Consider the following 72,089-nt stretch of genomic DNA (forward strand, 5'->3'; position numbering starts at 1 on the left):
ATATACATATAACGCTGCTCTGTATGGTACACCTGTATTACTCTACTGTATATCACACATATATACATATAACGCTGCTCTGTATGATACACCTGTATTTCTCGACCGTATATCACACACATATATACATATAACGCTGCTCTGTATGATACACCTGTATTACTCTGCCGTATATCACACATATATACATATAACGCTGCTCTGTATGATACACCTGTATTACTCTACCGTATATCACACATATATACATATAACGCTGCTCTGTATGGTACACCTGTATTACTCTACCGTATATCACACATATATACATATAACGCTGCTCTGTATGGTACACCTGTATTACTCTACCGTATATCACACATATAACGCTGCTCTGTATGATACACCTGTATTACTCTACCGTATATCACACATATATACATATAACGCTGCTCTGTATGGTACACCTGTATTACTCTACCGTATATCACACACATATATACATATAACGCTGCTCTGTATGGTACACCTGTATTACTGTACCGTATATCACACATATATACATATAACGCTGCTCTGTATGGTACACCTGTATTACTCTACCGTATATCACACATATATACATATAACGCTGCTCTGTATGGTACACCTGTATTACTCTACCGTATATCACACACATATATACATATAACGCTGCTCTGTATGGTACACCTGTATTACTCTACCGTATATCACACATATATACATATAACGCTGCTCTGTATGGTACACCTGTATTACTCTACCGTATATCACACACATATATACATATAACGCTGCTCTGTATGGTACACCTGTATTACTCTACCGTATATCACACATATATACATATAACGCTGCTCTGTATGGTACACCTGTATTACTCTACCGTATATCACACATATATACATATAACGCTGCTCTGTATGGTACAACTGTATTACTGTACAGTATATCACACATATATACATATAACGCTACTCTGTATGATACACCTGTATTACTGTACAGTATATCACACACATATATACATATAACGCTGCTCTGTATGGTTCACCTGTATTACTGTACAGTATATCACACATATATACATATAACGCTGCTCTGTATGATACACCTGTATTACTGTACAGTATATCACACACATATATACATATAACGCTGCTCTGTATGGTACACCTGTATTACTGTACAGTATATCACACATATATACATATAACGCTGCTCTGTATGGTACACCTGTATTACTGTACAGTAAATCACACATATATACATATAACGCTGCTCTGTATGGTTCACCTGTATTACTGTACAGTATATCACACATATATACATATAACGCTGCTCTGTATGATACACCTGTATTACTGTACAGTATATCACGCATATATACATATAACGCTGCTCTGTATGGTACACCTGTATTACTGTACAGTATATCACACATATATACATATAACGCTGCTCTGTATGATACACCTGTATTACTGTACAGTATATCACACACATATATACATATAACGCTGCTCTGTATGATACACCTGTATTACTCTGCCGTATATCACACATATATACATATAACGCTGCTCTGTATGATACACCTGTATTACTGTACAGTATATCACACACATATATACATATAACGCTGCTCTGTATGGTACACCTGTATTACTGTACAGTATATCACACACATATATACATATAACGCTGCTCTGTATGGTACACCTGTATTACTGTACAGTATATCACACACATATATACATATAAAGCTGCTCTGTATGGTACACCTGTATTACTGTACAGTATATCACACATATATACATATAACGCTGCTCTGTATGATACACCTGTATTACTGTACAGTATATCACACATATATACATATAACGCTGCTCTGTATGGTACACCTGTATTACTGTACAGTATATCACACACATATATACATATAACGCTGCTCTGTATGATACACCTGTATTACTGTACAGTATATCACACATATATACATATAACGCTGCTCTGTATGGTACACCTGTATTACTGTACAGTATATCACACATATATATATACATATAACGCTGCTCTGTATGATACACCTGTATTACTGTACAGTATATCACACACATATATACATATAAAGCTGCTCTGTATGGTTCACCTGTATTACTGTACAGTATATCACACATATATACATATAACGCTGCTCTGTATGGTACACCTGTATTACTGTACAGTATATCACACATATATACATATAACGCTGCTCTGTATGGTACACCTGTATTACTGTACAGTATATCACACATATATACATATAACGCTGCTCTGTATGGTACACCTGTATTACTGTACAGTATATCACACACATATATACATATAACGCTGCTCTGTATGGTACACCTGTATTACTGTACAGTATATCACACACATATATACATATAAAGCTGCTCTGTATGGTACACCTGTATTACTGTACAGTATATCACACATATATACATATAACGCTGCTCTGTATGGTACACCTGTATTACTGTACAGTATATCACACATATATACATATAACGCTGCTCTGTATGATACACCTGTATTACTGTACAGTATATCACACATATATACATATAACGCTGCTCTGTATGATACACCTGTATTACTGTACAGTATATCACACATATATACATATAAAGCTGCTCTGTATGGTACACCTGTATTACTGTACAGTATATCACACACATATATACATATAAAGCTGCTCTGTATGATACACCTGTATTACTGTACAGTATATCACACATATATACATATAACGCTGCTCTGTATGATACACCTGTATTACTGTACAGTATATCACACACATATATACATATAAAGCTGCTCTGTATGGTACACCTGTATTACTGTACAGTATATCACACATATATACATATAACGCTGCTCTGTATGGTACACCTGTATTACTGTACAGTATATCACACACATATATACATATAACGCTGCTCTGTATGGTACACCTGTATTACTGTACAGTATATCACACATATATACATATAACGCTGCTCTGTATGGTACACCTGTATTACTGTACAGTATATCACACATATATATACATATAACGCTGCTCTGTATGATACACCTGTATTACTGTACAGTATATCACACATATATACATATAACGCTGCTCTGTATGGTACACCTGTATTACTGTACAGTATATCACACACATATATACATATAACGCTGCTCTGTATGGTACACCTGTATTACTGTACAGTATATCACACATATATACATATAAAGCTGCTCTGTATGGTACACCTGTATTACTGTACCGTATATCACACATATATACATATAACGCTGCTCTGTATGATACACCTGTATTACTGTACAGTATATCACACACATATATACATATAACGCTGCTCTGTATGGTACACCTGTATTACTGTACAGTATATCACACATATATACATATAACGCTGCTCTGTATGGTACACCTGTATTACTCTACTGTATATCACACATATATACATATAACGCTGCTCTGTATGATACACCTGTATTACTCGACCGTATATCACACACATATATACATATAACGCTGCTCTGTATGATACACCTGTATTACTCTGCCGTATATCACACATATATACATATAACGCTGCTCTGTATGATACACCTGTATTACTCTACCGTATATCACACATATATACATATAACGCTGCTCTGTATGGTACACCTGTATTACTCTACCGTATATCACACATATATACATATAACGCTGCTCTGTATGGTACACCTGTATTACTCTACCGTATATCACACATATAACGCTGCTCTGTATGATACACCTGTATTACTCTACCGTATATCACACATATATACATATAACGCTGCTCTGTATGGTACACCTGTATTACTCTACCGTATATCACACACATATATACATATAACGCTGCTCTGTATGGTACACCTGTATTACTGTACCGTATATCACACATATATACATATAACGCTGCTCTGTATGGTACACCTGTATTACTCTACCGTATATCACACACATATATACATTTAACGCTGCTCTGTATGGTACACCTGTATTACTCTACCGTATATCACACATATATACATATAACGCTGCTCTGTATGGTACACCTGTATTACTCTACCATATATCACACATATATACATATAACGCTGCTCTGTATGGTACAACTGTATTACTGTACAGTATATCACACATATATACATATAACGCTACTCTGTATGATACACCTGTATTACTGTACAGTATATCACACACATATATACATATAACGCTGCTCTGTATGGTACACCTGTATTACTCTACCGTATATCACACATAAATACATATAACGCTGCTCTGTATGGTACACCTGTATTACTCTACCGTATATCACACGTATATACATATAACGCTGCTCTGTATGATACACCTGTATTACTCTGCTGTATATCACACATATATACATATAACGCTGCTCTGTATGGTACAACTGTATTACTCTACCGTATATCACACATTTATAGATATATATACACACTGGCACCTACACTGATATACACACACTGACACCTACACATTCACTGATATACACACACTGACACCTACACATAGACTGATATACACACACTGACATACACACACTGACACCTACACCTACACTGATATACACACACTGACACCTACACATACACTGATATATACACTGACACCTACACATACACTGATATATACACACACTGATATACACATACACTGGTATACACACACTGACACCTACACTGATATACACATACACTGATATACACATACACTGATATATACACCCTGATATATACACCTACACTGATATACACACACTGACATCTACACATAGACTGATATACACACACTGACACCTACACATACACTGATATACACACACTGACACCTACACATACACTGATATATACACACTGACACCTACACACACACTGATATACACACATACACATATTGATATACACATACACTGATATACACCTACACATATTGATATACACATACACTGATATACACACACTGACACATACACATGCCCTGATATACACACACTGACACCTACACACACACTGATATACACACACTGACACCTACACATACACTGATATACACACACTGACACCTACACATACACTGATATACACACACTGACACCTACACATACACTGATATACACACACTGATATACACACACTGACACATACACATATTGATATACACATACACTGATATACACACTGACACATACACTGATATACACACACTGACACATACACATGCCCTGATATACACACACTGACACCTACACATACACTGATATACACACACTCACACCTACACATACATTGATATACACACACTGACACCTACACATACACTGATAAACACATACACTGATAAACACATACACTGATAAACACATACACTGATAAACACATACACTGATAAACACATACACTGATAAACACATACACTGATATACATACACTGATATACATACACTGATATACATACACTGATATACATACACTGATATACATACACTGATATACATACACTGATATACATACTCTGATATACACACACTGACACATACACTGATATACACACACTGACACCTACACATACACTGATATACACACACTGACACCTACACCTACACTGATATACACCTACACATACAGTGATATATACACACACTGATATACACCTACACATACAATGATATACACATGCACTGACACCTACACATACACTGATATACACACACTGACACCTACACTGATATACACACACTGACACCTACACTGATATACACACACTGACACCTACACATACACTGATATATACACACTGACACCTACACATACACTGATATACATACACTGATATACACACAGACACCTACACATGCACTGATATACACACACTGACACCTACACATAGACTGATATATACACACTGACACATACACTGATATACACACACTGACACCTACACGTACACTGATATACACACATACACTGATATACACACACTGACACCTACACTGATATACACACACTGACACCTACACATACACTGATATACACACCCTGATACCTACACATACACTGATATATACACACTGACACCTACACATACACTGATATACACACACTGACACCTACACATCCACTGATATACACACACTGACACCTACACATACACTGATATACACATACACTGATATACACACACTGACACCTACACATACACTGATATACACACACTATTACCTACACTGATATACACACACATACACATACACTAATATACACACACTGACACCTACACTGACACTGATATACACACACTGACACCTATACATACACTGACACTGATATACACACACTGACACCTACACATACACTGACACATACTCTGATATACACATACACTGATATACACGCACTGACACATACTCTGATATACACATACACTGATATACACACACTGACACCTACACATACACTGACACATACTCTGATATACACACACTGACACATACACTGATATACACACACTGACACATACTCTGATATACACACACTGACACCTACACATACACTGATATACACACACTGACACATACTCTGATATACACACACTGATATACACCTACACATACAGTGATATATACATACACTGATATACACCTACACATATTGATATACACATACACGGATATACACACACTGACACCTACACATACACTGACACATATACATACACTGACACCTACACATCCACTGATATACACACACTGACACCTACACATACACTGATATACACACACTGACATCTACACATACACTGGTATACACACACTGACACCTACACATACACTGATATACACACACTGACACCTACACATACACTGATATACACACACTGATATACACACACTGACACCTACACATACACTGATATACACACACTGACACCTACACATACACTGATATACACATACACATATAATAGGGTTATAGAGTCAGATGAGTATAATAACAGGTATAACTATATAATGTGTGTAATAAGTCAGAGGTAAAGTTACAGATATGTAATATGTAAGTGTCACATGAGTGTAAGTCTGTGTAGCGTGTGACAATATAGTTGGACAATATGATATGATGACACCAGTGAGACTTCTCAGAGCGCGATCCCTGGTATCACACATTATCCACGTGGCTGGGTGTGGTTCTCCTGTCTGTACCTGTCTTACACCAGTAGCTTCTATGCCTGAGGGGTGGGAGCTAGGCTGTGCCATTTATATCCATACATGTGCACAATTATTATCCTGCAGCCCCCGCAGGCTACTTACTGACAGCGCCGAGAACCCAATCACACGTCCATTTTCATCAATGTGACCGTGGAAGCAAACATCAGACTGGTCGTTACAGTGACGATTTCTACAGTATCAGTAATAACCCTGATTGCTTCATCATCACTGACCTATAATAATAGGCCTCCATAGCCTCTGCCTCTTCATTTACAGTTATAGGCCTCCATATCCTCTGCCTCTACACTTATAGGCCTCCATAACCTCTGCCTCTACATTTATAGTAATAGGCCTCCATATCCTCTACATTTATAGTAATAGGCCTCCATATCCTCTGCCTCTACACTTATAGTAATAATCCTGCATATCGTCTGCCTCTACATTTATAGTAATAGGCCTCCATATCCTCTGCCTCTACATTTATAGTAATAGGCCTCCATATCCTCTGACTCTACATTTATAGTTATAGGCCTCCATTGCCTCTACATTTATAGTAATAGGCCTCCATTGCCTCTACATTTACAGTTATAGGCCTCCATATCCTCTGCCTCTACATTTATAGTAATGGTCCTCCATATCCTCTGCCTCTATATTTATAGTAATAAGCCTTTATCTCATCTGCCTCTACATTTATAGTAATAGGCCTCTATCTCATCTGCCTCTACACTTATAGTAATAGGCCTCATTGCCTCTACATTTAAAATTATAGGGCTCCATATCCTCTGCCTCTACATTTATAGCAATAGACCTCTATGTACCCTACCTCTACACTTATAGTAATAGGCCTCCATATCCTCTTGCTCTACATTTATAGTAATAGACCTCCACATCCTCTGCCTCTACGCTCATAGTAATAGGCCTCCATATCCTCTGCCTCTACATTTATAGTAATAGGCCTCTCTGTCCTCTTCCTCTACATTTGTAGTAATAGGCCTCCATATCCTCTACATTTATAGTAAAAGGCCTCCATATCCTCTGCCTCTACATTTATAGTAATAGGCCTCTCTGTCCTCTTCCTCTACATTTGTAGTAATAGGCCTCCATATCCTCTACATTTGTAGTAATAGGCCTCCATATCCTCTACCTTTATAGTAATAGACCTCTATGTCCTCTGCCTCTACATTTATAGTAATAGGTCTCCATGTCCTCTACATTTATAGTAATAGGCCTCCATATCCTCTGCCTCTACATTTATAGTAATAGGCCTCCATTGCCTCTACATTTATAGTTATAGGGCTCCATATCCTCTGCCTCTACATTTATTGTAATAGGCCTCCATTGCCTCTACATTTACAGTTATAGGCCTCCATATCCTCTGCCTCTACATTTATAGTAATTGTCCTCCATATCCTCTGCCTCTACATTTATAGTAATAAGCCTTTATCTCATCTGCCTCTACATTTATAGTAATAGGCCTCTATCTCATCTGCCTCTACATTTATAGTAATAGGCCTCCATTGCCTCTACATTTACAGTTATAGGGTTCCAGATCCTCTGCCTCTACATTTATAGCAATAGACCTCTATGTACCCTGCCTCTACACTTATAGTAATAGGCCTCCATATCCTCTTGCTCTACATTTATAGTAATAGACCTCCATATCCTCTGCCTCTACATTTATAGTAATAGGCCTCCATTGCCTCTACATTTATAGTAATAGGCCTCCATATCCTATGCCTCTACATTTATAGTACTAGGCCTCCATAGCCTCTGCCTCTACACTTATAGTAATAGGCCTCCATAGCCTCTACATTTATAGTAATAGGCCTCCATAGCCTCTACATTTATAGTAATAGGCCTCCATAGCCTCTACATTTATAGTAATAGGCCTCCATAGCCTCTACATTTATAGTAATAGGCCTCCATAGCCTCTACATTTATAGTAATAGGCCTCCATAGCCTCTACATTTATAGTAATAGGCCTCCATAGCCTCTACATTTATAGTAATAGGCCTCCATAGCCCCTGCCTCTACATTTATAGTAATAAGCCTTTATCTCATCTGCCTCTACATTTATAGTAATAGGCCTCTATCTCATCTGCCTCTACATTTATAGTAATAGGCCTCCATTGCCTCTGCATTTAGTTATAGGGCTCCATATCCTCTGCCTCTACATTTATAGCAATATACCTCTATGTACCCTGCCCTACACTTATAGTAATAGGCCTCTATATCCTCTGCCTCTACACTTATAGTAATAGGCCTCCATATCCTCTGCCTCTACATTTATAGTAATAATCCTGCATATCGTCTGCCTCTACATTTATAGTAATAGGCCTCCATATCCTCTGACTCTACATTTATAGTTATAGGCCTCCATTGCCTCTACATTTACAGTTATAGGCCTCCATTGCCTCTACATTTATAGTAATAGGCCTCCATTGCCTCTACATTTACAGTTATAGGCCTCCATATCCTCTGCCTCTACATTTATAGTAATGGTCCTCCATATCCTCTGCCTCTACATTTATAGTAATAAGCCTTTATCTCATCTGCCTCTACATTTTTAGTAATAGGCCTCTATCTCATCTGCCTCTACATTTATAGTAATAGGCCTCCATTGCCTCTACATTTAGTTATAGGGTTCCGTCCTCTGCCTCTACATTTATAGTAATAGGCCTCCATAGCCTCTGCCTCTACATTTATAGTAATAGGCCTCCATATCCTCTACACTTATACTTATAGGCTTCTCTATCCTCTGCCTCTACACTTATAGTAATAGGCCTCCATATCCTCTGCCTCTCCACCTATAGTAATAGGCCTCTCTATCCTCTGCCTCTACATTTATAGTAATAGGCCTCCATATCATCTGCCTTTACACTTATAGTAATAGGCCTCTCTATCCTCTGCCTCTACATTTATAGTAATAGGCCTATCTATCCTCTGCCTGTACACTTATAGTAATAGGCCTCCATATCCTCTGCCTCTACACTTCTAGTAATAGGCCTCTCTATCCTCTGCCTCTACATTTATAGTAATAGGCCTCCATATCCTCTACCTCTACATTTATAGAAATAGGCCTCTCTATCCTCTGCCTGTTCACTTATAGTAATAGGCCTCCATATCCTCTGCCTCTACACTTATAGTAATAGGCCTCTCTATCCTCTGCCTCTACATTTATAGTAATAGACCTCCATATCCTCTACCTCTACATTTATAGTAATAGGCCTCTCTATCCTCTGCCTGTACACTTATAGTAATAGTCCTCCATATCCTCTACATTTATAGTAATAGGCCTCTCTATCCTCTGCCTGTACACTTATAGTAATAGGCCTCCATATCCTCTGCCTGAACACTTATAGTAATAGGCCTCCATATCCTCTACACTTATAGTAATAGGCCTCTATCTTCCTGTACACTTATAGTAATAGGCCTCTATCTTCCTGTACACTTATAGTAATAGGCCTCCATATCCTCTGCCTGTACACTTATAGTAATAGGCCTCCATATCCTCTACACCAGTGATTCCCAACCTCGGTCCTCAAGGCACACTAACAGTCCTGGTTTTAGTGGTATCCATGCTTGAGCACAGGTGGTTAAATCAAAATGAATGAGGTACTGATAAAGTCACATGTGCTCGAGTATGGCTGTCCTTAAAACCTGGATTGTTAGTGTGCCTTGAGGACCGTGGTTGGGAACCCCTGCTCTACACTTATAGTAATAGGCCTCCATATCCTCTACATTTATAGTAATAGGCCTCTCTATCCTCTGCCTCTGGGCTTTACTTGCTACTGTTATAATAATTGTGTAATCATTGCACCTATTGCTCCTCCCTCGGCCTCCGGTGTAGTGTACGGTGTCCTCTCCTAGCCTCTGTTTTGTTTAATGACGCTGGTACTGGAGTCTCTCCTTGTGACGGGTGAAGCATGATGAGTGTATGTGTCATGCGTGTGCTGTGTGTACCGCAGTCCATATTCCCGTCTAGTAATGGGACCCTCTCAGTCCATCTCCTGATCATTCTCTCATCCTCCCCGGTAGAGCTGTTTGAGGCGGCCATCCTGGAGATTCTCCCCGATCTGCAGCGAATGGGAGTCACAGTCTGGGTGATGGGCCCTGGAGATTACCCCGCCGGTGTTACAGATCTTTATGATCTAATGGAAGGAGCCTCGGAGACCCCTCCGCCAGCCCACCTCGGAGTTCCTCAGAACCCAATGGACACCGCCATCTGCATCTTCACATCTGGGACCACAGGTACTAATGGCGCCCCACCTGTCTGCTCCCCTTTGGTGTGGAAGCTAGGGGTCTGCAATCAGCAGATTGGTGGAGAGTGGGGGGGTGAATAAGGGTCCCGGTGACTCTAAATGCATGTCTCTAGTTATAGATAAATAACTGCTGGACCCCCACCCTTCTCCCGCCTGACTCAAACTGCTTCATCCAAAAGGCAACCTAGGCTCCTGTTTAGGGCCTAATGAGCACGCTGGGGGCCAGATTATTTAGTTACCTCCAATGTCTTCCTCCTGTTTTAAGGGTCAGTGGTCCTAATGCCATTATACGAGGGGGAGTCAAAAATGATCTGCACTCCGGCTGTAGAAATAATCCCGACTGCCAGCATTCCAAAGGTAAGTATCGGGGGTTAGGGGAGAGTCAGGCACTAGAGGGGGCTAGGTTTAGGCATGGGGGGGGGGTTAGGTACTGGCACCAGGGAGGGAGGGATCCCATTTCCAACCCATTATAATCGCCTTTCAGAAAAAGACAAATACATTATTTTTCGACATGATCTCCCTGCATTTCAATACTTTGTCCATCTGTCAACAAAGTTTCGTAATCCCTGATTAAAAAATGTTTTAGGCTGAGCTGCGAGCCACGAATGCACCGCTGTCTTCACCCAAGTCTGGCATGGATTATTGCATAAGCAGAGCCATGGCTGGTTTGCAACAGAATCCGCTGTCACTCGTCCATCGAGGCCCTGATTCAGAACCGGACGCTCTGACAGAGCTCTCGCTCTGAATCAGGGCCGTCCCTCTCTTTTTTTTAGAGCGGTCTCCAGGCCGTTCCCATAGCTGTGGGTGACCACCCACAGCTATAGCGAGCGTCCAAAAAGATGGTCGCGATGCTCAAGACCATCGCGCTTGCGACGAGACCCTGGTGGTAGGGTCTCGTTGCCGCAAGCCCTGGAGTGCTTTTGGCTTTATCAGATGTCAGTGGGGCCGGCCCAGACAGTAGGCGTTCCCATGGGAACGCCTCCGTCTGGGCAGCCACGCCCCCGGCACGCCCACCAAAGGAGGCGTGCTGTCACTCACCATCGACAGCTCGCCCCCTTTGTAGCGAGACCCGGAGCGACGAATTGCCTGTCGCTATCCGGGTCTCGCGTATGCGCACGACGGAGTTGCCTCCGTCGTGCGCATGCGCACTTGGGCAACATCGACCGCTCGCGAGCACTCAGTGCTTGCGAGAGGTTCTGAATTAGGCCCAGAATCCGTTCACGTGCACGCTCAGTGTTCTCATCAGTCGTGCACGGGCGTCCCGACTCTTCATGGCTGACACTTGTGCGACCTTGTTTGGACTTCTCTATCCATTCATACACACTTCTCCACGACAAAACCCTTTCGCCATACTGTGCACAATGTCCTGGATAAATATCGGCACCAGACGCACCCTCAGACCACTAATAACTGATCGCTGCCCTTCTTCCGTACACATCACAATGGGGCAGCCATTATTTCTTGCACTGAAGTCACAAAAGAACTCACGTAACACATTCAGACCTGCACATTCGTGACCGTGGAGACCGCGACCTACTACAGAAAGCGCTGATAAGAGTGCGGCCAACAGACGTTTTAATATAACTAGAGTGCGGATGATTTTTGACTCACCCCCATACATCGCCCCCTTGCTGTAACGCCAGGACCCCACATGGCACAGTGTGATTGCGGGCACAGTTATTAGGCCGGGAAGTACAGTGACTTGTGACGTTACGTTCCCTCCCCAGGGTTGCCGAAAGCTGCGCGTATCAGCCACCTGAAGACGTTAATGTGCTGCGGCTTCTACCAGCTGTGTGGGGTGAGCTCTGATGATGTCATCTACATGTCGCTGCCGCTCTACCACAAGTCCGGAGCCTTGCTGGGGATCGGGGGCTGCATCGGCGTGGGTGAGTGGTCTCTTCCCGTGTGTGTGTGTATGTATGTATGTGTGTGTGTGTGTGTATATATATATATATATATATATATATATATATATAAATAAAACTGACTGACGGCTACATGCGCACCTATCCCCTGATCCCGCTTTGTTCTGGTAACCGTGGCAATTCGTCTCATCTGCTTGTCCATCTTTCTCTCTGTACCCCCAGGGGCTTCATTAGTCCTGAAGGAGCGATTCTCTGCCAGCCAGTTCTGGAGCGACTGCCGTAAATATAACGTGACGGTGTTCCAGTATATTGGGGAGCTGTGCCGATACCTCACCAACCAGCCGCAGGTACCTGCGCCTACACTACACTCTGCTACTCCAGTGCAGCCAAGCTGCACTATTCCTCCTCAATCTGCACCAACTGCTGCTCCCTGTATCACTCTGCTCTCACACTCTGCTGCTCCCTGTATCACTCTGCTCTCACACTCTGCTGCTCCCTGTATCACTCTGCTCTCTCACACTCTGCTGCTCCCTGTATCACTCTGCTCTCACACTCTGCTGCTCCCTGTATCACTCTGCTCTCACACTCTGCTGCTCCCTGTATCACTCTGCTCTCTCACACTCTGTTGCTCCCTGTATCACTCTGCTCTCTCACACTCTGCTGCTCCCTGTATCACTCTGCTCTCACACTCTGCTGCTCCCTGTATCACTCTGCTCTCTCACACTCTGTTGCTCCCTGTATCACTCTGCTCTCTCACACTCTGCTGCTCCCTGTATCACTCTGCTCTCACACTCTGCTGCTCCCTGTATCACTCTGCTCTCACACTCTGCTGCTCCCTGTATCACTCTGCTCTCTCACACTCTGTTGCTCCCTGTATCACTCTGCTGCTCCCTGTATCACTCTGCTCTCTCACACTCTGCTGCTCCCTGTATCACTCTGCTCTCTCACACTCTGTTGCTCCCTGTATCACTCTGCTCTCTCACACTCTGTTGCTCCCTGTATCACTCTGCTCTCTCACACTCTGCTGCTCCCTGTATCACTCTGCTCTCACACACTCTGCTGCTCCCTGTATCACTCTGCTCTCACACACTCTGCTGCTCCCTGTATCCCTCTGCTCTCACACACTCTGCTGCTCCCTGTATCACTCTGCTCTCTCACACTCTGCTGCTCCCTGTATCCCTCTGCTCTCACACTCTGCTGCTCCCTGTATTCCTCTGCTCTCACACACTCTGCTGCTCCCTGTATCACTCTGCTGGTCCCTGTATCCCTCTGCTCTCTCACACTCTGCTGCTCCCTGTATCACTCTGCTCTCACACACTCTGCTGCTCCCTGTATCACTCTGCTCTCTCACACTTCTGTTCCCTGTATCCCTCTGCTCTCACACTCTGCTGTTCCCTGTATACCTCTGTTCTCTCACACTCTGCTGCCCTCTGCTCTCTCACACTTTGCTGTTCCCTGTATCATTCTGATCTCTCACACTCTGCTGTTCCCTGTATCACTCTGCTCTCTCACACTGCTACACCCTGTATCCCTCTGTTCTCTCACACTCTGATGCCCCCTGCATCCCTCTGCTTTCTCACACTTTGCTGTTCCCTGTATCATTCTGATCTCTCACACTCTGCTGTTCCCTGTATCCCTCTGCTCTCTCACAATCTGCTGCTCCCTGTATCCCTCTTCTCTCTCACACTTTGCTGTTCCCTGTATCATTCTGCTCTCTCACACTCTGCTGCTCCCTGTATCCCTCTGCTCTCACACACTCTGTTGCTCCCTGTATCCCTCTGCTCTCACACACTCTGCTGCTCCCTGTATCACTCTGCTCTCACACACTCTGCTGCTCCCTGTATGACTCTGCTCTCTCACACTCTGCTGCTCCCTGTATCACTCTGCTCTCACACTCTGCTGCTCCCTGTATCACTCTGCTCTCACACTCTGCTGCTCCCTGTATCACTCTGCTCTCACACACTCTGCTGCTCCCTGTATCACTCTGCTCTCTCACACTCTGCTGCTCCCTGTATCACTCTGCTCTCACACACTCTGCTGCTCCCTGTATCACTGCTGGTCCCTGTATCCCTCTGCTCTCACACTCTGCTGCTCCCTGTATGACTCTGCTCTCACACACTCTGCTGGTCCCTGTATCACTCTGCTCTCACACACTCTGCTGCTCCCTGTATCCCTCTGCGCTCACACACTCTGCTGCTCCCTGTATGACTCTGCTCTCACACACTCTGCTGGTCCCTGTATCACTCTGCTCTCTCACACTCTGCTGCTCCCTGTATCCCTCTGCGCTCTCATACTCTGCTGCTCCCTGTATCACTCTGCTCTCTCACACTCTGCTGCTCCCTGTATCCCTCTGCGCTCTCACACTCTGCTGCTCCCTGTATCCCTCTGCGCTCTCACACTCTGCTGCTCCCTGTATCACTCTGCTCTCTCACACTCTGCTGCTCCCTGTATCCCTCTGCTCTCACACTCTGCTGCTCCCTGTATTCCTCTGCTCTCACACACTCTGCTGCTCCCTGTATCACTGCTGGTCCCTGTATCACTCTGCTCTCACACACTCTGCTGCTCCCTGTATCACTCTGCTCTCTCACACTTCTGTTCCCTGTATCCCTCTGCTCTCACACTCTGCTGTTCCCTGTATACCTCTGTTCTCTCACACTCTGCTGCCCTCTGCTCTCTCACACTTTGCTGTTCCCTGTATCATTCTGATCTCTCACACTCTGCTGTTCCCTGTATCACTCTGCTCTCTCACACTACTACCCCCTGTATCCCTCTGTTCTCTCACACTCTGATGCCCCCTGCATCCCTCTGCTTTCTCACACTTTGCTGTTCCCTGTATCATTCTGATCTCTCACACTCTGCTGTTCCCTGTATCCCTCTGCTCTCTCACAATCTGCTGCTCCCTGTATCCCTCTTCTCTCTCACACTTTGCTGTTCCCTGTATCATTCTGCTCTCTCACACTCTGCTGCTCCCTGTATCCCTCTGCTCTCTCACACTTCTGTTCCCTGTATCATTCTGCTCTCTCACACCGCTACCCCCTGTATCCCTCTGCTCTCACACTACTGTTCCCTGTATCCCTCTGCTCTCTCACACTCTGTTGCTCCCTGTATCACTCTGCTCTCACACACTCTGCTGCTCCCTGTATCACTCTGCTCTCTCACACTTCTGTTCCCTGTATCCCTCTGCTCTCACACTCTGCTGTTCCCTGTATACCTCTGTTCTCTCACACTCTGCTGCCCTCTGCTCTCTCACACTTTGCTGTTCCCTGTATCATTCTGATCTCTCACACTCTGCTGTTCCCTGTATCACTCTGCTCTCTCACACTACTACCCCCTGTATCCCTCTGTTCTCTCACACTCTGATGCCCCCTGCATCCCTCTGCTTTCTCACACTTTGCTGTTCCCTGTATCATTCTGATCTCTCACACTCTGCTGTTCCCTGTATCCCTCTGCTCTCTCACAATCTGCTGCTCCCTGTATCCCTCTTCTCTCTCACACTTTGCTGTTCCCTGTATCATTCTGCTCTCTCACACTCTGCTGCTCCCTGTATCCCTCTGCTCTCTCACACTTCTGTTCCCTGTATCATTCTGCTCTCTCACACCGCTACCCCCTGTATCCCTCTGCTCTCACACTACTGTTCCCTGTATCCCTCTGCTCTCTCACACTCTGTTGCTCCCTGTATCACTCTGCTCTCACACACTCTGCTGCTCCCTGTATCACTCTGCTCTCACACACTCTGCTGCTCCCTGTATGACTCTGCTCTCTCACACTCTGCTGCTCCCTGTATCACTCTGCTCTCACACTCTGCTGCTCCCTGTATCACTCTGCTCTCTCACACTCTGCTGCTCCCTGTATCACTCTGCTCTCACAGACTCTGCTGCTCCCTGTATCACTCTGCTGGTCCCTGTATCCCTCTGCTCTCACACTCTGCTGCTCCCTGTATGACTCTGCTCTCACACACTCTGTTGGTCCCTGTATCACTCTGCTCTCACACACTCTGCTGCTCCCTGTATCCCTCTGCGCTCTCACACTCTGCTGCTCCCTGTATGACTCTGCTCTCACACACTCTGCTGGTCCCTGTATCACTCTGCTCTCTCACACTCTGCTGCTCCCTGTATCCCTCTGCGCTCTCATACTCTGCTGCTCCCTGTATCACTCTGCTGCTCCCTGTATCCCTCTGCTCTCACACTCTGCTGCTCCCTGTATTCCTCTGCTCTCACACACTCTGCTGGTCCCTGTATCACTCTGCTCTCACACTCTATTGCTCCCTGTATCACTCTGCTCTCTCACACTCTGCTGCTCCCTGTATCACTCTGCTCTCACACACTCTGCTGCTCCCTGTATCACTCTGCTCTCACACACTCTGCTGCTCCCTGTATCACTCTGCTCTCTCACTCTACTGCTCCCTGTATCACTCTGCTCTCACACACACTGCTGCTCCCTGTATCACTCTGCTCTCTCACACTCTGCTGCTCCCTGTATCCCTCTGCTCTCACACACTCTGCTGCTCCCTTTATCACTCTGCTCTCTCACACTCTACTGCTCCCTGTATCACTCTGCTCTCACACACTCTGCTGGTCCCTGTATCACTCTGCTCTCTCACACTCTGCTGCTCCCTGTATCCCTCTGCTCTCTCACACTCTGCTGCTCCCTGTATCACTCTGCTCTCTCACACTCTGCTGCTCCCTGTATCACTCTGCTCTCTCACACTCTGCTGCTCCCTGTATCCCTCTGCTCTCACACTCTGCTGCTCCCTGTATTCCTCTGCTCTCACACACTCTGCTGCTCCCTGTATCACTCTGCTGGTCCCTGTATCCCTCTGCTCTCACACTCTGCTGCTCCCTGTATGACTCTGCTCTCACACACTCTGCTGGTCCCTGTATCACTCTGCTCTCACACACTCTGCTGCTCCCTGTATCCCTCTGCGCTCTCACACTCTGCTGCTCCCTGTATGACTCTGCTCTCACACACTCTGCTGGTCCCTGTATCACTCTGCTCTCTCACACTCTGCTGCTCCCTGTATCCCTCTGCGCTCTCACACTCTGCTGCTCCCTGTATCACTCTGCTCTCTCACACTCTGCTGCTCCCTGTATCCCTCTGCGCTCTCACACTCTGCTGCTCCCTGTATCACTCTGCTCTCTCACACTCTGCTGCTCCCTGTATCCCTCTGTCTCACACTCTGCTGCTCCCTGTATTCCTCTGCTCTCACACACTCTGCTGCTCCCTGTATCACTGCTGGTCCCTGTATCACTCTGCTCTCACACTCTGCTGCTCCCTGTATCCCTCTGCTCTCTCACACTCTGCTGCTCCCTGTATCACTCTGCTCTCACACACTCTGTTGCTCCCTGTATCACTCTGCTCTCACACACTCTGCTGCTCCCTTTATCACTCTGCTCTCTCACACTCTGCTGCTCCCTGTATCACTCTGCTCTCTCACACTCTGCTGCTCCCTGTATCACTCTGCTCTCTCACTCTACTGCTCCCTGTATCACTCTGCTCTCACACACTCTGCTGCTCCCTGTATCACTCTGCTCTCTCACACTCTGCTGCTCCCTGTATCACTCTGCTCTCACACACTCTGCTGCTCCCTTTATCACTCTGCTCTCACACTCTGCTGCTCCCTGTATCACTCTGCTCTCTCACACTCTGTTGCTCCCTGTATCACTCTGCTCTCTCACACTCTGCTGCTCCCTGTATCACTCTGCTCTCACACACTCTGCTGCTCCCTGTATCACTCTGCTCTCTCACTCTACTGCTCCCTGTATCACTCTGCTCTCACACACTCTGCTGCTCCCTGTATCACTCTGCTGCTCCCTGTATCACTCTGCTCTCACAGACTCTGCTGCTCCCTTTATCACTCTGCTCTCTCACACTCTGCTGCTCCCTGTATCACTCTGCTCTCTCACACTCTGCTGCTCCCTGTATGACTCTGCTCTCACACACTCTGCTGGTCCCTGTATCACTCTGCTCTCTCACACTCTGCTGCTCCCTGTATCCCTCTGCGCTCTCACACTCTGCTGCTCCCTGTATCACTCTGCTCTCTCACACTCTGCTGCTCCCTGTATCCCTCTGCTCTCACACTCTGCTGCTCCCTGTATTCCTCTGCTCTCACATACTCTGCTGCTCCCTGTATCACTGCTGGTCCCTGTATCACTCTGCACTCACACTCTGCTGCTCCCTGTATCACTCTGCTCTCACACACTCTGCTGGTCCCTGTATCACTCTGCTCTCTCACACTCTGCTGCTCCCTGTATCCCTCTGCGCTCTCACACTCTGCTGCTCCCTGTATCACTCTGCTCTCTCACACTCTGCTGCTCCCTGTATCCCTCTGCGCTCTCACACTCTGCTGCTCCCTGTATCACTCTGCTCTCTCACACTCTGCTGCTCCCTGTATCCCTCTGTCTCACACTCTGCTGCTCCCTGTATTCCTCTGCTCTCACACACTCTGCTGCTCCCTGTATCACTGCTGGTCCCTGTATCACTCTGCTCTCACACTCTGCTGCTCCCTGTATCCCTCTGCTCTCTCACACTCTGCTGCTCCCTGTATCACTCTGCTCTCACACACTCTGTTGCTCCCTGTATCACTCTGCTCTCACACACTCTGCTGCTCCCTTTATCACTCTGCTCTCTCACACTCTGCTGCTCCCTGTATCACTCTGCTCTCTCACACTCTGCTGCTCCCTGTATCACTCTGCTCTCTCACTCTACTGCTCCCTGTATCACTCTGCTCTCACACACTCTGCTGCTCCCTGTATCACTCTGCTCTCTCACACTCTGCTGCTCCCTGTATCACTCTGCTCTCACACACTCTGCTGCTCCCTGTATCACTCTGCTCTCTCACACTCTGTTGCTCCCTGTATCACTCTGCTCTCTCACACTCTGCTGCTCCCTGTATCACTCTGCTCTCACACACTCTGCTGCTCCCTGTATCACTCTGCTCTCTCACTCTACTGCTCCCTGTATCACTCTGCTCTCACACACTCTGCTGCTCCCTGTATCACTCTGCTCTCTCACACTCTGCTGCTCCCTGTATCACTCTGCTCTCACAGACTCTGCTGCTCCCTTTATCACTCTGCTCTCTCACACTCTGCTGCTCCCTGTATCACTCTGCTCTCTCACACTCTGCTGCTCCCTGTATGACTCTGCTCTCACACACTCTGCTGGTCCCTGTATCACTCTGCTCTCTCACACTCTGCTGCTCCCTGTATCCCTCTGCGCTCTCACACTCTGCTGCTCCCTGTATCACTCTGCTCTCTCACACTCTGCTGCTCCCTGTATCCCTCTGCTCTCACACTCTGCTGCTCCCTGTATTCCTCTGCTCTCACACACTCTGCTGCTCCCTGTATCACTGCTGGTCCCTGTATCACTCTGCACTCACACTCTGCTGCTCCCTGTATCACTCTGCTCTCACACACTCTGCTGCTCCCTGTATCACTCTGCTGGTCCCTGTATCACTCTGCTCTCACACACTCTGCTGCTCCCTGTATCACTCTGCTCTCACACACTCTGCTGCTCCCTGTATGACTCTGCTGCTCCCTGTATCACTCTGCTCTCACACTCTGCTGCTCCCTGTATCCCTCTGCTCTCTCACACTCTGCTGCTCCCTGTATCACTCTGCTCTCACACACTCTGCTGCTCCCTGTATCACTCTGCTCTCTCACACTTCTGTTCCCTGTATCCCTCTGCTCTCACACTCTGCTGTTCCCTGTATACCTCTGTTCTCTCACACTCTGCTGCCCTCTGCTCTCTCACACTTTGCTGTTCCCTGTATCATTCTGATCTCTCACACTCTGCTGTTCCCTGTATCACTCTGCTCTCTCACACTGCTACCCCCTGTATCCCTCTGTTCTCTCACACTCTGCTGCCCCCTGCATCCCTCTGCTTTCTCACACTTTGCTGTTCCCTGTATCATTCTGATCTCTCACACTCTGCTGTTCCCTGTATCACTCTGCTCTCTCACACTGCTACCCCCTGTATCCCTCTGTTCTCTCACACTCTGATGCCCCCTGCATCCCTCTGCTTTCTCACACTTTGCTGTTCCCTGTATCATTCTGATCTCTCACACTCTGCTGTTCCCTGTATCCCTCTGCTCTCTCACACTCTGCTGGTCCCTGTATCCCTCTGCGCTCTCACACTCTGCTGCTCCCTGTATCACTCTGCTCTCTCACACTCTGCTGCTCCCTGTATCCCTCTGCGCTCTCACACTCTGCTGCTCCCTGTATCACTCTGCTCTCTCACACTCTGCTGCTCCCTGTATCACTGCTGGTCCCTGTATCACTCTGCACTCACACTCTGCTGCTCCCTGTATCCCTCTGCTCTCTCACACTCTGCTGCTCCCTGTATCACTCTGCTCTCACACACTCTGCTGCTCCCTTTATCACTCTGCTCTCTCACACTCTGCTGCTCCCTGTATCACTCTGCTCTCTCACTCTACTGCTCCCTGTATCACTCTGCTCTCACACACTCTGCTGCTCCCTGTATCACTCTGCTCTCACACACTCTGCTGCTCCCTGTATCACTCTGCTCTCTCACTCTACTGCTCCCTGTATCACTCTGCTCTCACACACTCTGCTGCTCCCTGTATCACTCTGCTCTCTCACACTCTGCTGCTCCCTTTATCACTCTGCTCTCTCACACTCTGCTGTTCCCTGTATCACTCTGCTCTCTCACACTCTGCTGCTCCCTGTATCACTCTGCTCTCTCACACTCTGCTGCTCCCTGTATCCCTCTGCTCTCACACACTCTGCTGCTCCCTGTATCACTCTGCTCTCACACACTCTGCTGCTCCCTGTATCACTCTGCTGCTCCCTGTATCACTCTGCTCTCACACACTCTGCTGCTCCCTGTATCACTCTGCTGCTCCCTGTACCCCTCCGCTCTCTCTCACTTTGCTGCTCCCTGTATTCCTCTGCTCTCTCACACTCTGCTGTTCCCTGTATCCCTCTGCTCTCTCCCACTCTGGTGTTCCCTGTATTTCTCTGTTCTCTCACACTCTGCTGCTCCCTGTATCACTCTGCTCTCTCACACTCTGCTCTCTCACACTACTGTTCTGTATCCCTCTGCTGTTCCCTGTATCCCTCTGCTCTCTCCCACTCTGCTGTTCCCTGTATCCCTCTGCTCTCACACTCTGCTCTCTCCCACTACTGTTCCCTGTATCCCTCTGCTCTCTCCCACTCTGCTGTTCCCTGTATCTCTCTCACACTACTGTTCTGTATCCCTCTGCTGTTCCCTGTATCACTCTGCTCTCTCACACTACTGTTCTGTATCCCGCTGTTCCCTGTATCACTCTGCTCTCTCACACTCTGCTGTTCCCTGTATCACTGTGCTCTCTCCCACTCTGCTGTTCCCTGTATCACTGTGCTCTCACACACACACTACTGCTCCCTGCATGACTCTGCTGTTCCTCATATGACTCTGCTCTATCATACTGTAGTGTGACGATGAGCTGAGACATAAGGTGCGCCTGGCTGCGGGTAGTGGCCTCCGCCCTGATGTCTGGAGAGATTTCACGCATCGCTTTGGGAATATTCGGATCTTTGAGACGTACGGAATGACGGAATTTAACGTCAGCTTCTTCAACTACACGGGGACTCCGGGAGCTGTGGGACGTGGCACCTTCATTTTCAAGGTATGTGACATATATATGACAGTACTGAGGTGAGGTCCTGTAACAATTTATTATTATGTACCTGTCAGGGGGTAGATGGGACAGAGCAATGTTCTGCAGATCACTAGAGAGGTCAGTAATGTAATAATCTGCAGAATATATATCACTATGTACCTGTCAGGGGGTAGATGGAATAGAGCAATATTCTGCAGAGCACTAGTGAGGTCAGTAATGTAATAAGCTGCAGAATATATCACTATGTGCCTGTCAGGGTGTAGATGGGACAGAGCAATGTTCTGCAGATCACTAAAGGTCAGTAATGTAATAATCTGCAGAATATATCACTATGTACCTGTCAGGGGGTAGATGGGACAGAGCAATGTTCTGCAGATCAAGATCTGTAATTATTAGTGTGTATAGTAACGGGGACGCTGTATAATAGAGAGGTCAGTAATAGTGTGTATAGTAACGAGTACGCTGTATAATAGAGAGGTCAGTAATAGTGTGTATAGTAACGGGGACGCTGTATAATAGAGAGGTCAGTAATAAATGTGTATAGTAACGGGGACGCTGTATAATAGAGAGGTCAGTAATAGTGTATAGTAACGGGGACGCTGTATAATAGAGAGGTCAGTAATAGTGTGTATAGTAACGGGGACGCTGTATAATAGAGAGGTCAGTAATAAGTATATATAGTAACGGGGACGCTGTATAATAGAGAGGTAAGTAATAAATGTGTATAGTAACGGGGACGCTGTATAATAGAGAGGTCAGTAATAGTGTGTATAGTAACGGGGACGCTGTATAATAGAGAGGTCAGTAATAGTGTGTATAGTAACGGGGACGGTGTATAATATAGAGGTCAGTCATAAGTATATATAGTAACGGGGACGCTGTATAATAGAGAGGTCAGTAATAGTGTGTATAGTAACGGGGACGCTGTATAATAGAGAGGTCAGTAATAGTGTATAGTAACGGGGACGCTGTATAATAGAGAGGTCAGTAATAGTGTATATAGTAACGGGGGCGGTGTATAATAGAGAGGTCAGTAATAGTGTGCATAGTAACGGGGACGCTGTATAATAGAGAGGTCAGTAATAGTGTGCATAGTAATGGGGACGGTGTATAATAGAGAGGTCAGTAATAAGTATATATAGTAACGGGGACGCTGTATAATAGAGAGGTCAGTAATAAGTATATATAGTAAAGGGGACGGTGTATAATAGAGAGGTCAGTAATAGTGTGTATAGTAACGGGGACGGTGTATAATAGAGAGGTCAGTAATAGTGTGTATAGTAACGGGGACGGTGTATAATAGAGAGGTCAGTAATAGTGTGTATAGTAACGGGGACGCTGTATAATAGAGAGGTCAGTAATAGTGTGTATAGTAACGGGGACGCTGTATAATAGAGAGGTCAGTAATAGTGTATATAGTAACGGGGACGCTGTATAATAGAGAGGTCAGTAATAGTGTGTATAGTAACGGGGACGCTGTATAATAGAGAGGTCAGTAATAAGTATATATAGTAACGGGGACGCTGTATAATAGAGAGGTCAGTAATAAGTATATATAGTAAAGGGGACGGTGTATAATAGAGAGGTCAGTAATAGTGTGTATAGTAACGGGGACGCTGTATAATAGAGAGGTCAGTAATAGTGTGTATAGTAACGGGGACGCTGTATAATAGAGAGGTCAGTAATAGTGTGTATAGTAACGGGGACGCTGTATAATAGAGAGGTCAGTAATAGTGTATATAGTAACGGGGACGCTGTATAATAGAGAGGTCAGTAATAGTGTGTATAGTAACGGGGACGCTGTATAATAGAGAGGTCAGTAATAGTGTGTATAGTAACGGGGACGCTGTATAATAGAGAGGTCAGTAATAAATGTGTATAGTAACGGGGACGCTGTATAATAGAGAGGTCAGTAATAAGTGTATATAGTAACGGGGACGCTGTATAATAGAGAGGTCAGTAATAGTGTGTATAGTAACGAGTACGCTGTATAATAGAGAGGTCAGTAATAGTGTGTATAGTAACGGGGACGCTGTATAATAGAGAGGTCAGTAATAAATGTGTATAGTAACGGGGACGCTGTATAATAGAGAGGTCAGTAATAGTGTGTATAGTAACGGGGACGCTGTATAATAGAGAGGTCAGTAATAGTGTGTATAGTAACGGGGACGCTGTATAATAGAGAGGTCAGTAATACTATATATAGTAACGGGGACGCTGTATAATAGAGAGGTCAGTAATAGTGTGTATAGTAACGGGGACGCTGTATAATAGAGAGGTCAGTAATAGTGTGTATAGTAACGGGGACGCTGTATAATAGAGAGGTCAGTAATAGTGTGTATAGTAACGGGGACGCTGTATAATAGAGAGGTCAGTAATAAGTATATATAGTAACGGGGACGCTGTATAATAGAGAGGTAAGTAATAAATGTGTATAGTAACGGGGACGCTGTATAATAGAGAGGTCAGTAATAGTGTGTATAGTAACGGGGACGCTGTATAATAGAGAGGTCAGTAATAGTGTGTATAGTAACGGGGACGGTGTATAATATAGAGGTCAGTCATAAGTATATATAGTAACGGGGACGCTGTATAATAGAGAGGTCAGTAATAGTGTGTATAGTAACGGGGACGCTGTATAATAGAGAGGTCAGTAATAGTGTATAGTAACGGGGACGCTGTATAATAGAGAGGTCAGTAATAGTGTATATAGTAACGGGGGCGGTGTATAATAGAGAGGTCAGTAATAGTGTGCATAGTAATGGGGACGGTGTATAATAGAGAGGTCAGTAATAAGTATATATAGTAACGGGGACGCTGTATAATAGAGAGGTCAGTAATAGTGTGTATAGTAACGGGGACGCTGTATAATAGAGAGGTCAGTAATAGTGTGTATAGTAATGGGGACGGTGTATAATAGAGAGGTCAGTAATAGTGTGCATAGTAATGGGGACGGTGTATAATAGAGAGGTCAGTAATAAGTATATATAGTAACGGGGACGCTGTATAATAGAGAGGTCAGTAATAAGTATATATAGTAAAGGGGACGGTGTATAATAGAGAGGTCAGTAATAGTGTGTATAGTAACGGGGACGGTGTATAATAGAGAGGTCAGTAATAGTGTGTATAGTAACGGGGACGCTGTATAATAGAGAGGTCAGTAATAGTGTGTATAGTAACGGGGACGCTGTATAATAGAGAGGTCAGTAATAGTGTATATAGTAACGGGGACGCTGTATAATAGAGAGGTCAGTAATAGTGTGTATAGTAACGGGGACGCTGTATAATAGAGAGGTCAGTAATAAGTATATATAGTAACGGGGGCGGTGTATAATAGAGAGGTCAGTAATAGTGTGTATAGTAACGGGGACGGTGTATAATAGAGAGGTCAGTAATAAGTATATATAGTAACGGGGGCGGTGTATAATAGAGAGGTCAGTAATAGTGTATAGTAACGGGGACGCTGTATAATAGAGAGGTCAGTAATAGTGTGCATAGTAATGGGGACGGTGTATAATAGAGAGGTCAGTAATAAGTATATATAGTAACGGGGACGCTGTATAATAGAGAGGTCAGTAATAAGTATATATAGTAAAGGGGACGGTGTATAATAGAGAGGTCAGTAATAGTGTGTATAGTAACGGGGACGCTGTATAATAGAGAGGTCAGTAATAGTGTGTATAGTAACGGGGACGCTGTATAATAGAGAGGTCAGTAATAGTGTGTATAGTAACGGGGACGCTGTATAATAGAGAGGTCAGTAATAGTGTATATAGTAACGGGGACGCTGTATAATAGAGAGGTCAGTAATAGTGTGTATAGTAACGGGGACGCTGTATAATAGAGAGGTCAGTAATAGTGTGTATAGTAACGGGGACGCTGTATAATACAGAGGTCAGTAATAGTATATATACACATTATTGCAGGTATTTTGGAACCATACTTGGCTACATCACAGCTTGTTCACTTACTAAAATCATTCTCATTGGATAACTTGTGGAACGATTACTGGATTACTTCCCACCGCTAGTGCACAATATTGCAGTTTATATGATGTTTGCACACATAAAAGAAATATTTTTATAAATTGAATTGTTTACAATGCAATATATGTCTGGGTAATTAACAATTTTATATACACACACACATTACCAATAATTATTTTTATTGTTTATTTTTATATCATATCATTTAATATGCATTGTACATTTATGTGCATATAATATGAGAGATATTTATACTACATCTATTAATTGTAAGCAATATATTAAATGGATTTATCTATAGACAACGGAGCCTTGATTGCTGTATACTATTGTTCTGTCATGTCACAATTGTTTTGAGGAAATGCAGCTCAAATTCAGTATTCATTATATTAATAATATACATATTAATATTAGAGAAATCTATATGTTATAAAAATTGAGCACCTAGATCAATAGTTCTATAACCTAATGCTACATGACATAATGTGACATAACCTAATGCTACATGACATAATGTGACATAACCTAATGCTACATGACATAATGTGACATAACCTAATGCTACATGACATAATGTGACATAACCTAATGCTACATGACATAACGTGACATAACCTAATGCTACATGACATAACGTGACATAACATAATGCTACATGACATAACGTGACATAACCTAATGCTACATGACATAACGTGACATAACATAATGCTACGTGACATAACCTAATGCTACATGACATAACGTGACATAACCTAATGCTACATGACATAACGTGACATAACCTAATGCTACATGACATAACGTGACATAACCTAATGCTACATGACATAACGTGACATAACCTAATGCTACATGACATAACGTGACATAACCTAATGCTACATGACATAACGTGACATAACCTAATGCTACATGACATAACGTGACAACAGCGCGACATGACATAACGTGACACAACAGTGCGACATGACATAACGTGACAACAGCGCGACATGACATAACGTGACAACAGTGCGACATGACATAACGTGACATAACCTAATGCTACATGACATAACGTGACAACAGTGCGACATGACATAACGTGACAACAGTGCGACATGACATAACGTGACACAACAGTGCGACATGACATAACGTGACACAACAGTGCGACATGACATAACGTGACATAACATAATGCTACATGACATAACATGACAACAGTGCGACATGACATAATGTGACATAACCTAATGCTACATGACATAACATGACAACAGTGCGACATGACATAACGTGACACAACAGTGCGACATGACATAACGTGACACAACAGTGCGACATGACATAACGTGACACAACCTAATGCGACATGACATAACGTGACATAACAATGCGACATGACATAACGTGACATAACAATGCGACATGACATAACGTGACAACAGTGCGACATGACCTAACGTGACACAACAATGCTACATGACATAACGTGACACAACATAACCTAATGCGACATGACATAATGTGACATAACCTAATGCTACATGACATAACGTGACACAACAGTGCAACATGACCTAACGTGACACAACAGTGCGACATGACATAACGTGACATAACAGTGCGACATGACATAACGTGACACAACAGTGCGACATGACCTAACGTGACACAACAATGCGACATGACCTAACGTGACACAACAGTGCGACATGACATAACGTGACAACAGTGCGACATGACATAACGTGACATAACATAATGCTACATGACATAACATGACAACAGTGCGACATGACATAATGTGACATTAACTAATGCTACATGACATAACATGACAACAGTGCGACATGACTTAACGTGACACAACAGTGCGACATGACATAACGTGACACAACAGTGCGACATGACATAACGTGACACAACAGTGCGACATGACATAACGTGACACAACCTAATGCGACATGACATAACGTGACATAACAATGCGACATGACATAACGTGACATAACAATGCGACATGACATAACGTGACATAACAATGCGACATGACATAACGTGACAACAGTGCGACATGACCTAACGTGACACAACAATGCTACATGACATAACGTGACACAACATAACCTAATGCGACATGACATAATGTGACATAACCTAATGCTACATGACATAACGTGACACAACAGTGCGACATGACATAACGTGACATAACAATGCGACATGACATAACGTGACAACAATGCGACATGACCTAACGTGACACAACAGTGCGACATGACATAACGTGACACAACAGTGCGACATGACATAACGTGACAACAGTGCGACATGACATAATGTGACATAACCTAATGCTACATAACATGACAACAGTGCGACATGACATAACGTGACACAACAGTGCGACATGACATAACGTGACACAACAGTGCGACATGACATAACGTGACACAACAATGCGACATGACATAACGTGACACAACAATGCGACATGACATAACGTGACATAACAATGCGACATGACATAACGTGACAACAGTGCGACATGACATAACGTGACACAACATAACCTAATGCGACATGACATAATGTGACATAACCTAATGCTACATGACATAACGTGACACAACAGTGCGACATGACATAACAATGCGACATGACATAACGTGACACAACAGTGCGACATGACCTAACGTGACACAACAATGCGACATGACCTAACGTGACACAACAGTGCGACATGACATAACGTGACACAACAGTGCGACATGACATAACGTGACACAACAGTGCGACATGACATAACGTGACACAACCTAATGCGACATGACATAACGTGACACAACAGTGCGACATGACATAACGTGACACAACCTAATGCGACGTGACATAACGTGACACAACAATGCGACGTGACATAATGCTACCTAACGTGACACAACCTAATGCGACATGACATAACGTGACATAACAATGCGACATAACATGACATAATGCGACATAACGTGACATAACATAACGTGACACAACATTGCTACATAACTTAACATGACATAATGCTACATAACGTGACACGACATAACGTGACATGACTTAATGCTACATAACGTGACATGATATAATGCTACATAACATGACATAATGCTACATAACGTGACGTAACATAATGCGACATGACCTAACGTGACAACAATGCAACATAACGTGACATAACCTAATGCGACATGACATAACGTGACACAACAATGCTACATAACATGACATAACATGATATAACATAATGCTACATAACATAACGTAATGCGACATGACATGATATAACATAATGCTACATAACATAACGTAATGCGACATGACATAACATGACATAACATAATGCGACATGACATAATGCTACATAACGTGACATAACATAATGCTACCGGACATAACATAATGCTACATAACGTGACATAACATAATGCTACATAACATAACGTGACGTGACATAATGCTACATAACGTGACATAACATAATGCAACATGACATGATATAACATAATGCTACATAACATAACGTGACATAATATAATGCTACATAACGTGACATAATATAATGCTACATAACATGATTTAACATAATACTTCGGGACATAACATAATGCTACATGACATAACGTGACATAACATAATGCTACATAACGTCACATAACCTAATGCTACATAACATAACATAATGCGACGTGACATAACATACTGTGATATAACGTGACATGACATAATGCTACATAACGTGACATGACATAATGCTACATAACGTGACATGACATAATGCTACATAACGTGACATGACAATGTGATATAACGTGACATAACATAATGCTACATAACGTGACGTAACAATGCTACATAACATAACGTGACATAACATAATGTGACATGACATAAAACGACATAACATAATGCTACATAACATGACGTGACGTAATACGACATGACATAACATGACATGACATAATGCTACATAACGTGACGTGACCTAATGCTACATAACGTGACGTGCCCTAATACTACATAACGTGACGTAACATAATGCTACATAACGTGACATGACATAATGCTACATAACGTGACATAACATAATGCTAAATAACGTGACATAACATAATGCTACATAACATAACGTGACATAACGTAATGCGAGATGACATAACGTGACATAACAATGCTACATGACGTGACGTAATACGACATGACATAACGTGACGTGACCTAATGCTACATAACGTGACGTAACATAATGCTACATAACATAACGTGACGTAACGTAATGCGACATGACATAACGTGACGTAACGTAATGCGACATGACATAACGTGACATAACAATGCTACATAACATGACGTGACGTAATACGACATGACATAACGTGACATAACATAATGCTACATAACGTGACATAACATAATGCTACATAACATGACGTGACATAATGCTACATGACGTGACTTAATACGACATGACATAACGCGACATGACATAACGTGACATAACAATGCTACATAACATGACGTGACGTAATACGACATGACATAACGTGACATAACATAATGCTACATAACGTGACATAACATAATGCTACATAACATGACGTGACATAATGCTACATGACGTGACTTAATACGACATGACATAACGCGACATGACATAACGTGACATAACAATGCTACATAACATGACGTGACTTAATACGACATGACATAGCATAATGCTACATAACGTGACATGACATAATGCTACATAACGCGACATGACATAACGCGACATGACATAACGCGACATGACATAACGTGACATAACAATGCTACATAACATGACGTGACGTAATACGACATGACATAACGTGACATAACATAATGCTACATAACATGACGTGCCGTAATACGACATGACATAACGTGACATGACATAATGCTACATAACGTGACGTGACATAATGCTACATAACGCGACGTGACATAATGCTACATAACGCGACGTGACATAATGCTACATAACGCGACGTGACATAATGCTACATAACGTGACATGACATAATGCTACATAACGTGACATAACAATGCTACATAACATGACGTGACGTAATACGACATGACATAACGTGACATGACATAACGTGACATAACAATGCTACATAACATGACGTGACGTAATACGACATGACATAACGTGACATGACATAATGCTACATAACGTGACATAACATAATGCTACATAACGTGACATGACATAATGCTACATAACGCGACATGACATAACGCGACATGACATAACGCGACATGACATAACGCGACATGACATAACGTGACATAACAATGCTACATAACATGACGTGACGTAATACGACATGACATAACGTGACATAACATAATGCTACATAACATGACGTGCCGTAATACGACATGACATAACGTGACATGACATAATGCTACATAACGTGACGTGACATAATGCTACATAACGCGACGTGACATAATGCTACATAACGCGACGTGACATAATGCTACATAACGCGACGTGACATAATGCTACATAACGTGACATGACATAATGCTACATAACGTGACATAACAATGCTACATAACGTGACGTGACGTAATACGACATGACATAACGTGACATGACATAACGTGACATAACAATGCTACATAACATGACGTGACGTAATACGACATGACATAACGTGACATGACATAATGCTACATAACGTGACATAACATAATGCTACATAACGTGACATGACATAATGCTACATAACGTGACATAACATAATGCTACATAACGTGACATAACATAATGCTACATAACAATGCTACATAACATAACGTGACATAACGTAATGCGACATGACATAACGTGACATAACATAATGCTACATAACGTGACGTGACCTAATGCTACGTAACGTGACGTGACCTAATGCTACGTAACGTGACGTGACCTAATGCAACGTGACGTGACCTAATGCTACGTGACGTGACCTAATGCTACGTAACGTGACCTAATGCTACGTAACGTGACGTGACCTAATGCTACGTAACGTGACGTGACCTAATGCTACGTAACGTGACGTGACCTAATGCTACGTAACGTGACGTGACCTAATGCTACGTAACGTGACGTGACCTAATGCTACGTAACGTGACGTGACCTAATGCTACGTAACGTGACGTGACATAATGTTATGTAACGTGACATAATGCTACATAACGTGACGTAACATAATGCTACATAACGTGACATAACAATGCTACATAACATAACGCGACATGACATAACGCGACATGACATAACATGACATGACATAATGCTACATAACATGACGTGACGTAATACGACATGACATAACGTGACATAACATAATGCTACATAACATGACGTGCCGTAATACGACATGACATAACGTGACGTGACCTAATGCTACATAACGTGACGTGACCTAATGCTACATAACGTGACGTAATACGACATGACATAACGTGACATAACATAATGCTACATAACGTGACATAACAATGCTACATAACATAACGTGACATAACGTAATGCGACATGACATAACGTGACATAACATAATGCTACATAACGTGACGTGACCTAATACGACATGACATAACGTGACATAACATAATGCTACATAACATGACGTGCCGTAATACGACATGACATAACGTGACATAACATAATGCTACATAACGTGCCATAACAATGCTACATAACATAACGTGACATAACGTAACGCGACATGACATAACGTGACATGACATAATGCTACATAACATGACGTGACGTAATACGACATGACATAACGTGACATAACATAATGCTACATAACATGACGTGCCGTAATACGACATGACATAACGTGACGTGACCTAATGCTACATAACGTGACGTGACCTAATGCTACATAACGTGACGTGACCTAATGCTACATAACATAACCTGACATAACGTAATGCGACATGACATAACGTGACATAACAATGCTACATGACGTGACGTAATACGACATGACATAACGTGACATAACATAATGCTACATAACGTGATATAACGTGACATAATGCTACATAACATGACGTAACATAATGCTACATAACGTGACATAACAATGCTACATAACATAACGTGACATAACAATGCTACATAACATGACGTGACGTAATACGACATGACATAACGTGACATGACATAATGCTACATAACATAATGCTACATAACGTGAAATAACATAATGCTACATAACGTGACATAACATAATGCTACATAACGTGACATAACATAATGCTACATAACAATGCTACATAACAACGTGACATAACGTAATGCGACATGACATAACGTGACATAACATAATGCTACATAACATGACGTGACGTAATGTGACATGACATAATGCTACATAACGTGACGTGACCTAATGCTACATAACGTGACGTGACCTAATGCTACATAACGTGACGTGACATAATGCTACATAACGTGACGTGACAATGTGATATAACGTGACGTGACATAATGCTACATAACGTGACATAACATAATGCTACATAACGTGACATAACAATGCTACATAACATAACGCGACATGACATAACAATGCTACATAACATGACGTGACGTAATACGACATGACATAACGTAACATAATGCTACATAACATAACGTGACATAACGTAATGCGACATGACATAACGTGACATGACATAATGCTACATAACATGACGTGCCGTAATACGACATGACATAACGTGACGTGACCTAATGCTACATAACGTGACGTGACCTAATGCTACATAACGTGACGTGACCTAATGCTACATAACGTGACGTGACCTAATGCTACATAACGTGACGTGACCTAATGCTACATAACATAACCTGACATAACGTAATGCGACATGACATAACGTGACATAACAATGCTACATGACGTGACGTAATACGACATGACATAACGTGACATAACATAATGCTACATAACGTGATATAACGTGACATGACAATGCTACATAACGTGACATGACATAATGCTACATAACATGACGTAACATAATGCTACATAACGTGACATAACAATGCTACATAACATAACGTGACATAACGTAATGCGACATGACATAACGCGACATGACATAATGCTACATGACGTGACGTGACATAACGTGACGTGACATAATGCTACATAACGTGACATAACAATGCTACATAACATAACGTGACATAACGTAATACGACATGACATAACGTGACTTAACATAATGCTACCTAACGCGACATGACATAACATAATACTACATAACATAATGCTACATAACGTGACATAACATAATGCTACATAATATGACGTGACATAATGCTACATGACGTGACGTAATACGACATGACATAACGCGACATGACATAACACGACATGACATAACACGACATGACATAACGTGACATAACATAATGCTACATAACATGACGTGACGTAATACGACATTACATAACGTGACGTGACGTAATACGACATTACATAACGTGACATGACGTAATGCTACATAACGTGACATAATGCTACATAACGTGACGTGACATAATGTGATATAACGTGACATAATGTGACATAATGCTACGTAACGTGACGTGACATAATGCTACGTAACATGACGTGACATAATGCTACGTAACGTGACGTGACATAATGCTACGTAACGTGACGTGACATAATGCTACGTAACGTGACGTGACATAATGCTACATAACGTGACGTGACAATGCTACATAACGTGACGTGACATAATGCTACATAACGTGACGTGACATAATGCTACATAACGTGACGTGACATAACGTAATACGACATGACATAACGTGACATAACAATGCTACATAACGTAATACGACATGACATAACGTGATGTGACATAATGCTACATAACGTGACGTGACATAATGCTACATAACATGATGACATAATGCTACATAACATGACGTAATACGACATGACATAACGTGACATAACATAATGCTACCTAACGCGACATGACATAATGCGACATGACATAACATAATACTACATAACATAATGCTACATAACGTGACATAACATAATGCTACATAATATGACGTGACATAATGCTACATGACGTGACGTAATACGACATGACATAACGCGACATGACATAACGCGACATGACATAACGCGACATGACATAACGCGACATGACATAACGTGACATGACAATGCTACATAACGTGACATGACATAATGCTACATAACGTGACATGACATAATGCTACATAACGTGACGTGACATAATGTGATATAACGTGACGTGACATAATGCTACATAACGTGACGTGACAATGTTACATAACGTGACGTGACATAATGTTACATAACATGACGTAATACGACATGACATAACGTGACATAACATAATGCTACCTAACGCGACATGACATAACATAATACTACAGAACATAATGCTACATAACGTGACATAACATAATGCTACATAATATGACGTGACATAATGCTACGCGACATGACATAACGCGACATGACATAACGTGACATAACATAATGCTACATAACATGACGTGACGTAATACGACATAACGTGACATGACATAATGCTAAATAACGTGACATGACATAATGCTACATAACGTGACGTGACATAATGCTACATAACGTGACGTGACATAATGCTACATAACGTGACGTGACATAATGCTACATAACGTGACGTGACCTAATGCTACGTAACGTGACGTGACCTAATGCTACGTAACGTGACGTGACCTAATGCAACGTGACGTGACCTAATGCTACGTGACGTGACCTAATGCTACGTAACGTGACCTAATGCTACGTAACGTGACGTGACCTAATGCTACGTAACGTGACGTGACCTAATGCTACGTAACGTGACGTGACCTAATGCTACGTAACGTGACGTGACCTAATGCTACGTAACGTGACGTGACCTAATGCTACGTAACGTGACGTGACCTAATGCTACGTAACGTGACGTGACATAATGTTATGTAACGTGACATAATGCTACATAACGTGACGTAACATAATGCTACATAACGTGACATAACAATGCTACATAACATAACGCGACATGACATAACGCGACATGACATAACATGACATGACATAATGCTACATAACATGACGTGACGTAATACGACATGACATAACGTGACATAACATAATGCTACATAACATGACGTGCCGTAATACGACATGACATAACGTGACGTGACCTAATGCTACATAACGTGACGTGACCTAATGCTACATAACGTGACGTAATACGACATGACATAACGTGACATAACATAATGCTACATAACGTGACATAACAATGCTACATAACATAACGTGACATAACGTAATGCGACATGACATAACGTGACATAACATAATGCTACATAACGTGACGTGACCTAATACGACATGACATAACGTGACATAACATAATGCTACATAACATGACGTGCCGTAATACGACATGACATAACGTGACATAACATAATGCTACATAACGTGCCATAACAATGCTACATAACATAACGTGACATAACGTAACGCGACATGACATAACGTGACATGACATAATGCTACATAACATGACGTGACGTAATACGACATGACATAACGTGACGTGACATAATGCTACATAACGTGACATAACAATGCTACATAACATGACGTGACGTAATACGACATGACATAACGTGACATGACATAACGTGACATAACAATGCTACATAACATGACGTGACGTAATACGACATGACATAACGTGACATGACATAATGCTACATAACATGACGTGCCGTAATACGACATGACATAACGTGACATGACATAATGTTAGATAACGTGACGTGACATAATGCTACATAACGTGAAATAACATAATGCTACATAACGTGACATAACATAATGCTACATAACGTGACGTAACATAATGCTACATAACAATGCTACATAACATAACGTGACATAACGTAATGCGACATGACATAACGTGACATAACAATGCTACATGACATAACGTGACACAACAGTGCGACATGACCTAACGTGACACAACAGTGCGACATGACCTAACGTGACACAACAGTGCGACATGACCTAACGTGACACAACAGTGCGACATGACATAACGTGACACAACAGTGCGACATGACATAACGTGACACAACAGTGCGACATGACATAACGTGACACAACAGTGCGACATGACATAACGTGACACAACCTAATGCGACATGACATAACGTGACATAATGCTACCTAACGTGACACAACCTAATGCGACATGACATAACGTGACACAACAATGCGACATGACATAACGTGACATAACAATGCGACATAACATGACATAATGCGACATAACGTGGCAACAATGCAACATAACGTGACATAACATAACGTGACACAACATTGCTACATAACTTAACATGACATAATGCTACATAACGTGACACGACATAACGTGACATGACTTAATGCTACATAACGTGACATGATATAATGCTACATAACATGACATAATGCTACATAACGTGACGTAACATAATGCGACATGACCTAACGTGACAACAATGCAACATAACGTGACATAACCTAATGCGACATGACATAACGTGACACAACAATGCGACATAACATGATATAACATAATGCTACATAACATAACGTAATGCGACATGACATGATATAACATAATGCTACATAACATAACGTAATGCGACATGACATAACATGACATAACATAATGCGACATGACATAATGCTACCGGACATAACATAATGCTACATAACGTGACATAATGCTACATAACGTGACATAACATAATGCTACATAACGTGACATAACATAATGCTACATAACATAACGTGACGTGACATAATGCTACATGACATGATATAACATAATGCTACATAACATAACGTGACATAATATAATGCTACATAACGTGACATAATATAATGCTACATAACATGATTTAACATAATACTTCGGGACATAACATAATGCTACATGACATAACGTCACATAACCTAATGCTACATAACATAACATAATGCGACGTGACATAACATACTGTGATATAACGTGACATGACATAATGCTACATAACGTGACATGACAATGCTACATAACGTGACATGACATAATGCTACATAACGTGACATGACAATGTGATATAACGTGACATAACATAATGCTACATAACGTGACGTAACAATGCTACATAACGTGACATAACGTAATGTGACATGACATAAAACGACATAACATAATGCTACATAACATGACGTGACGTAATACGACATGACATAACATGACATGACATAATGCTAAATAACGTGACGTGCCCTAATGCTACATAACGTGACGTGCCCTAATGCTACATAACGTGACGTAACATAATGCTACATAACGTGACATGACATAATGCTACATAACGTGAAATGACATAATGCTACATAACGTGACATAACATAATGCTACATAACATAACGTGACATAACGTAATGCGAGATGACATAACGTGACATAACAATGCTACATGACGTGACGTAATACGACATGACATAACGTGACGTGACCTAATGCTACATAACGTGACGTAACATAATGCTACATAACATAACGTGACGTAACGTAATGCGACATGACATAACGTGACATAACAATGCTACATAACATGACGTGACGTAATACGACATGACATAACGTGACATAACATAATGCTACATAACGTGACATAACATAATGCTACATAACATGACGTGACATAATGCTACATGACGTGACTTAATACGACATGACATAACGCGACATGACATAACGTGACATAACAATGCTACATAACATGACGTGACTTAATACGACATGACATAGCATAATGCTACATAACGTGACATGACATAATGCTACATAACGCGACATGACATAACGCGACATGACATAACGCGACATGACATAACGTGACATAACAATGCTACATAACATGACGTGACGTAATACGACATGACATAACGTGACATAACATAATGCTACATAACATGACGTGCCGTAATACGACATGACATAACGTGACATGACATAATGCTACATAACGTGACGTGACATAATGCTACATAACGCGACGTGACATAATGCTACATAACGCGACGTGACATAATGCTACATAACGCGACGTGACATAATGCTACATAACGTGACATGACATAATGCTACATAACGTGACATAACAATGCTACATAACATGACGTGACGTAATACGACATGACATAACGTGACATGACATAACGTGACATAACAATGCTACATAACATGACGTGACGTAATACGACATGACATAACGTGACATGACATAATGCTACATAACGTGACATAACATAATGCTACATAACGTGACATGACATAATGCTACATAACGCGACATGACATAACGCGACATGACATAACGCGACATGACATAACGCGACATGACATAACGTGACATAACAATGCTACATAACATGACGTGACGTAATACGACATGACATAACGTGACATAACATAATGCTACATAACATGACGTGCCGTAATACGACATGACATAACGTGACATGACATAATGCTACATAACGTGACGTGACATAATGCTACATAACGCGACGTGACATAATGCTACATAACGCGACGTGACATAATGCTACATAACGCGACGTGACATAATGCTACATAACGTGACGTGACAATGCTACATAACGTGACATAACAATGCTACATAACGTGACGTGACGTAATACGACATGACATAACGTGACATGACATAACGTGACATAACAATGCTACATAACATGACGTGACGTAATACGACATGACATAACGTGACATGACATAATGCTACATAACGTGACATAACATAATGCTACATAACGTGACATGACATAATGCTACATAACGTGACATAACATAATGCTACATAACGTGACATAACATAATGCTACATAACAATGCTACATAACATAACGTGACATAACGTAATGCGACATGACATAACGTGACATAACATAATGCTACATAACGTGACGTGACCTAATGCTACGTAACGTGACGTGACCTAATGCTACGTAACGTGACGTGACCTAATGCAACGTGACGTGACCTAATGCTACGTGACGTGACCTAATGCTACGTGACGTGACCTAATGCTACGTAACGTGACGTGACCTAATGCTACGTAACGTGACGTGACCTAATGCTACGTAACGTGACGTGACCTAATGCTACGTAACGTGACGTGACCTAATGCTACGTAACGTGACGTGACCTAATGCTACGTAACGTGACGTGACCTAATGCTACGTAACGTGACGTGACATAATGTTATGTAACGTGACATAATGCTACATAACGTGACGTAACATAATGCTACATAACGTGACATAACAATGCTACATAACATAACGCGACATGACATAACGCGACATGACATAACATGACATGACATAATGCTACATAACATGACGTGACGTAATACGACATGACATAACGTGACATAACATAATGCTACATAACATGACGTGCCGTAATACGACATGACATAACGTGACGTGACCTAATGCTACATAACGTGACGTGACCTAATGCTACATAACGTGACGTAATACGACATGACATAACGTGACATAACATAATGCTACATAACGTGACATAACAATGCTACATAACATAACGTGACATAACGTAATGCGACATGACATAACGTGACATAACATAATGCTACATAACGTGACGTGACCTAATACGACATGACATAACGTGACATAACATAATGCTACATAACATGACGTGCCGTAATACGACATGACATAACGTGACATAACATAATGCTACATAACGTGCCATAACAATGCTACATAACATAACGTGACATAACGTAACGCGACATGACATAACGTGACATGACATAATGCTACATAACATGACGTGACGTAATACGACATGACATAACGTGACATAACATAATGCTACATAACATGACGTGCCGTAATACGACATGACATAACGTGACGTGACCTAATGCTACATAACGTGACGTGACCTAATGCTACATAACGTGACGTGACCTAATGCTACATAACATAACCTGACATAACGTAATGCGACATGACATAACGTGACATAACAATGCTACATGACGTGACGTAATACGACATGACATAACGTGACATAACATAATGCTACATAACGTGATATAACGTGACATAATGCTACATAACATGACGTAACATAATGCTACATAACGTGACATAACAATGCTACATAACATAACGTGACATAACAATGCTACATAACATGACGTGACGTAATACGACATGACATAACGTGACATGACATAATGCTACATAACATAATGCTACATAACGTGAAATAACATAATGCTACATAACGTGACATAACATAATGCTACATAACGTGACATAACATAATGCTACATAACAATGCTACATAACAACGTGACATAACGTAATGCGACATGACATAACGTGACATAACATAATGCTACATAACATGACGTGACGTAATGTGACATGACATAATGCTACATAACGTGACGTGACCTAATGCTACATAACGTGACGTGACCTAATGCTACATAACGTGACGTGACATAATGCTACATAACGTGACGTGACAATGTGATATAACGTGACGTGACATAATGCTACATAACGTGACATAACATAATGCTACATAACGTGACATAACAATGCTACATAACATAACGCGACATGACATAACGCGACATGACATAACAATGCTACATAACATGACGTGACGTAATACGACATGACATAACGTAACATAATGCTACATAACATAACGTGACATAACGTAATGCGACATGACATAACGTGACATGACATAATGCTACATAACATGACGTGCCGTAATACGACATGACATAACGTGACGTGACCTAATGCTACATAACGTGACGTGACCTAATGCTACATAACGTGACGTGACCTAATGCTACATAACGTGACGTGACCTAATGCTACATAACGTGACGTGACCTAATGCTACATAACATAACCTGACATAACGTAATGCGACATGACATAACGTGACATAACAATGCTACATGACGTGACGTAATACGACATGACATAACGTGACATAACATAATGCTACATAACGTGATATAACGTGACATGACAATGCTACATAACGTGACATGACATAATGCTACATAACATGACGTAACATAATGCTACATAACGTGACATAACAATGCTACATAACATAACGTGACATAACGTAATGCGACATGACATAACGCGACATGACATAATGCTACATGACGTGACGTGACATAACGTGACGTGACATAATGCTACATAACGTGACATAACAATGCTACATAACATAACGTGACATAACGTAATACGACATGACATAACGTGACTTAACATAATGCTACCTAACGCGACATGACATAACATAATACTACATAACATAATGCTACATAACGTGACATAACATAATGCTACATAATATGACGTGACATAATGCTACATGACGTGACGTAATACGACATGACATAACGCGACATGACATAACACGACATGACATAACACGACATGACATAACGTGACATAACATAATGCTACATAACATGACGTGACGTAATACGACATTACATAACGTGACGTGACGTAATACGACATTACATAACGTGACATGACGTAATGCTACATAACGTGACATAATGCTACATAACGTGACGTGACATAATGTGATATAACGTGACATAATGTGACATAATGCTACGTAACGTGACGTGACATAATGCTACGTAACATGACGTGACATAATGCTACGTAACGTGACGTGACATAATGCTACGTAACGTGACGTGACATAATGCTACGTAACGTGACGTGACATAATGCTACATAACGTGACGTGACAATGCTACATAACGTGACGTGACATAATGCTACATAACGTGACGTGACATAATGCTACATAACGTGACGTGACATAACGTAATACGACATGACATAACGTGACATAACAATGCTACATAACGTAATACGACATGACATAACGTGATGTGACATAATGCTACATAACGTGACGTGACATAATGCTACATAACATGATGACATAATGCTACATAACATGACGTAATACGACATGACATAACGTGACATAACATAATGCTACCTAACGCGACATGACATAATGCGACATGACATAACATAATACTACATAACATAATGCTACATAACGTGACATAACATAATGCTACATAATATGACGTGACATAATGCTACATGACGTGACGTAATACGACATGACATAACGCGACATGACATAACGCGACATGACATAACGCGACATGACATAACGCGACATGACATAACGTGACATGACAATGCTACATAACGTGACATGACATAATGCTACATAACGTGACATGACATAATGCTACATAACGTGACGTGACATAATGTGATATAACGTGACGTGACATAATGCTACATAACGTGACGTGACAATGTTACATAACGTGACGTGACATAATGTTACATAACATGACGTAATACGACATGACATAACGTGACATAACATAATGCTACCTAACGCGACATGACATAACATAATACTACAGAACATAATGCTACATAACGTGACATAACATAATGCTACATAATATGACGTGACATAATGCTACGCGACATGACATAACGCGACATGACATAACGTGACATAACATAATGCTACATAACATGACGTGACGTAATACGACATAACGTGACATGACATAATGCTAAATAACGTGACATGACATAATGCTACATAACGTGACGTGACATAATGCTACATAACGTGACGTGACATAATGCTACATAACGTGACGTGACATAATGCTACATAACGTGACGTGACCTAATGCTACGTAACGTGACGTGACCTAATGCTACGTAACGTGACGTGACCTAATGCAACGTGACGTGACCTAATGCTACGTGACGTGACCTAATGCTACGTAACGTGACCTAATGCTACGTAACGTGACGTGACCTAATGCTACGTAACGTGACGTGACCTAATGCTACGTAACGTGACGTGACCTAATGCTACGTAACGTGACGTGACCTAATGCTACGTAACGTGACGTGACCTAATGCTACGTAACGTGACGTGACCTAATGCTACGTAACGTGACGTGACATAATGTTATGTAACGTGACATAATGCTACATAACGTGACGTAACATAATGCTACATAACGTGACATAACAATGCTACATAACATAACGCGACATGACATAACGCGACATGACATAACATGACATGACATAATGCTACATAACATGACGTGACGTAATACGACATGACATAACGTGACATAACATAATGCTACATAACATGACGTGCCGTAATACGACATGACATAACGTGACGTGACCTAATGCTACATAACGTGACGTGACCTAATGCTACATAACGTGACGTAATACGACATGACATAACGTGACATAACATAATGCTACATAACGTGACATAACAATGCTACATAACATAACGTGACATAACGTAATGCGACATGACATAACGTGACATAACATAATGCTACATAACGTGACGTGACCTAATACGACATGACATAACGTGACATAACATAATGCTACATAACATGACGTGCCGTAATACGACATGACATAACGTGACATAACATAATGCTACATAACGTGCCATAACAATGCTACATAACATAACGTGACATAACGTAACGCGACATGACATAACGTGACATGACATAATGCTACATAACATGACGTGACGTAATACGACATGACATAACGTGACATAACATAATGCTACATAACATGACGTGCCGTAATACGACATGACATAACGTGACGTGACCTAATGCTACATAACGTGACGTGACCTAATGCTACATAACGTGACGTGACCTAATGCTACATAACATAACCTGACATAACGTAATGCGACATGACATAACGTGACATAACAATGCTACATGACGTGACGTAATACGACATGACATAACGTGACATAACATAATGCTACATAACGTGATATAACGTGACATAATGCTACATAACATGACGTAACATAATGCTACATAACGTGACATAACAATGCTACATAACATAACGTGACATAACAATGCTACATAACATGACGTGACGTAATACGACATGACATAACGTGACATGACATAATGCTACATAACATAATGCTACATAACGTGAAATAACATAATGCTACATAACGTGACATAACATAATGCTACATAACGTGACATAACATAATGCTACATAACAATGCTACATAACAACGTGACATAACGTAATGCGACATGACATAACGTGACATAACATAATGCTACATAACATGACGTGACGTAATGTGACATGACATAATGCTACATAACGTGACGTGACCTAATGCTACATAACGTGACGTGACCTAATGCTACATAACGTGACGTGACATAATGCTACATAACGTGACGTGACAATGTGATATAACGTGACGTGACATAATGCTACATAACGTGACATAACATAATGCTACATAACGTGACATAACAATGCTACATAACATAACGCGACATGACATAACGCGACATGACATAACAATGCTACATAACATGACGTGACGTAATACGACATGACATAACGTAACATAATGCTACATAACATAACGTGACATAACGTAATGCGACATGACATAACGTGACATGACATAATGCTACATAACATGACGTGCCGTAATACGACATGACATAACGTGACGTGACCTAATGCTACATAACGTGACGTGACCTAATGCTACATAACGTGACGTGACCTAATGCTACATAACGTGACGTGACCTAATGCTACATAACGTGACGTGACCTAATGCTACATAACATAACCTGACATAACGTAATGCGACATGACATAACGTGACATAACAATGCTACATGACGTGACGTAATACGACATGACATAACGTGACATAACATAATGCTACATAACGTGATATAACGTGACATGACAATGCTACATAACGTGACATGACATAATGCTACATAACATGACGTAACATAATGCTACATAACGTGACATAACAATGCTACATAACATAACGTGACATAACGTAATGCGACATGACATAACGCGACATGACATAATGCTACATGACGTGACGTGACATAACGTGACGTGACATAATGCTACATAACGTGACATAACATAATGCTACATAACATAACGTGACATAACGTAATACGACATGACATAACGTGACTTAACATAATGCTACCTAACGCGACATGACATAACATAATACTACATAACATAATGCTACATAACGTGACATAACATAATGCTACATAATATGACGTGACATAATGCTACATGACGTGACGTAATACGACATGACATAACGCGACATGACATAACACGACATGACATAACACGACATGACATAACGTGACATAACATAATGCTACATAACATGACGTGACGTAATACGACATTACATAACGTGACGTGACGTAATACGACATTACATAACGTGACATGACGTAATGCTACATAACGTGACATAATGCTACATAACGTGACGTGACATAATGTGATATAACGTGACATAATGTGACATAATGCTACGTAACGTGACGTGACATAATGCTACGTAACATGACGTGACATAATGCTACGTAACGTGACGTGACATAATGCTACGTAACGTGACGTGACATAATGCTACGTAACGTGACGTGACATAATGCTACATAACGTGACGTGACAATGCTACATAACGTGACGTGACATAATGCTACATAACGTGACGTGACATAATGCTACATAACGTGACGTGACATAACGTAATACGACATGACATAACGTGACATAACAATGCTACATAACGTAATACGACATGACATAACGTGATGTGACATAATGCTACATAACGTGACGTGACATAATGCTACATAACATGATGACATAATGCTACATAACATGACGTAATACGACATGACATAACGTGACATAACATAATGCTACCTAACGCGACATGACATAATGCGACATGACATAACATAATACTACATAACATAATGCTACATAACGTGACATAACATAATGCTACATAATATGACGTGACATAATGCTACATGACGTGACGTAATACGACATGACATAACGCGACATGACATAACGCGACATGACATAACGCGACATGACATAACGCGACATGACATAACGTGACATGACAATGCTACATAACGTGACATGACATAATGCTACATAACGTGACATGACATAATGCTACATAACGTGACGTGACATAATGTGATATAACGTGACGTGACATAATGCTACATAACGTGACGTGACAATGTTACATAACGTGACGTGACATAATGTTACATAACATGACGTAATACGACATGACATAACGTGACATAACATAATGCTACCTAACGCGACATGACATAACATAATACTACAGAACATAATGCTACATAACGTGACATAACATAATGCTACATAATATGACGTGACATAATGCTACGCGACATGACATAACGCGACATGACATAACGTGACATAACATAATGCTACATAACATGACGTGACGTAATACGACATAACGTGACATGACATAATGCTAAATAACGTGACATGACATAATGCTACATAACGTGACGTGACATAATGCTACATAACGTGACGTGACATAATGCTACATAACGTGACGTGACATAATGCTACATAACGTGACGTGACATAATGCTACATAACGTGACGTGACATAATGCTACATAACGTGACGTGACATAATGCTACATAACGTGACGTGACATAATGCTACATAACGTGACATAACATAATTTGATGCCTCCCGCCTCTTCATGGTTGAGATTTTTGTCCTTTCTTCCATAATGAAGAGTTTCTGTCCCTTCGACCTCATCCGGTTTGACACCCAGGAGGGGGCGCCAGTGAGAGGAGCGCAGGGGAGGTGCATCCGCGCTGACACAGGTCTGTCCCTCTCTGTGTAATGGGGCTTTGTGTTCCCTTAGCCTGGAGCCAGCCTAGCTGACACATATGTGATACATGTGTTTGTGCCCCTGCAGGAGAGACAGGGCTGCTGGTCTCCCCGGTCACCGCCACCTCTCCCTTCCTGGGGTATGTGGGCAGCCGGGAGCTATCTGAGAAGAAGCTGCTGAGAGATGTCTTTCGGGCCGGAGACTGTTACTTTAACACGGGAGACCTGATGATGCAGGACGACCTGGGGTTTGTGTACTTCCGAGACCGGACTGGAGATACGTACAGGTAGATAGCGAAGATTCTCTCCCCCCCCTCCAATCATTCACCCTTACATCCGTGTAATGACCTCTCTGCCTGCAGGTGGAAGGGGGAGAACGTGGCCACCACTGAAGTGTCTGAGATCATGAGCGGACTGGAGTTTTTCCTGGAGGTCAATGTGTACGGAGTGACTGTTCCAGGTAATAATGCGAGTACGCCTCTATCTGTCGTCTACAGCCATCAGCCGCGTGCATGTATCACAGGCGTCTCTCCTCACGGCTCTTTCACTAGGACATGAAGGCCGAACGGGCATGGCCGCCTTCACCCTGCGTCCTGGTCACGAGCTGGACTTGGATAGAGTGTTTACCCACGTGGTGGAGTTCCTGCCGTCATACGCGCGTCCGCGTTTCCTGAGGCTCCTGGTAGGTATTTATCTAACACGACATGGTAGTGCCCAATGTAAAATCACACCCATGTTCTCTTGTCGTGTCTTAGAGGGAGGACTACTTCATCATCATCATCATCCCTTCTCCACATGAGTGGTGTAAACTGGAAGTGTAGTAAAATGGGGTCTAAAACGAGAGCAGGGTAAAATTAGCTTTGTCTCGTACAGAAACGTCCCATGATAGACGTAGGGCACCATCTGCTTTCAGGGTAATTTAGAGTGTTCGTTGAGCCATTAAGTGGTGTTGTGGCTTTTTGTGTTGTCCATTCTATGACCGTGGAGCTATTACGGGAGTAATGTGAGGCTACGTCCATTGCACAAGTTGTCCAGTATATAAGACTCCTGCACCCCACCTACCCAAGCTTTAACTGCTCTAACCTTAAAGACCCCTTCCTATAATGGCAGGTGGAATGACCTTTCTCAGCATGACCCTCGTCCCCTCTGCACTCTGGCCGGGGATAGTGTCAGAGCCATATAATATGGTTAGATACAGCGATTCTATTACTGCCTAGCACCTATATTCTAGGACAAACAATCCCAATAGTAAGACAGTTAAAGAGGTTTCCAGAGTCTCAATTTCCCATGTGCAATCTCCTTGTGTTCCCAAACTAAACCTCACACTTACTTATTTCCCCATAAGTTCCCCTGTGGTACTGACCTTCTGTCTTCATGCTGGACAGTGACCGTTCCCCGTGGGACTGACCTTCTGTCTTTATGCTGGACATTACCCGTTCCCCATGGTACTGACCTTCTGTCTTTATGCTGGACAGTGCTCGTTCCCCATGGTACTGACCTTCTATCTTTATGCTGGACAGTGCTCGTTCCCCATGGTACTGACCTTCTATCTTCATGCTGGACAGTGACCGTTCCCTAGTGGTACTGACCTTCTGCCTTCATGCTGGACAGTACCGTTCCCTAGTGGTACTGACCTTCTGTCTTCATGCTGGACAGTGACCATTCCCCATGGTACTGACCTTCTGTCTTCATGCTGGACAGTACCGTTCCCTAGTGGTACTGACCTTCTGTCTTTATGCTGGACAGTGACCGTTCCCCATGGTACTGACCTTCAGTCTTCATGCTGGACAGTGACCGTTCCCCATGGTACTGACCTTCAGTCTTCATGCTGGACAGTACCCGTTCCCTAGTGGTACTGACCTTCTGTCTTTATGCTGGACATTACCCATTCCCCATGGTACTGACCTGTCTTTATGCTGGACAGTGACCGTTCCCCTGTGGTACTGACCTTATGTCTTTATGCTAGACAGTGACCGTTCCCCTGTGGTACTGACCTTCTATCTTCATGCTGGACAGTGACCCTTCCCCATGGTACTGACCTTCTATCTTTATGCTGGACAGTGCTCGTTCCCCATGGTACTGACCTTCTGTCTTCATGCTGGACAGTACCGTTCCCTAGTGGTACTGACCTTCTGTCTTTATGCTGGACAGTGACCGTTCCCCATGGTACTGACCTTCAGTCTTCATGCTGGACAGTGACCGTTCCCCATGGTACTGACCTTCAGTCTTCATGCTGGACAGTGACCGTTCCCCATGGTACTGACCTTCTGTCTTTATGCTGGACAGTACCCGTTCCCTAGTGGTACTGACCTTCTGTCTTTATGCTGGACAGTACCCGTTCCCTAGTGGTACTGACCTTCTGTCTTTATGCTGGACAGTGCTCGTTCCCCATGGTACTGACCTTCTATCTTCATGCTGGACAGTACCGTTCCCTAGTGGTACTGACCTTCAGTCTTTATGCTGGACAGTGACCGTTCCCCATGGTACTGACCTTCAGTCTTCATGCTGGACAGTGACCGTTCCCCATGGTACTGACCTTCAGTCTTCATGCTGGACAGTGACCGTTCCCCATGGTACTGACCTTCTGTCTTTATGCTGGACAGTACCCGTTCCCTAGTGGTACTGACCTTCTGCCTTCATGCTGGACAGTACCGTTCCCTAGTGGTACTGACCTTCTGTCTTCATGCTGGACAGTGACCATTCCCCATGGTACTGACCTTCTGTCTTCATGCTGGACAGTACCGTTCCCTAGTGGTACTGACCTTCAGTCTTTATGCTGGACAGTGACCGTTCCCCATGGTACTGACCTTCAGTCTTCATGCTGGACAGTACCCGTTCCCTAGTGGTACTGACCTTCTGCCTTCATGCTGGACAGTACCGTTCCCTAGTGGTACTGACCTTCTGTCTTCATGCTGGACAGTGACCATTCCCCATGGTACTGACCTTCTGTCTTCATGCTGGACAGTACCGTTCCCTAGTGGTACTGACCTTCAGTCTTTATGCTGGACAGTGACCGTTCCCCATGGTACTGACCTTCAGTCTTCATGCTGGACAGTGACCGTTCCCCATGGTACTGACCTTCAGTCTTCATGCTGGACAGTGACCGTTCCCCATGGTACTGACCTTCTGTCTTTATGCTGGACAGTACCCGTTCCCTAGTGGTACTGACCTTCTGTCTTTATGCTGGACATTACCCATTCCCCATGGTACTGACCTGTCTTTATGCTGGACAGTGACCGTTCCCCTGTGGTACTGACCTTATGTCTTTATGCTAGACAGTGACCGTTCCCCTGTGGTACTGACCTTCTATCTTCATGCTGGACAGTGACCCTTCCCCATGGTACTGACCTTCTATCTTTATGCTGGACAGTACCCGTTCCCTAGTGGTACTGACCTTCTGTCTTTATGCTGGACAGTGCTCGTTCCCCATGGTACTGACCTTCTATCTTCATGCTGGACAGTACCGTTCCCTAGTGGTACTGACCTTCAGTCTTTATGCTGGACAGTGACCGTTCCCCATGGTACTGACCTTCAGTCTTCATGCTGGACAGTGACCGTTCCCCATGGTACTGACCTTCAGTCTTCATGCTGGACAGTGACCGTTCCCCATGGTACTGACCTTCAGTCTTCATGCTGGACAGTGACCGTTCCCCATGGTACTGACCTTCAGTCTTCATGCTGGACAGTGACCGTTCCCCATGGTACTGACCTTCAGTCTTCATGCTGGACAGTGACCGTTCCCCATGGTACTGACCTTCTGTCTTTATGCTGGACAGTACCCGTTCCCTAGTGGTACTGACCTTCTGTCTTTATGCTGGACAGTGCTCGTTCCCCATGGTACTGACCTTCTGTCTTTATGCTGGACAGTACCGTTCCCTAGTGGTACTGACCTTCTGTCTTTATGCTGGACAGTGACCGTTCCCCATGGTACTGACCTTCTGTCTTCATGCTGGACAGTGACTGTTCCCCATGGTACTGACCTTCTATCTTCATGCTGGACAGTACCCGGTTCCCTAGTGGTACTGGCCTTCTATCTCCATGCTGGACAGTGACTGTTGCCCTGCTGTGACTGACCTTCTTTTTTGATCCTGGACAGTGACCGTTCCCCATGGTACTGACCTTCTATCTCCATGCTGGACAGTGACTGTTACCCTGCTGTGACTGACCTTCTGTTTTGATCCTGGACAGTGACCGTTCCCCATGGTACTGACCTTCTATCTCCATGCTGGACAGTGACTGTTGCCCTGCTGTGACCGACCTTCTGTTTTGATCCTGGACAGTGACCGTTCCCCATGGTACTGACCCTCTATCGTCCCTGCTGTGACTGACAGTCTGTCTATAACCTGCAGGAACATATGGATTCCACTGGGACTTTCAAACAGCAAAAGCAGCGCCTGGTAGAAGATGGCTTTTCCCCATTAAGCATTCAGGACCCTCTATACCTCCTGGATGAGGTCTCTCGTGCCTACGTTCCACTCACAGAAGATCTGTACTCGCGGATTATAGCCTCCGAGTTCCGAGTGTAGCGGAGAGATGTCTGAAGATGACTAACACCAGAACCGTCCTCATCAGTCAGCGCCTCTGCCTTACGTGATGACTGACGACCAGCGAGACTGCTCTAGACCTGATCCCGATCACTCATTCCACTATCTGTTAAATGTGGCCGTGGCTTGTGTCCTTCTCATTTGTATAGGTCCATGGTTGCCCTTTGTATTAGACCATAAGTCACATTTTCTATGTTAGAAATAGAAGTATCTAGAGATACTTGATCCCATTGGTCCTAACACATTCCACGTTGCTGCAATGCTGATGATGGAGCTGAGATGCGTCCGTGTTGCTGTACGCAGCCTATTGCCTGCGATGAGTGGAGAACTCTCCATCACGGTGCAGTAAGGAAACGTTATAGTATTAGGATAGAGATAGAAGTTGACTGGTTCCTATACTACCAGACTGCTTCTCAATGACCTAAAAATGCCTCTGACATTAATTGAGCCAGGTACAAAATACACTTTTATAATTAACAAGGTCATCCCTCCTGGTAGCAGATTACATCCAATGAGCCTCATACCCCGTTAGGAGGAAATCCAAAAACAGGAGCAGTTTGCACGTTAGCAAAGCCATGTTCCACTGCAGGTGGGGCCTCTAACGTGCGAGGACAGTAGTGATGGGGAGGGCTGTGTAATAACAGCTGCTCGGTATTCGCAGGTATTACCCCCCCCCTTCCATTGCTGCGTGGTTTGTTCCAGATTGCTCCTTTTTTTTATTTGGTTCCAACTCTGCCCCCCGGACCAATATATTGACTCATTTTGGCGGATCCGGCAGAATGGCAAAAACAAAAGACGAGATGAAAATCCCCAGGATCGCTATAACGCAGGCTACACAATTCTGACTGATATAGAACATAATATTGTTACTGACCGCGCACTGGGACAGCACCAGCATATACCCGGTGATTGTTGCGCTGAGCAGACACAGGGCTGTTGCTGGGCTACAAAGCCGAATATTGTTGCTGAGCTAGGATTTTGTAGGGATTTCCTTAAAATCTGCCCTGTTGCTTTCCCTTAGGACTGGCATATCGTAGCTCACCAGTGCAGATGAGCCTCTCACAACGGCCGCCATCCTTTAGTGTCTCTCACTGTAAGGAAATAGTTCTGTTTGACGGGGTTCTGCTTTGTCACGTGACACTACCCTGCTGGTTGGTGTCGCTGTTGCTATTGCTGTCAAGGTAAATGGTTTGTTTAATGATTTTTTAAGGGGTTTTCCAGTTTTGGGGGAAATGGTACACCCCCCCCCCCCTCCTCTCTCCAAAGTCCAGTTTCCCCAGTAAGAGCAGCTCCTGATTGGGAGAGCGCCATAGACAGCAATAACAACAGAGACACCTGCAGGATAAGGGTTAGCGACTACGCTCAAGTGAATACAAATGTCCCCCTGGGTGGTGACTTCTATTGCTGGTGGCACAGTGCATAGTCCTGGGAAGCTGCTCTGCCCCCCGACACCCCCTGACTGTATACCAGGGGGAACCAGCCTGGGGTCTCTTTTTATAGTAATGACTTTATATCCATTTTCTGTACCTTTTATAACCTATTTTGTACTGCGACAGGGTATCCATTAAAGAACCTAAACTTGTGTCCGCAAATTCTTTAACACTGTGTGACCACATGGAGGGGGCTTCCCTTTCATACATCTCCCCCTCCCCCTGTTCTCGGAGACGGCCATTGTGTGTATGAAAATACAGAGGGGGTTTGTGTGACGGTGACACTGACCAGCTCATATGATTAATGTCATTCCAGTGTATGCGGCTGCTGGTCACAGATCTTTTGTATTGCTGGGTGGGGGAGCTGACAATCAAATTCCTGTGTAACTTTCCCAGGTTTTATAAAGTGACTTTTCCCGGACCCCTTGGAGGGCAGCGTTAACCTTTCCATGGCCAGCTAGGTGTCTGATGGGAATCTGGGCTCCTGTCAGCTCCCAGACTACCCCCGATACCTCCCGCAGCCCTCACCTACACACTCCTGTTACCTCCCAGACTACCCCCGTTACCTCCCGCAGCCCTCACCTACACACTCCTGTCACCTCCCAGACTACCTCCCTCACCTACACACTCCTGTCACCTCCCAGACTACCCCCGATACCTCCCACACCTACACACTCCTGTCACCTCCCAGACTACCCCCGATACCTCCCACACCTGTCACCTCCCAGACTACCCCCGATACCTCCCTCATCTACACACTCCTGTCAGCTCCCAGACTACCCCGATACCTCCCTCACCTACACACTCCTGTCACCTCCCAGACTACCCCCGATACCTCCCTCACCTACACACTTCTGTCACCTCCCAGACTACCCCCGATACCTCCCTCACCCCTCACCTACACACTCCTGTCACCTTCCAGACTACCCCCGATACCTCCCTCAGCTTTCACCTACACACTCCTGTCATCTCCCAGACTACCCCCGATACCTCCCACAGCCCTCACCTACACACTCCTGTCACCTCCCAGACTACCCCCGATACCTCCCTCACCTACACACTCCTGTCACCTCCCAGACTACCCCCTCTACCTCCCTCATCTACACACTCCTGTCACCTCCCAGACTACCCCCTATACCTCCCTCAGCCCTCATCTACACACTCGTGTCACCTCCCAGACTACCCCCGATACCTCCCACACCTACACACTCCTGTCACCTCCCAGACTACCCCCGATACCTCCCTCATCTACACACTCCTGTCACCTCCCAGATTACCCCCGATACCTCCCACATCTACACACTCCTGTCAGCTCCCAGACTACCCCGATACCTCCCTCACCTACACACTCATGTCAGCTCCCAGACTACCCCCGATACCTCCCTCACCTCTCACCTACACACTGCTGTCATCTCCCACACTACCCCCGGTACCTCACTCAGCCCTCACCTACACACTCCTGTCAGCTCCCAGACTACCCCCGATACCTCCCTCACCTACACACTCCTGTTAACTCCCAGACTACCCCCGATACCTCCCACACCTACACACTCCTGTCACCTCCCAGACTACCCCCGATACCTCCCTCATCTACACTCCTGTCACCTCCCAGACTACCCCCGATACCTCCCTCACCTACACACTCCTGTCACCTCCCAGACTACCCCCGATACCTCCCTCAGCCCTCATCTACACACTCCTGTCACCTTCCAGACTACCCCCGATACCTCCCACACCTACACACTCATGTCAGCTCCCAAACTACCCCGATACCTCCCTCATCTACACACTCCTGTCATCTCCCAGACTACCCCCGATACCTCCCACATCTACACTCCTGTTAGCTCCCAAACTACCCCGATACCTCCCTCACCTACACACTCCTGTCAGCTCCCAAACTACCCCGATACCTCCCTCACCTACACACTCCTGTCACCTCCCAGACTACCCCCGATACCTCCCTCACCTACACACTCCTGTCACCTCCCAGACTACCCCGATACCTCCCTCACCTACACACTCCTGTCACCTCCCAGACTACCCACCGTTACCTCCCTCAGCTACACACCTGTCACCTCCCAGGCTACCCCCGATGCCTCCCTCAGCCCTCATCTACACACTCCTGTCACCTCCCAGACTACCCCCGATACCTCCCACACCTACACACTCCTGTCACCTCCCAGACTATCGCCGATACCTCCCTCAACTACACACTCCTGTCATCTCCCAGACTACCCCCGATACCTCCCTCAGCCCTCATCTACACACTCCTGTCACCTCCCAGACTACCCCCGATACCTCCCACACCTACACACTCTTGTCACCTCCCAGACTACCCCCGATACCTCCCTCATCTACACACTCCTCTCATCTCCCAGACTACCCCCGATACCTCCCACATCTACACACTCCTGTCAGATCCCAAACTACCCCGATACCTCCCTCACCTACACACTCCTGTCAGCTCCCAGACTAACCCCGATACCTCCCTCATCTAGACACTCCTGTCAGCTCCCAGACTACCCCGATACCTCCCTCACCTACACACTCCTGTCAGCTCCCACATTAGCCCCGATACCTCCCTCACCTACACACTCCTGTCATCTCCTAGACTACCCCCGATACCTCCCTCACCTACACACTCATGTCAGCTCCCAGACTACCCCCGATACCTCCCTCACCTACACACTCCTGTCATCTCCCAGACTACCCCCGATACCTCCCTCAGCTTTCACCTACACACTCCTGTCATCTCCCAGACTACCCCCGATACCTCCCTCACCTACACACTCCTGTCAGCTCCCAGACTACCCCCGATACCTCCCTCACCTACACACTCCTGTCATCTCCTAGACTACCCCCGATACCTCCCTCACCTACACACTCATGTCAGCTCCCAGACTACCCCCGATACCTCCCTCACCTACACACTCCTGTCATCTCCCAGACTACCCCCGATACCTCACTCAGCCCTCACCTACACACTCCTGTCATCTCCCAGACTACCCCCGATACCTCCCTCACCTACACACTCCTGTTACCTCCCAGACTACCCCGATACCTCCCTCAGCCCTCATCTACACACTCCTGTCACCTCCCAGACTACCCCCGATATCTCCCTCACCCCTCATCTACACACTCCAGTTACCTCCCAGACTTCCCCCCGATACCTCCCTCACCTACACACTCCTGTTACATCCCAGACTACCCCCGATACCTTCCTCACCTACACACTCATGTTACCTCCCAGACTACCCCCGATACCTCCCCCACCTACACACTCCTGTCATCTCCCAGACTACCCCCGATACCTCACTCACCTACACACTCCTGTTACCTCCCAGACTACCCCCGATACCTCCCTCAGCCCTCATCTACACACTCCTGTCACCTCCCAGACTACCCCCGATACCTCCCACACCTACACACTCCTGTCACCTCCCAGACTACCCCCGATACCTCCCTCACCTACACACTTCTGTCACCTCCCAGACTACCCCCGATACCTCCCTCACCTACACACTCCTGTCACCTCCCAGACTACCCCGATACCTCCCTCACCTACACACTCCTGTCACCTCCCAGACTACCCACCGTTACCTCCCTCAGCTACACACCTGTCACCTCCCAGGCTACCCCCGATGCCTCCCTCAGCCCTCATCTACACACTCCTGTCACCTCCCAGACTACCCCCGATACCTCCCACACCTACACACTCCTGTCACCTCCCAGACTATCGCCGATACCTCCCTCAACTACACACTCCTGTCATCTCCCAGACTACCCCCGATACCTCCCTCAGCCCTCATCTACACACTCCTCTCATCTCCCAGACTACCCCCGATACCTCCCACATCTACACACTCCTGTCAGATCCCAAACTACCCCGATACCTCCCTCACCTACACACTCCTGTCAGCTCCCAGACTAACCCCGATACCTCCCTCATCTAGACACTCCTGTCACCTCCCAGACTACCCCGATACCTCCCTCACCTACACACTCCTGTCAGCTCCCACATTAGCCCCGATACCTCCCTCACCTACACACTCCTGTCATCTCCTAGACTACCCCCGATACCTCCCTCACCTACACACTCATGTCAGCTCCCAGACTACCCCCGATACCTCCCTCACCTACACACTCCTGTCATCTCCCAGACTACCCCCGATACCTCCCTCAGCTTTCACCTACACACTCCTGTCATCTCCCAGACTACCCCCGATACCTCCCTCACCTACACACTCCTGTCAGCTCCCAGACTACCCCCGATACCTCCCTCACCTACACACTCCTGTCATCTCCTAGACTACCCCCGATACCTCCCTCACCTACACACTCATGTCAGCTCCCAGACTACCCCCGATACCTCCCTCACCTACACACTCCTGTCATCTCCCAGACTACCCCCGATACCTCACTCAGCCCTCACCTACACACTCCTGTCATCTCCCAGACTACCCCCGATACCTCCCTCACCTACACACTCCTGTTACCTCCCAGACTACCCCGATACCTCCCTCAGCCCTCATCTACACACTCCTGTCACCTCCCAGACTACCCCCGATATCTCCCTCACCCCTCATCTACACACTCCAGTTACCTCCCAGACTTCCCCCCGATACCTCCCTCACCTACACACTCCTGTTACATCCCAGACTACCCCCGATACCTTCCTCACCTACACACTCATGTTACCTCCCAGACTACCCCCGATACCTCCCCCACCTACACACTCCTGTCATCTCCCAGACTACCCCCGATACCTCACTCACCTACACACTCCTGTTACCTCCCAGACTACCCCCGATACCTCCCTCAGCCCTCATCTACACACTCCTGTCACCTCCCAGACTACCCCCGATACCTCCCACACCTACACACTCCTGTCACCTCCCAGACTACCCCCGATACCTCCCTCATCTACACACTCCTGTCACCTCCCAGACTACCCCCGATACCTCCCACATCTACACACTCCTGTCAGCTCCCAGACTACCCCGATACCTCCCTCACCTACACACTCATGTCAGCTCCCAGACTACCCCCGATACCTCCCTCACCTCTCACCTACACACTCCTGTCATCTCCCACACTACCCCCGATACCTCACTCAGCCCTCACCTACACACTCCTGTCAGCTCCCAGACTACCCCCGATACCTCCCACACCTACACACTCCTGTCACCTCCCAGACTACCCCCGATACCTCCCTCATCTACACTCCTGTCACCTCCCAGACTACCCCCGATACCTCCCTCACCTACACACTCCTGTCACCTCCCAGACTACCCCCCATACCTCAGTCAGCCCTCATCTACACACTCCTGTCACCTTCCAGACTACCCCCGATACCTCCCACACCTACACACTCATGTCAGCTCCCAAACTACCCCGATACCTCCCTCATCTACACACTCCTGTCATCTCCCAGACTACCCCCGATACCTCCCACATCTACACTCCTGTCAGCTCCCAAACTACCCCGATACCTCCCTCACCTACACACTCCTGTCAGCTCCCAAACTACCCCGATACCTCCCTCACCTACACACTCCTGTCACCTCCCAGACTACCCCGATACCTCCCTCACCTACACACTCCTGTCACCTCCCAGACTACCCCCGATACCTCCCTCATCTACACTCCTGTCACCTCCCAGACTACCCCCGATACCTCCCTCACCTACACACTCCTGTCACCTCCCAGACTACCCCCGATACCTCCCTCACCTACACACTCCTGTCACCTCCCAGACTTCCCCCGATACCTCCCTCATCTACACACCTGTAACCTCTCAGACTACCCCCGATACCTCCCTCACCTACACACTCCTGTCAGCTCCCACATTAGCCCCGATACCTCCCTCATCTACACTCCTGTCACCTCCCAGACTAACCCCGATACCTCCCTCATCTACACACTCCTCTCATCTCCCAGACTACCCCCGATACCTCCCACATCTACACACTCCTGTCAGCTCCCAAACTACCCCGATACCTCCCTCACCTACACACTCCTGTCAGCTCCCAGACTACCCCCGATACCTCCCTCATCTAGACACTCCTGTCACCTCCCAGACTACCCCGATACCTCCCTCACCTACACACTCCTGTCAGCTCCCACATTAGCCCCGATACCTCCCTCACCTACACACTCCTGTCATCTCCTAGACTACCCCCGATACCTCCCTCACCTACACACTCATGTCAGCTCCCAGACTACCCCCGATACCTCCCTCACCCCTCACCTACACACTCCTGTCATCTCCCAGACTACCCCCGATACCTCCCTCAGCTTTCACCTACACACTCCTGTCATCTCCCAGACTACCCCCGATACCTCCCTCACCTACACACTCCTGTCAGCTCCCAGACTACCCCCGATACCTCCCTCACCTACACACTCCTGTCATCTCCTAGACTACCCCCGATACCTCCCTCAGCCCTCATCTACACACTCGTGTCAACTCCCAGACTACCCCCGATACCTCCCACACCTACACACTCCTGTCACCTCCCAGACTACCCCCGATACCTCCCTCATCTACACACTCCTGTCACCTCCCAGACTACCCCCGATACCTCCCACATCAACACACTCCTGTCAGCTCCCAGACTACCCCGATACCTCCCTCACCTACACACTCATGTCAGCTCCCAGACTACCCCCGATACCTCCCTCACCTCCACACTCCTGTCATCTCCCACACTACCCCCGATACCTCACTCAGCCCTCACCTACACACTCCTGTCAGCTCCCAGACTACCCCCGATACCTCCCTCACCTACACACTCCTGTCACCTCCCAGACTACCCCCGATACCTCCCTCACCTACACACTCCTGTCACCTCCCAGACTACCCCCGATACCTCACTCACCTACACACTCCTGTTACCTCCCAGACTACCCCCGATACCTCCCTCAGCCCTCATCTACACACTCCTGTCACCTCCCAGACTACCCCCGATACCTCCCACACCTACACACTCCTGTCACCTCCCAGACTACCCCCGATACCTCACTCACCTACACACTCCTGTTACCTCCCAGACTACCCCCGATACCTCCCTCAGCCCTCATCTACACACTCCTGTCACCTCCCAGACTACCCCCGATACCTCCCACACCTACACACTCCTGTCACCTCCCAGACTACCCCTGATACCTCCCACATCTACACACTCCTGTTACCTCCCAGACTACCCCGATACCTCCCTCAGCCCTCATCTACACACTCCTGTCACCTCCCAGACTACCCCCGATAACTCCCACACCTACACACTCCTGTCACCTCCCAGACTACCCCCGATACCTCACTCACCTACACACTCCTGTTACCTCCCAGACTACCCCCGATACCTCCCTCAGCCCTCATCTACACACTCCTGTCAACTCCCAGACTACCCCCGATACCTCCCACACCTACACACTCCTGTCACCTCCCAGACTACCCCGATACCTCCCTCACCTACACACTCATGTCAGCTCCCAGACTACCCCCGATACCTCCCTCACCTCCACACTCCTGTCATCTCCCACACTACCCCCGATACCTCACTCAGCCCTCACCTACACACTCCTGTCAGCTCCCAGACTACCCCCGATACCTCCCTCACCTACACACTCCTGTCACCTCCCAGACTACCCCCGATACCTCCCTCACCTACACACTCCTGTCACCTCCCAGAATACCCCCGATACCTCACTCACCTACACACTCCTGTCACCTCCCAGACTACCCCCGATACCTCACTCACCTACACACTCCTGTTACCTCCCAGACTACCCCCGATACCTCCCTCAGCCCTCATCTACACACTCCTGTCACCTCCCAGACTACCCCCGATACCTCCCACACCTACACACTCCTGTCACCTCCCAGACTACCCCCGATACCTCACTCACCTACACACTCCTGTTACCTCCCAGACTACCCCCGATACCTCCCTCAGCCCTCATCTACACACTCCTGTCACCTCCCAGACTACCCCCGATACCTCCCTCATCTACACTCCTGTCACCTCCCAGACTACCCCCGATACCTCCCTCACCTACACACTCCTGTCACCTCCCAGACTACCCCCGATACCTCCCTCACCTACACACTCCTGTCACCTCCCAGACTTCCCCCGATACCTCCCTCATCTACACACCTGTAACCTCTCAGACTACCCCCGATACCTCCCTCACCTACACACTCCTGTCAGCTCCCACATTAGCCCCGATACCTCCCTCATCTACACTCCTGTCACCTCCCAGACTACCCCCGATACCTCCCTCATCTACACACTCCTCTCATCTCCCAGACTACCCCCGATACCTCCCACATCTACACACTCCTGTCAGCTCCCAAACTACCCCGATACCTCCCTCACCTACACACTCCTGTCAGCTCCCAGACTACCCCCGATACCTCCCTCATCTAGACACTCCTGTCACCTCCCAGACTACCCCGATACCTCCCTCACCTACACACTCCTGTCAGCTCCCACATTAGCCCCGATACCTCCCTCACCTACACACTCCTGTCATCTCCTAGACTACCCCCGATACCTCCCTCACCTACACACTCATGTCAGCTCCCAGACTACCCCCGATACCTCCCTCACCCCTCACCTACACACTCCTGTCATCTCCCAGACTACCCCCGATACCTCCCTCAGCTTTCACCTACACACTCCTGTCATCTCCCAGACTACCCCCGATACCTCCCTCACCTACACACTCCTGTCAGCTCCCAGACTACCCCCGATACCTCCCTCACCTACACACTCCTGTCATCTCCTAGACTACCCCCGATACCTCCCTCAGCCCTCATCTACACACTCGTGTCAACTCCCAGACTACCCCCGATACCTCCCACACCTACACACTCCTGTCACCTCCCAGACTACCCCCGATACCTCCCTCATCTACACACTCCTGTCACCTCCCAGACTACCCCCGATACCTCCCACATCAACACACTCCTGTCAGCTCCCAGACTACCCCGATACCTCCCTCACCTACACACTCATGTCAGCTCCCAGACTACCCCCGATACCTCCCTCACCTCCACACTCCTGTCATCTCCCACACTACCCCCGATACCTCACTCAGCCCTCACCTACACACTCCTGTCAGCTCCCAGACTACCCCCGATACCTCCCTCACCTACACACTCCTGTCACCTCCCAGACTACCCCCGATACCTCCCTCACCTACACACTCCTGTCACCTCCCAGACTACCCCCGATACCTCACTCACCTACACACTCCTGTTACCTCCCAGACTACCCCCGATACCTCCCTCAGCCCTCATCTACACACTCCTGTCACCTCCCAGACTACCCCCGATACCTCCCACACCTACACACTCCTGTCACCTCCCAGACTACCCCCGATACCTCACTCACCTACACACTCCTGTTACCTCCCAGACTACCCCCGATACCTCCCTCAGCCCTCATCTACACACTCCTGTCACCTCCCAGACTACCCCCGATACCTCCCACACCTACACACTCCTGTCACCTCCCAGACTACCCCTGATACCTCCCACATCTACACACTCCTGTTACCTCCCAGACTACCCCGATACCTCCCTCAGCCCTCATCTACACACTCCTGTCACCTCCCAGACTACCCCCGATAACTCCCACACCTACACACTCCTGTCACCTCCCAGACTACCCCCGATACCTCACTCACCTACACACTCCTGTTACCTCCCAGACTACCCCCGATACCTCCCTCAGCCCTCATCTACACACTCCTGTCAACTCCCAGACTACCCCCGATACCTCCCACACCTACACACTCCTGTCACCTCCCAGACTACCCCGATACCTCCCTCACCTACACACTCATGTCAGCTCCCAGACTACCCCCGATACCTCCCTCACCTCCACACTCCTGTCATCTCCCACACTACCCCCGATACCTCACTCAGCCCTCACCTACACACTCCTGTCAGCTCCCAGACTACCCCCGATACCTCCCTCACCTACACACTCCTGTCACCTCCCAGACTACCCCCGATACCTCCCTCACCTACACACTCCTGTCACCTCCCAGAATACCCCCGATACCTCACTCACCTACACACTCCTGTCACCTCCCAGACTACCCCCGATACCTCACTCACCTACACACTCCTGTTACCTCCCAGACTACCCCCGATACCTCCCTCAGCCCTCATCTACACACTCCTGTCACCTCCCAGACTACCCCCGATACCTCCCACACCTACACACTCCTGTCACCTCCCAGACTACCCCCGATACCTCCCACACCTACACACTCCTGTCACCTCCCAGACTACCCCCGATACCTCCCTCATCTACACACTCCTGTCACCTCCCAGATTACCCCCGATACCTCCCACATCTACACACTCCTGTCAGCTCCCAGACTACCCCGATACCTCCCTCACCTACACACTCATGTCAGCTCCCAGACTACCCCCGATACCTCCCTCACCTCTCACCTACACACTGCTGTCATCTCCCACACTACCCCCGGTACCTCACTCAGCCCTCACCTACACACTCCTGTCAGCTCCCAGACTACCCCCGATACCTCCCTCACCTACACACTCCTGTTAACTCCCAGACTACCCCCGATACCTCCCACACCTACACACTCCTGTCACCTCCCAGACTACCCCCGATACCTCCCTCATCTACACTCCTGTCACCTCCCAGACTACCCCCGATACCTCCCTCACCTACACACTCCTGTCACCTCCCAGACTACCCCCGATACCTCCCTCAGCCCTCATCTACACACTCCTGTCACCTTCCAGACTACCCCCGATACCTCCCACACCTACACACTCATGTCAGCTCCCAAACTACCCCGATACCTCCCTCATCTACACACTCCTGTCATCTCCCAGACTACCCCCGATACCTCCCACATCTACACTCCTGTTAGCTCCCAAACTACCCCGATACCTCCCTCACCTACACACTCCTGTCAGCTCCCAAACTACCCCGATACCTCCCTCACCTACACACTCCTGTCACCTCCCAGACTACCCCCGATACCTCCCTCACCTACACACTCCTGTCACCTCCCAGACTACCCCGATACCTCCCTCACCTACACACTCCTGTCACCTCCCAGACTACCCACCGTTACCTCCCTCAGCTACACACCTGTCACCTCCCAGGCTACCCCCGGTTACCTCCCTCAGCTACACACCTGTCACCTCCCAGGCTACCCCCGATGCCTCCCTCAGCCCTCATCTACACACTCCTGTCACCTCCCAGACTACCCCCGATACCTCCCACACCTACACACTCCTGTCACCTCCCAGACTATCGCCGATACCTCCCTCAACTACACACTCCTGTCATCTCCCAGACTACCCCCGATACCTCCCTCAGCCCTCATCTACACACTCCTGTCACCTCCCAGACTACCCCCGATACCTCCCACACCTACACACTCTTGTCACCTCCCAGACTACCCCCGATACCTCCCTCATCTACACACTCCTCTCATCTCCCAGACTACCCCCGATACCTCCCACATCTACACACTCCTGTCAGATCCCAAACTACCCCGATACCTCCCTCACCTACACACTCCTGTCAGCTCCCAGACTAACCCCGATACCTCCCTCATCTAGACACTCCTGTCAGCTCCCAGACTACCCCGATACCTCCCTCACCTACACACTCCTGTCAGCTCCCACATTAGCCCCGATACCTCCCTCACCTACACACTCCTGTCATCTCCTAGACTACCCCCGATACCTCCCTCACCTACACACTCATGTCAGCTCCCAGACTACCCCCGATACCTCCCTCACCTACACACTCCTGTCATCTCCCAGACTACCCCCGATACCTCCCTCAGCTTTCACCTACACACTCCTGTCATCTCCCAGACTACCCCCGATACCTCCCTCACCTACACACTCCTGTCAGCTCCCAGACTACCCCCGATACCTCCCTCACCTACACACTCCTGTCATCTCCTAGACTACCCCCGATACCTCCCTCACCTACACACTCATGTCAGCTCCCAGACTACCCCCGATACCTCCCTCACCTACACACTCCTGTCATCTCCCAGACTACCCCCGATACCTCACTCAGCCCTCACCTACACACTCCTGTCATCTCCCAGACTACCCCCGATACCTCCCTCACCTACACACTCCTGTTACCTCCCAGACTACCCCGATACCTCCCTCAGCCCTCATCTACACACTCCTGTCACCTCCCAGACTACCCCCGATATCTCCCTCACCCCTCATCTACACACTCCAGTTACCTCCCAGACTTCCCCCCGATACCTCCCTCACCTACACACTCCTGTTACATCCCAGACTACCCCCGATACCTTCCTCACCTACACACTCATGTTACCTCCCAGACTACCCCCGATACCTCCCCCACCTACACACTCCTGTCATCTCCCAGACTACCCCCGATACCTCACTCACCTACACACTCCTGTTACCTCCCAGACTACCCCCGATACCTCCCTCAGCCCTCATCTACACACTCCTGTCACCTCCCAGACTACCCCCGATACCTCCCACACCTACACACTCCTGTCACCTCCCAGACTACCCCCGATACCTCCCTCACCTACACACTTCTGTCACCTCCCAGACTACCCCCGATACCTCCCTCACCTACACACTCCTGTCACCTCCCAGACTACCCCGATACCTCCCTCACCTACACACTCCTGTCACCTCCCAGACTACCCACCGTTACCTCCCTCAGCTACACACCTGTCACCTCCCAGGCTACCCCCGATGCCTCCCTCAGCCCTCATCTACACACTCCTGTCACCTCCCAGACTACCCCCGATACCTCCCACACCTACACACTCCTGTCACCTCCCAGACTATCGCCGATACCTCCCTCAACTACACACTCCTGTCATCTCCCAGACTACCCCCGATACCTCCCTCAGCCCTCATCTACACACTCCTCTCATCTCCCAGACTACCCCCGATACCTCCCACATCTACACACTCCTGTCAGATCCCAAACTACCCCGATACCTCCCTCACCTACACACTCCTGTCAGCTCCCAGACTAACCCCGATACCTCCCTCATCTAGACACTCCTGTCACCTCCCAGACTACCCCGATACCTCCCTCACCTACACACTCCTGTCAGCTCCCACATTAGCCCCGATACCTCCCTCACCTACACACTCCTGTCATCTCCTAGACTACCCCCGATACCTCCCTCACCTACACACTCATGTCAGCTCCCAGACTACCCCCGATACCTCCCTCACCTACACACTCCTGTCATCTCCCAGACTACCCCCGATACCTCCCTCAGCTTTCACCTACACACTCCTGTCATCTCCCAGACTACCCCCGATACCTCCCTCACCTACACACTCCTGTCAGCTCCCAGACTACCCCCGATACCTCCCTCACCTACACACTCCTGTCATCTCCTAGACTACCCCCGATACCTCCCTCACCTACACACTCATGTCAGCTCCCAGACTACCCCCGATACCTCCCTCACCTACACACTCCTGTCATCTCCCAGACTACCCCCGATACCTCACTCAGCCCTCACCTACACACTCCTGTCATCTCCCAGACTACCCCCGATACCTCCCTCACCTACACACTCCTGTTACCTCCCAGACTACCCCGATACCTCCCTCAGCCCTCATCTACACACTCCTGTCACCTCCCAGACTACCCCCGATATCTCCCTCACCCCTCATCTACACACTCCAGTTACCTCCCAGACTTCCCCCCGATACCTCCCTCACCTACACACTCCTGTTACATCCCAGACTACCCCCGATACCTTCCTCACCTACACACTCATGTTACCTCCCAGACTACCCCCGATACCTCCCCCACCTACACACTCCTGTCATCTCCCAGACTACCCCCGATACCTCACTCACCTACACACTCCTGTTACCTCCCAGACTACCCCCGATACCTCCCTCAGCCCTCATCTACACACTCCTGTCACCTCCCAGACTACCCCCGATACCTCCCACACCTACACACTCCTGTCACCTCCCAGACTACCCCCGATACCTCCCTCATCTACACACTCCTGTCACCTCCCAGACTACCCCCGATACCTCCCACATCTACACACTCCTGTCAGCTCCCAGACTACCCCGATACCTCCCTCACCTACACACTCATGTCAGCTCCCAGACTACCCCCGATACCTCCCTCACCTCTCACCTACACACTCCTGTCATCTCCCACACTACCCCCGATACCTCACTCAGCCCTCACCTACACACTCCTGTCAGCTCCCAGACTACCCCCGATACCTCCCACACCTACACACTCCTGTCACCTCCCAGACTACCCCCGATACCTCCCTCATCTACACTCCTGTCACCTCCCAGACTACCCCCGATACCTCCCTCACCTACACACTCCTGTCACCTCCCAGACTACCCCCCATACCTCAGTCAGCCCTCATCTACACACTCCTGTCACCTTCCAGACTACCCCCGATACCTCCCACACCTACACACTCATGTCAGCTCCCAAACTACCCCGATACCTCCCTCATCTACACACTCCTGTCATCTCCCAGACTACCCCCGATACCTCCCACATCTACACTCCTGTCAGCTCCCAAACTACCCCGATACCTCCCTCACCTACACACTCCTGTCAGCTCCCAAACTACCCCGATACCTCCCTCACCTACACACTCCTGTCACCTCCCAGACTACCCCGATACCTCCCTCACCTACACACTCCTGTCACCTCCCAGACTACCCCCGATACCTCCCTCATCTACACTCCTGTCACCTCCCAGACTACCCCCGATACCTCCCTCACCTACACACTCCTGTCACCTCCCAGACTACCCCCGATACCTCCCTCACCTACACACTCCTGTCACCTCCCAGACTTCCCCCGATACCTCCCTCATCTACACACCTGTAACCTCTCAGACTACCCCCGATACCTCCCTCACCTACACACTCCTGTCAGCTCCCACATTAGCCCCGATACCTCCCTCATCTACACTCCTGTCACCTCCCAGACTACCCCCGATACCTCCCTCATCTACACACTCCTCTCATCTCCCAGACTACCCCCGATACCTCCCACATCTACACACTCCTGTCAGCTCCCAAACTACCCCGATACCTCCCTCACCTACACACTCCTGTCAGCTCCCAGACTACCCCCGATACCTCCCTCATCTAGACACTCCTGTCACCTCCCAGACTACCCCGATACCTCCCTCACCTACACACTCCTGTCAGCTCCCACATTAGCCCCGATACCTCCCTCACCTACACACTCCTGTCATCTCCTAGACTACCCCCGATACCTCCCTCACCTACACACTCATGTCAGCTCCCAGACTACCCCCGATACCTCCCTCACCCCTCACCTACACACTCCTGTCATCTCCCAGACTACCCCCGATACCTCCCTCAGCCCTCATCTACACACTCCTCTCATCTCCCAGACTACCCCCGATACCTCCCACATCTACACACTCCTGTCAGATCCCAAACTACCCCGATACCTCCCTCACCTACACACTCCTGTCAGCTCCCAGACTAACCCCGATACCTCCCTCATCTAGACACTCCTGTCACCTCCCAGACTACCCCGATACCTCCCTCACCTACACACTCCTGTCAGCTCCCACATTAGCCCCGATACCTCCCTCACCTACACACTCCTGTCATCTCCTAGACTACCCCCGATACCTCCCTCACCTACACACTCATGTCAGCTCCCAGACTACCCCCGATACCTCCCTCACCTACACACTCCTGTCATCTCCCAGACTACCCCCGATACCTCCCTCAGCTTTCACCTACACACTCCTGTCATCTCCCAGACTACCCCCGATACCTCCCTCACCTACACACTCCTGTCAGCTCCCAGACTACCCCCGATACCTCCCTCACCTACACACTCCTGTCATCTCCTAGACTACCCCCGATACCTCCCTCACCTACACACTCATGTCAGCTCCCAGACTACCCCCGATACCTCCCTCACCTACACACTCCTGTCATCTCCCAGACTACCCCCGATACCTCACTCAGCCCTCACCTACACACTCCTGTCATCTCCCAGACTACCCCCGATACCTCCCTCACCTACACACTCCTGTTACCTCCCAGACTACCCCGATACCTCCCTCAGCCCTCATCTACACACTCCTGTCACCTCCCAGACTACCCCCGATATCTCCCTCACCCCTCATCTACACACTCCAGTTACCTCCCAGACTTCCCCCCGATACCTCCCTCACCTACACACTCCTGTTACATCCCAGACTACCCCCGATACCTTCCTCACCTACACACTCATGTTACCTCCCAGACTACCCCCGATACCTCCCCCACCTACACACTCCTGTCATCTCCCAGACTACCCCCGATACCTCACTCACCTACACACTCCTGTTACCTCCCAGACTACCCCCGATACCTCCCTCAGCCCTCATCTACACACTCCTGTCACCTCCCAGACTACCCCCGATACCTCCCACACCTACACACTCCTGTCACCTCCCAGACTACCCCCGATACCTCCCTCATCTACACACTCCTGTCACCTCCCAGACTACCCCCGATACCTCCCACATCTACACACTCCTGTCAGCTCCCAGACTACCCCGATACCTCCCTCACCTACACACTCATGTCAGCTCCCAGACTACCCCCGATACCTCCCTCACCTCTCACCTACACACTCCTGTCATCTCCCACACTACCCCCGATACCTCACTCAGCCCTCACCTACACACTCCTGTCAGCTCCCAGACTACCCCCGATACCTCCCACACCTACACACTCCTGTCACCTCCCAGACTACCCCCGATACCTCCCTCATCTACACTCCTGTCACCTCCCAGACTACCCCCGATACCTCCCTCACCTACACACTCCTGTCACCTCCCAGACTACCCCCCATAC

The 72,089-nt window shown here is 46.3% G+C and overlaps 1 protein-coding gene across 1 annotated transcript; it reads left to right on the forward strand.

Moving 5' to 3' along the window:
* Positions 1–11,245: 11,245 nt before the first annotated feature.
* Positions 11,246–55,323, forward strand: SLC27A3 (solute carrier family 27 member 3). Its single transcript, XM_088458513.1, has 9 exons — positions 11,246–11,570; positions 13,309–13,467; positions 13,669–13,793; positions 22,877–23,071; positions 49,100–49,190; positions 49,286–49,484; positions 49,560–49,657; positions 49,749–49,879; positions 53,547–55,323. The coding sequence occupies exons 1-9, from the start codon at positions 11,246–11,248 to the stop codon at positions 53,721–53,723; spliced, it is 1,500 nt and encodes a 499-aa protein (XP_088314639.1). The 3' UTR covers positions 53,724–55,323.
* The last annotated feature ends 16,766 nt before the right edge of the window (positions 55,324–72,089 follow it).

Source organism: Taudactylus pleione, unplaced genomic scaffold (genome assembly GCF_031769625.1).
Source record: "Taudactylus pleione unplaced genomic scaffold, aTauple2 ptg000841l, whole genome shotgun sequence".
NCBI classification, from domain to species: domain Eukaryota; kingdom Metazoa; phylum Chordata; class Amphibia; order Anura; family Myobatrachidae; genus Taudactylus; species Taudactylus pleione.

What these genes read in the sequence shown, in the direction of transcription:
- SLC27A3 (XM_088458513.1), top strand. Translation starts at nt 11,246, where the DNA reads ATGATGAGTGTATGTGTCATGCGTGTGCTGTGTGTACCGCAGTCCATA. An exon ending in GTGCATCCGCGCTGACACAG is followed by an intron (nt 49,191 to 49,285) that starts GTCTGTCCCTCT and finishes GTGCCCCTGCAG; the next exon opens with GAGAGACAGGGCTGCTGGTC. An exon ending in CGGACTGGAGATACGTACAG is followed by an intron (nt 49,485 to 49,559) that starts GTAGATAGCGAA and finishes CTCTGCCTGCAG; the next exon opens with GTGGAAGGGGGAGAACGTGG.